We start from the raw sequence: 72,089 nt of genomic DNA, 5'->3' as shown, positions 1-72,089 counted from the left end.
CCTGAATACATTGGGATCTGAAAGCTCTTCAAACACTGCCTAAGTAGGTACAACAGTCTCAGATGAGCCTCGGGACTAGTTTCTAATGCATGTATTTAAGAAAGTATCTATGGTGGATTTTTCACAGTGCCTACTTACAGCTGCAGAGCTCTAGCTTATAAAGTACATCCACCCAAAAGGACACGCATTAAAAGAGGACAAAAACAAATCTTCAGCCTAATTTAACTCTTGGATGCAGGTCTGTAACTCTCCTCAAGTCTTCCAACAGAGTAAGCCCCATAGACTGGAAAAAAAAAAAAAGCTATGTCTTGTTTTTAAGCTTACTCCTACATCCTCTTTAATATTAATGATAATAATTATCGTAATGAATTGTAGCAATTTTATGTTGCCCAGAAAATAAAAGCCTTTCTATAGTATCATAATTTTGAGTCTTGAAAGGTTCACTATGATCATTATATTGCTACAATCATCCAGTGAGCCTGTTTTTGATTTTTTTTTATCATTCCCCAAAATTAATGGAGTATTTTTTTCTCACTGTGATTTCAATAAGGCTGCAGGCAACAGACCTTACATTACTGTCTACTTCAAGGCACCAGAAACAGAACACAGTCTATCTCTTAGTTACCTAAGTAGGAAAACAGGAAAGGGCCCTGTAGCTTTGATTAAAACACACTCAACTCTTTAGTTGTGCATACTGTCTTTCTAAGTTTTTATACAAAGGTAATTTATATTTTCTTTTGATTGCTTCTCTGTGCTTAAGAAGCACCTTAATTTCCTGTACTGAGCAGACACATTCCTGCCTGGACTCACACAGGGCACAGTTTGTAGACTGCAACAGTTTGTTGAGTCTGTAAAAGGTGGCTTCAGCTTTCCAAGCTATTGAGGCAGCTATGGGGGTCCATTCCTGGAGACGAGTGGTCCACAGAACTGCCCTCCCAGCAGGTGGAATGTATCCCACTATGAAGAGGCAGCACAAGGTGTGTGTGGAGGCAAGGAGCTTCATGCACCTGATGTGAGATACCTTCTCAGTGCTCCTCCTTGCCAGGCTCCTTAGCCCAGCCAAGCCACTAAGCTACATTTGGGGAGTCCCAGGACCACCTGGTCCCCCTGGACTATATCTGCTCCTCCCGCCCTTACCACCCTGTGGCTCTTCACATATCCTTTTTGACAGTGAATAAGCAGATTCCCAACTTCCCGTTCCTTGGCAGGGCAAGTTCTTGATCCTTGACCGAGGTCACTGTAAGTGAAGTGCTTTCAAGTCCAATTTTCAAGAGTGGCTCAGCTCTCTGAGTGTCACCAGGCTCATTTTGAAGTCACTCCTCCAGATCTGATCAGAAAAGGTCATGGACATCAATCATGCTCAAACGCAAGAGGCGTCTTTCTAATCAGGAAAGAGAAATGTCACTGGTTGTTCTCTGAAGCACTTTGGGAGTGCTGGAGATGGTTAGTGTTTGTTCCCTCTCTTGCACATGAACACACATTTGTACACACACATGCACAGAGGAATCGGAAGGTTCAGCAGCTATTCAACAGACTCCACTGACAGTAACCAGATTTCATATCAGAAGAAGCCCCATGGAGCTGTGCATCAGGTAATGGACTGCCCATGTCCGAACATGGCACAGGTGGGTAGAGACTAAGTACTTTGGGGGCACTTTATGCAACTGGATCAGTTTCAGGTTTAAACTTGTGGCTCATCCAAGATTTTGTTGCCTCTTCCTCAGCTCAGCCTCTTCCTCCTGGGCTGAGTGGAAGCAAGCACTGCTTTACTTTTGGAGAGCTCATGCCTATCCTGGACAGACATGGATAAAGTGCGAGTGTACAGCCTGCTTGTGGACCCGAGGTGAACTCTGGAGAAGTTTTTTCTTCTTCCAGTCTAGCTCTCAGAGACTCTGAGGGCTGGAGACAGCATCCGTGTCCTTTTCCCTCCTTTTTCACTGCTACTCTGGGGCCATTTGCTATTACTGTGGGGTTACTCACACCTTCAGCATGCATATCCAGCAGGGCACAAGGAATAGGATGCATCCTGCTGGGAACTGGACAGGAAACTTCACCTTTCCATGGCTAGCAGCAAAACCAGCTGCCCTGTCTAAAGGGCTGATGTGTGATGCAGGTGTGCACAGAAGTCATTGAAAGAGAAATATCAGTGGAGGTGCCCCCACAAAAGAAACTGCTTGTCAACATGGGACTACCTCCTTACATGTCTTGCAGAGGGGATGCAGCCCTTAGTCTTTAGCTCTAATTTGGTGACAGGTGACAGCCACGTGGTTCTGTCAACAAGACTGATGCCAAACTGCAGCACTGGTCCAAATCCTGGCAGAGGCCTGTGCTTGTCCCTGACCTGCTATGAGCAGTGCAAAATGCTCTTACTTTACCCACAAGTTGTGTTTTTAATAATCTTTCCAGTTTATTTCCATTTTCTCTCACTGTCAAGCTGCCATGATTTATGTATAGTATTTCTAAGCGCCCCAGGTGTTAAAATGAATGTGCTGCACTGTGCAAGTCTGTAAGGTGTCCTGAAATTTTTCCTCTCTTTTTCCTGCAGATTTTGTATTTCCTCGAGGGAAGAGTTGGCTCTGGGCTGGGAGTATAGGAGGAATGTCATTCAGATAGAGCCTATTTCACTCACAATCAGTTCAGTTCCTCATTTCATTCTTTCCTTCAGATCTGGAAGATATTGCTGACCTGAGGCTCTTCAGCATCAGTCTACAGAGCAGGGGTGTCCATGTGGATTAGGGAGGACAAATTTCTCCCAAGGAAGCTGAGTCACAGATGGGGCAGAGCCTTAAGCTTTCAAGTCCTGGATTTTGATTTAAGTCTGGAGTCACACAGAGCTGAGGGGGGTTGTGGAGCTGTTGTCCTTGCTGTGTGTTCAGAGCAGGCTTCTCTCCACTGTGTGCATTTACATCGATATCAAAGCTAAACACAATTGTAGTGTACATGGGAAACGGTTGCCGAAGGGCCCAGTCTCAGGCAGAAAACAGCTACAAGGGTACAAATCTTAAGGTCATCTAGCAGAGCAAAAGATATTAGAGATTAGATGGTGTCGCTGGACTGATACAAGAGAATGAGACCTTAATTTAATCTTGACATAAGTAGATTAGGTAAAGTTTTGCTTTGTCTTCTTCACCAAATCTTTTGCAAGCATCACCATTTCCTTGTTTATTTTGCAGTCATAAATAAATTATTTGTGTTTTACTTGAGGCTTGATTCAAGCCTGTCTTGAATCAGATAGTGAGATAAAAGCAGAGATCCCTTTCTCAAGAATATGGGCAACCCATATTGAGGGCACATTTATAAGTACTTTGTCTCTACCAGATAAGTATCTCCAGAGAAGCCAAAGGGCAAGGGAATGGGACATTGCATTTGCTGCATGAGGAAGAGGAGAACAACAGGTGTCAGAGGAGGCAGAGGTCTTTTCTAGTGGTAAGTCTAGGTATTGGGACTCCATAGCTATGTAAAAGGTTTGTGACAGTCTAAGGTGGCCTAAGTTTTAGCTGACAGAAAAAAAATAAAGTATTTGTGGAGCTACTTGTGAAATTAAATGAGAGTAAGCCGATGTCTTTGTAGCTCTACAGAGCTCCTAAGCCAGCAAGAGTGAGAGAGGAGCATCCCTCAAAACTCCTGGAATATGGGTGTCCCAAATGAGTGAGGTATCCCAGCAAGGCTTCGTGTGTGGCCTGGTGCCTCCAGGCAATGGCTATGGGAAACTGCTGGCAAGGAAAACGCTCTCTGCCTGCCAAGCACCCTTACATTTGTCTGCCACGTAAGTCAGAGTGCCTGTTCCCTCTGCAGTCACGCTTCACCCGCCAGAGCAAACATTAACTATTTCCTTCACACAAGGTTTCCTTCACACACAGGAGAATACCAGTGTACTCAACTCCTGGGACTCCCAGCTCCCAGGCATCAGAACATATTAAACTGAATAGATGAAGACAAGTATGCAGAGGGGAGAAGACTCTACTTGCCTTCTCCTTTTCCTTGAAGAGCCCTCATGAAGCAGCTTGACTGCATTTGAAAGCCACGTTCCCCAGAGCTGCACAAGAGCAGGGCAAGGTGATGTGCAGTGCTGAGACATGGGCAAGGCTGGATGTTTAGGGTCACACAGTGTGTACATACATAGCAATCCAAAGGTTACCATTATGGGCTCTATTTTTCTTTCATCACTGTCCAACATCACCCATGGGTAACTAACTGCATTTCCCAGCACTTGGGACATACGATTGCTGCTGCCGCTCTTATCCTCTTGAGTGACCAATATCAAGCAACGTTTGCCCCCAGGAATAGGCAGGGACTGAAACCAGACCCTGTGCTCAAACAGGGGCATTCTGGCATGTGGGAAGGAAAAAGATGCTTTATTAGCCTTCCTCACCCTACCAGGGACTCCCAGAGTGTAACTGTACACCCAACTGTGACCATGCTCAAGAAGCCCAGTGCCTGGAGGACTCCAAAAAAGACTTTATGCAGAGATCTTTATCTGTAGCCTTGGCATAAACTTCACTGAAATTTGTTTTTATTTGCTATCAACATGGGCCCCAAACTGCATGCATGTAATGTCTTTATTCCTTTCACCTGGGACCAGGGAAGATAAGAATTGCAAGCCAGCATCTCTGGTCCTTCCAAACAGTGTTTTTTGTCTGAGTGAAAGTTTGCAGCACTCTCAGTAAGATGTTCTCGAGCTTCTTGCATTTTCCAGGCACTTAAAAACACTGGGAATTACCATATAATTGAAAAATGAGCCTGTTTTTTAGAAATGAAGTGTAACCAATAGCCTGGGTCTGCTGACTTAATAGAGAAGCTTAACATCATTATATCTATATTAATAACAAGGCCAGTCAGCTATTAGCAAGAGAAGTTCATTCATTGCATCTCTCTGACACTTTCCAGCTTGCTTTTTTTCACGGTAAATGAGTGTTGCTTGTGCTCATCTTCTATTCAGATAATTCCCATTAGCAAGATAAATATATGGGTGAAACAGCTTACTTTTCTCTACCTCTAAATAAAAGCTGTTAGCAAGATAATGATGAAAATAACATTAATCTATGACAGAAGCAAATAAAAAGAAAAGGAGAATCCATAATGAAAGTAGCATCGGTGCAAGACAGTGAAGGGGGATCAGAAAGAGGATCCTGGAGCCCTGGCACAGAGAAGTTCAAGATTTTGTGGTAACTCACCCTGAGCTGGAGGAGACTGGCTAATGGATATCAGCACTGAAGGGCCTGAAACTCATGGACTAGCAGCTGTGCTTACTGGAGGCTTATTGTATTTATCCTTATAGCGAGCTCCTAACTAAATCACATATAATCCCACTCAACTTTAATTTTGGCCCACGACTTTGTTTTGAATAAACATCTTAAAATAGAAGGCATATTAGACAGCTTGGATGTATTTCTTTTACCAGATGAACTTTATAATATATATATTAGAGGTATTGATATAACATTGCTAAGGATCTGGCCTCTTTTTTCTCTTTACTAGTGGATAATGTATATTCAACAGGCTAGGTCATCTACCTCACAAATTCACAGCTAACCGGGTAACAAATATTACCAACTCAGCAAAGACATTCGTTTATTAATTCTCTGTCCCTGACAGAGCTACTAGGCTGGTGGCAGCTACACTTGGTGCTGCAGGACTTTACCATGTGCCCTTTTGCTCCACCCAACTGCTCCACCACCAGCAGCCATCCTTCTCTCCGACTCAGTCAGAGATGTTGTTTAATTTAATATCATAACTAAATTTAACTTATTGTGAAGTTTGATGTCTGCTTCAGACCTGAAGAATGATCAGAGTGTCCAAAAGCTTATCAGCTCTTTAACCGTATCAGTTGCACCAATAAAGCAAATAGCCTTTTTTTTTTCTTCTCCGTGCAGATTTGTGTCTTTCTTCCATCTGCCTCAAACATAGCAATGCGGTGAGTGCCAAATTATCATTTGTCCATAGCTTTTCAGGGAAAGCTATTCAGTTTCTGATGCAAGATGCAAGTAACTGAAGCACGGTGCTCTTTCATGTAAAACAGACAGCAGTCAGAAATTATTTTTCTTACAAGCCTTCTTGAAAAAGGATCAGCCAAATCTTCTGCTTACAAATCAATATTCCTGCTAGGAAGTAATCGCGCCAGAGCCAACATTCAGCATTCAGAGTGAATGCTCATGCCAGTTTGTAAACAGCAGGTTTATACATCTTTTGTACTGGTCATTAGGTCTGCTTGCATACTGCAGGTGGAATTTATAAATATTGACGTAAACCCCCAAATGCTGGTGGATTTATCCCTTTTCCTGATTCCTACACTAGTTTCTACTTTGTGTATTTGTAGAAATCTGTTGGAGAAGTAGATTTTCATGTCTGAAACTTACCCTGCACAGAAGGCTAAAGCAAAAGACAATGAGGCCCTGTTATGTTAAGGCTTCTCTGCTACTGTTGCAAAAAAAAAAAAAATGCAAAACAAACTTGAATTTATTTAATTTTATTGGATCAACATATGCCTGTGTCCTTGTATTTTTTTTTTTATTATTATTTTTACTCTTTTTTTTTTTTTTTTCCTAACAGCTATTTCTGGGAAAGGAGTCCAGATAACAAAATTAGATTAATTGCAGTGGTAATAGTATGTTATTAAAAGATCTTAAAAAGTCACTGTTAAATAAAAAGCAGGCAACAGTGCTAACCACTTTGGGGGCCCTGTCTTTTTTCTGGCTCTCTATTTTTTTCTTAGATTTTTTTTTTTAATGGCAAATGTTTATTTAGAGGGTTTTCACAGACCTGCAATGACATTTTCAAACCCCACTTATTCCTTGTGCAGCTGGCACGCTGCATTCACCCTGTGGTGGCTGGCTGCACTGGCATGGATGTAATCTTGTTTGCGTAGCCAGTCACACAGAAAACCTAGAATTACTCTAACGCATGAATGGGGCATTCATTGTTTGCAACATCCCATTTGAAAGGTTTCATTCACCCAATCAAGAGGGGCAAATAAGACAATGTGGCCCAACTGAAGTGACACAAAATTAATTAACCTAATGGCTGGAATATGAGTTACATCAACAATCCAGGAAATCATAAGCAGAAAATTAATGGCAATGAACGAACAAAAGCAGCCTAATTTTTGTAGCATACTTTCATAAATATGAATTCAAACAATAAAAAGGAGAAGAGAGACACTAACATCTCTTCATCAAGCCAGCTAGGGTACAAGCTCAGAAATCCTTGGAAAACAGCCTCAGTTTGGTCTCCTAAACTGTTGGCTCTAGTTGAGTCTGCACTGGAAAAGGTTCTGGTCCCCATGGCACAATGGCCACCTCTATTTGAAGCAATTCTACCTCATGACAGAGGTTGGACACATATTTCTGCTGCTTTTCCTAAATTGCATCTAGATGCAATCTGGTACTAGATTGCATGAAATCTAGGTGCATTCAAGATACAAGAAGAGAGAACCTTACCTGCCAGGAAAGAGTTCATATCAATTCAGCCTTAGAGTGATATTGCAGAACGATGGCCTTCCATATAGTGTTAATTCCGGAAAACAAAACAAAACCAAGAAACAAACTAACAACAAACTAAATGAAACTTCTGGAGATCATGAGAATTTATATGGAAAATAAAGTTTCTGCTTAAAGAAAACTGGTGCTTACAGACTGTCTTTACTGTGTCCTGTCTAGTCATGCTATTGATCAGTTCTGTGGGTTTCCATGTCTGGAAGAATTATTGGCAGAGACTTTCCCTTTGCTCTGCCAGGATCTTCTTAAACGGTACAGGAAGATGCACGTTGGTGCATTGATATTACTCATTTATTCCACTTTTTCTTTAGAGACAGCTGTATTTCTGAATATCCATTTCTCTCTTGAAACATTTGTTTCAAAACTCTGCCAAAGTCCAGATGAAGAAAAAGACAAGCTTGTGAGGATGCACATGTGTTTGCAAAGACATCTGACAGCTTATGAATTATCAAGGCCTGAGAAGGTAATGATTAGGTTCTACTGTTTGAAATGAATATTGCCAGCTTCACTGCCAAATAAATCTTCAGAAACAGATGATGGGGTGCTTCTTTTTATGGACAATTATCCTCCTACTTCCCTTTCCTTGCATTATTTATACCCAACTGATATTGCACCTCTTATGTTGCAGGTATCCCTTTATGAGAAAATAGGGAAGCATTTCTTTCTGTAATAGATTTTTAAGTTGTGATGGAGGCATTTATATCAGAAGCCATACAAAATGACTGCTTTTTGGCTGGAAAAAAAGAGCTTTTTCTTTTGTCACAAATTGCTGCCTGCATTTTACGATACTGTATCGCTCTGAACAGCTGTAGTCTAGTGTAGGGACTGCCCTTCTTCAGCAATACGAACACGCTCCTTAAATGACTGTAGATAAGCAAACTCAGATCCTCACTGAGAACACGTCATCTCATTTCCATGAGTAGCGAGTACACTTTCAGTTTGAAATGGGGTTCACTGTAAGCTAAAGATACTGGCAAGAAACAAAAAATATCCCAAGAGAGGCAGGCAGTGTCCTGCAGAAAGCTCTGTCCCATTGGCCACACACTGAGATCAAATCCGCTTCTGGGGAATTGCTATTAGTCATAGAGGCTTACTTGCATCTACAAGGGAAGGCTTTTCCTGGTGGTGGAGTGATAACAGAGATTATTTTGAACCAGAGAAGTGTCCCTGGGCACAGGGAGAGATGTGTGAGCAATAACCTCTGCTTGGTATTTCTTCTTTAGGGTCATGGCAAATGACTTCAAGGCTCATGGCAAAATGAGGATCCCAAACCCGTGCTTTTCTGAACTGCTCATTCACATTCAGGCTTCATGCTGTGGAAGCTCAGGCTTGCAGTGCTCCTTGCTGACAAGGAAGGTGGAATCCCCTGTGCTGTGGACGAGCTGCCCACGAAAGCGGGCTGGGGTGGACTTGATAGATAAGGGGCTCATTGCCTATATGCTCTGATCTTGTCTTTATGAAGGAATCAAGTAAGGAAGGGAATATGACTCTGACAACTTTGTGATCCCCTGATCCTACCCATTCAGCTACTGGAAGCACCTGAGATGACTCTGTTTCCAACTGGCTATGGCAATGTTGGTATCAGCCAAACAGCCTGCAGACCATGCAGTGATCTCTCCTGTCACTTCCTTCACCTCACACATAGTCTCCTTGAAGGGAGTTTTAGTATGAAGATATCTTTCCAGACATCTGCTTACCAGCTCAATCTGCACAGTCATGGAGAGATGAACTGAAGTGGGGAACTCAAGTGAAGCCTGTGCTCTCCTCAATGGGCTTCATGTCCAGGTGACACTGTTGAGCACACCATAGGAGCAGGGGTGGCCTGGGCTCCTGACCTAGGGAGGAGACAGTGGAAGCCACGTTTTTTATTCTGACCCCAGTCAGCTACAAAGGGCGCTAAAAAGGGAGGTGATAAAGCTGTATGTAAATTTACATGAAGAACCTACCCAACCTACCCATTGAAATGCTTCACCATTTCTGAAAACCCTGATTAAAAAGTCGGACCTCAGTTCTAGCTCCAAGCAGGCAGGGACTGTGAAGAAGACATTGCCTCTCTCCTCTCACTCTTTTATTGGGAGAATTTTACATAAATTAAAATTAATGTATTTTTTCAACTAGGTCAGTGGAATGTAAATGTTCTGTTCCAGGGAGGATTATACATCATAACTCAGTTAAGGGACGCACAGCACAGATCCATCCTGCTGTGTTTATCAAGCAGGGCTGTTTGGAACACAGAGCAACCAAAGTTTTCCTGCTAAACACTTCACTGCAGTATGTGAAGGCTCTTGAGGCTGGGCAAGGGGAAAGGGAAATGAAACAGGACCAAGAATTTAGTATGGTTCTTGGGAAATCTCTGAATCTTCTTTGGCTTTTGTCTATGTATTGAGTGTGATCGTGAAATCCATGAATAAAATGGGACAGCAAAAACAGTCCTATCTCCTTGCTTTTTATCTCCAGTGGGAATGTGCCTCCCTGTTGGCAAACCAGGGAGTGCAGCTCAGGCCTCTGCAAGAAGATGAGAAAAGTGACCTTGTGCTGCCCCGTGAGCACAGTGCTGGGCTGCTCCTGCCTCCAGGAGCTCAGGCACTGCCAGGCACAGCAGCAGCCTGTCCCACACGTGCCTCAGAGCTCGTATCAGTCCTAAATGCAGGCACTGATGCACTGGTCTGGTGCGCCTGAATCATTGATGTGGTCCAGAAAACAGCAAGCAAGAAATAATATAACCTGCATATTTATGATTTAAGTCTACTACATGATGATTAAATTAATTATCCCAACTATATTGTAACAAACACATTCAAACATGTGTAAATATTACATACAGGATTGCAGTGTTGTTTTCTACTCCTCTTCCAGTAATTCCTGCCACACAAATTGCCTTTTGACTGTTGCAGGGCAATGAGTAATGTCCCATCATATTGTCTTTAAGGTCTTATTCAGTATCCCATATTTAGGTTCTATTGATTATAATTATTTTAAATAAAGAGTATTACAAACCGGGAGTATTGGACTGACGATTGTATTCAGCATGTGACACTATGGAAATTGTACAAAAATAGAGCAGAGGTAGAAGGGGGATATGAGTGGCACACATGGATTTTTGTTTGTCCTCCTGATGGGTGATGTAATTCAGAAGTTAACAGAAGTCCATTTAATTTCATAATTAAATTGTCTGTTAAATTGAATAAATAAATAAAAACAGGAAAAAATAGTTATAACCCCCATATGTAAGAGTATTTCACAGCAATGTTTGTAGATGGAAATATTTTATATATTTGTGATTATTGAGACAAACTGTCTGATGATGTCAGCTTATGGGTCTTGTCATGCTGACCCCATCCCAAGAATAAGGTAACACATGTCCAGTGCAAAAGCCACCATTGCAAAAATCTTCAGATTCTTTAGTGTATTAGTCACTGTGTGAACAAAGAATGGTAAGAGCAAACCCCTATGTTAAAGATAGTGTAATGTGAATAGGAAAACAAACAAATAAATGAAAAAAAAAATCCAGAAGATTTATTCGAATCTTCAAAAAGATGAGAATGAAGCATAAAGCAATTAGGTCATAAACAGACTCCGTGGCAAAATCATTCTGTCGTCTTCAGATCTGCCAACCCTTAGTTTTGTGTGGGCAGCTCAGACACGAGCGTGAGATCTGTAGTCTGAGACGTTCCAGTTTGCCAGCTGAGCTTGGTAACTGCTTCTGTACGTGGTACACATGAGCTGAAGAGGTGTCAGCTCATATTTACTCCTTCAGTTCAGGGAAGTACTGATGGATGTAAGTTTTCTCCTAACAGGTCAGTTCTTTTAATAGTGCCAGGCTCAGGCATATAAATAGAAGTAGCCTTTATCAACAGTTGCTGTCCTACTGCTAAACTTGAGGAATGCCAAGGTTGAGCCAAAGGATTGCTTGTATCACTGTCTTAGAGGAGAGATCCCTACTGCAGGGCATTCACTGCCTGCCCTTACTTACCACCTCTGCAGCATATTTTAGGAAAAAAAAATTCAAAAAACAAACAAAAAAACCCCTCAAATTCTGAGTATTTTATGTGTAAAAACTTCACGTTATCAGATATTCTTGCTGAGGTAAAAAAACACACTTCAAGTTATGAACATTCAAGCTGCTAATAGAAACAGCCACAAACACTTCTTAATTAGTACTAGCTATCGATTATAGGGTTTTGTAAGTGAACTTTCACCCTACAAACTGCTAGCACATTATAAATCTGGATGGATTTCTACAGTCTCTGTGATGGATCTGACCATGTTCCCCAACACCCACTGACTCCTGCACAGCATATTGTAGAGCTCTGCACATGGCCAGCCACATGATGCAAGGATACAACCTGTGCAACCGTGACAGTCTCTCTCCTGTGTACCAGATTCAGTGGAGGCAGAAAGGAAGAAAAATGATACGTGTAGTATCAGAGTTGCAAAAACTGGCTTGATCACCCAACTTGGACAAGCTATTTGTAATATCTATTTGCTATCTGAGATATAGACAAATAAAGTATTCGTTTTGTTTCATTATTAGCATTTGTTCTGCAAAGGACAGTTGAATAGACTCTGCTAGGCCCATAAACATTCATAAATATATTGTTCATTTCAATATACTGCTCTCCTGTTTTAATACCATTACACTCTGCAGAAGCATGGGCCAGACCCTGCTGCCTCCCATCAATGCCCATGTAGACGCTCCCAGTGGACATCAACACGGTGCTGAGGGCATCATTGTTTCCCAAACAAGCACAATGCTAACTCCTTCCACATAACCAGTTTTTGTATTTTTAACAGAAAATTCATGGAGGACCTAATTTAGCACTTGTAGAAATCTGTGCCCTTCTGTAATTTGGCTTCAGTGGGAGTGGGGAGCTCAGGACTGCAGCAGCACACACTTGAACTCCAGCTGAGAAAAGGTGCTAGCAACCCATGCCTTGTTTACTGTTGACTTCATGATTTATTTATTCTCTGCACTGCAATACGTACAGAAAATCCCATTTTCATTTGAAATATTCCTGGTGCTTTAAAAAACCGGGAGCTGGGTTTAGGCATCTCCTGTTAGACGCTGAGCTCATGCAAGCCACATCTTGAATTCAGAAGGTCTGAGGATGCTCAGGGTTTTACTCACTCACATTTGAACCTTCCTCATCCATGAGAGATTCTTGAATAAAAGAGTTTTTTTACCTGCTATGGCTGTGTATTAGATACCTTTTAAAAAGCAGTCCTGCATCAGGAGAGTACCTCTCAAAGGCACAGTGAAGATGCACACGGAGGTGAAGGGATTTTCCCCTCCCTAATCCCACAGGATTAGTTACATGTATAATGATTAAAACATTGAAGTTGGCTTTTCTGGGCAGAATTATACTGTTTCTTTGCCTCTGCTCAGACGGAGAGCAGTACTGTGGGGTTAGAGCAAACTGAGGAAAACAAACAGCACGAACTTGAGCACGGCTGTAGCAGAGCGGTCCCAACTTGGTTCCCACAGTGCGCTCTAGCGGCGCCTTAACGCCGGCCTCAAAACTCAGCGGCGGGACGAGCGGCTCCGTGGGTGCCACCGCAGGGCGAGGGTGGCTCAGGTGCCATCCAAGCTTTGCCCATCGCCCTCGGAAACCAGGAGTCCAGAGGAAATGCAACAGGGGGAAATCAGGTCCCACGCGCCTGCCTTTTTCACAAGAACAGGGCAGTGGGCATAGCAGGGATAAACACACTGAGGTCACTGGGATGACAGCTGCTGCTAAATCAGGTTTTCTAGAAGATATATGTAAGTCGGCAGCTTCCAAGAGCAAATGTTAGCCAGGATTACCTTGTAAAAGGGATGTCCTTACCCCTGTCCTGGAAAACACGCTGGAATAGGATTTTCAGAATAGGATTTCTATCTGGAGTTTGTGACGTAGAGTTATGTCTTTTCCTGTAGTTTGGTGGTTGGTTTCAGACACTACTTCTGATACAGTTCTCAAAAGAATAAATTCTTGAGCATTTCTCTGCTAAAAATGGGTTACATTTCTGCTTCAGTTTCTTTTATAAGTGACACCATTACCCTGAAATTATTCTAGAGATTGAATGATCCCTATTGCAATACTCAGTTCACCAAGTTTGAGGATGTGCAGAAAAGGTCATGGGACTGTAATACGGCTGTTTTCACATCAGTGTGAATATAATTCAAACAGCTTTTGAAATTGCTATAAAGGTAAGAACAGTTTTAAATGCTATACTGACCTTTCCTGGCATGAAGGAAAGACAGAGCATCATTCACCAGTCCCATGTGGGAGCATCCATAATGCTGCTTTTTACGTGGAAAGGGAGTATTTTCTCAAATAAGAAACTTTCAATGAGCTGGTGGATGCAAGAGGAGTAGAATATTTCTTGTCCATCTTGCCAGGGAGTGAATCAAAACTTAGCAGATAGGTGATTTAAAAAAAAAAAAAAAAAAAAAAAAAGAGAGAGAGAGAGAGAGAGAGAAAAAAAAAAAAAAAAAAAAAAAAAAAAAAAAAAAAAAAAAAAAAAAAAAAAAAAAAAAAAAAAAAAGTTTGATGCTTCCTAACAGTTGATAGAGAAGAAAAACAAAAGAGAAAAGATACTAACTTGGAAGACCAACCAGAGCTTTCTGGGGGTTACATCTCCTGTGTGATTCCTGGCCCTGCCAGGATGGGTGCCTTGCATGAATGCAGTCCTTCCCATGCAGCAGACAGCAGGTGCATTAAAAAAAAACAGAGACAAATAACGCTGACAGAGTGCTCATAGAGAAGGCTTCCCAGGGCCTGAAAGAGACTGTTTTTCCCTGGCACCACAAAGGAATAGCGAATATAAACAGCCAGAGCCAGAATTGACGGCTACGTGACGGTCTCGGGGTGGCCACTTGTGCCACCGGGCAGTGCAGCCAGGGCAGCCAGAGGGACAGGAGCTCCTACACTGACACATGGGCAGCTCTGCTTCAATCCTGACACAGCCACATGCTCTCCTCCATCCTCTGATGAACACTGCTTCAGCAAGGCCTCATTTTTCTCTCATGAAACTACATTTTTAACTATTTGTGAATAAGAACAGCCAGTGCCCCGATTTTGGCTCTCCCTGCTCCTACCCAGCACCAGCTCCCTGGGTGAGGAGGGGTGAGGAGAGCCCTCAGCCGAGCTGTGAAGAGATGGCAGATTTTCCTTCTCCATCAAGAGCACATGTCTCCTTCCCTTAAAGTCTTTCTGCAGAGGGGAGCTCATCTCCTAGAGTGTGGAGATCTGGAGCTGGGGCTGCAGCCTGGGAATTAGGTCAGGAATACAGTGCACCTAGGCCATGTCTGCCCCAACAGCACCAATGGCAGAGGGTGGCTGGTTGGGAGCAACACAACCTTGAATCATACATAAAAATGAGAGACAGCAAGAGTTAATATGTGCTTTGAAATAGTCAGAGTGGCAGGTACCTTTTTTTCTTAATTATCATTTAAAGGAAACCTCATCACAAAGCTGCTAAAAGTGTATCCGTGCCTATGCTAGCAAAGCTGCGTGCACTCCAAAGTGCCATGTTTCCTGCTGATGTAAACCAGCAATGCTCTGCTCGGGTCAGGCAACAAATGAGCCCTGGGGAATAAAACCACAGAAAAGCACTGGGAAGATGTGTCTGCACTGTGCAAAGATGGGGCAGGCACAGGGAAGGGGAGGTGGTTGAACTGCCCCCGGGCTTCCCAAGAAAAGCCTCCCCATTTCCAGGCACAAGCTGGTACAATCTGCAGGGAGCTGGCTCAAGGCAGAGCAGGTCAACATCCACCTGGGCTGCCCAGGCTTCTCCCACCACCTTGTGTGGCCTTCGCTGCTGCCCTTGTGCTGTGACACAGCCCAGGAGCCGGGCTGCAGGATAGGAGCATCCTGGAAGGTGCAGCAGTCATGCAACACGTGTGTCTGGCCAAGACTCCAACCTTAAGCGGCAATGATTTCATTGTAGAAGTGTCCAGGTGGAGGGATGCTTGGAGAAGCCCTGGCCGAGCAAATAGAGCAGCTGAAGGATGTCTGAGATGAGCTCTGGCACAGCTTCTCACACTGTAGACTTGAGACCGAGGCTCATTTACCATTCAGACCTGCCTGTATCTTTCATTTTTTTCATGGTCTTCAGCTATTCAAATGTGCATAATCATGTCTGTGCTGTTTTTAAATCCTTTTTTCAGCATTATTTCTCTTTAACAAAACCTACATATAGTATTTGGCACTCAGCTTATCACCGATCTTGAAATATTTAATCACTCCAGAATTACGTAAAGAATATTTGGCCTTGCTGTTCACTGCATGCTTGCTGTGTGGAGAAACAGAGAATTAAAACCTCCAGAAGGACCAAACCAACTCCAGGCTCATTTTTAGACATTATCTGATTTACCAGAGAAAGAGACAGCGAACGGCAGTATGGGCTTTGATCATGTCTAATTAGAGAGAGTAATATTGGATACAGACTCTTTTCCTGCCATGACCTTGTAATAGCTTTTTTTTTCTTCCTTCAGCGCAGAAAAACAAAATTTCCCTTAAAGAACCAGCTGTGTCCTGCCTGCAGCCTGCAGAAGAATGGCATTAGTCACGTGCGGTCCAACACGTAGCACAATTGTAAAGTTCCCTCTATGAGACTGACAGGAGCTATTCATATCAAGCCCTTCCACCATCTGCCTGAATGGCAGTCCCTGGGTAGCAACGGCCCCCCCTCCTCTCCCTCACCCTGCACGGCCTCCGGGCTCGGGGCCTGCTCAAAGTCTGTCCCCAAGTGCAGAAGACTGGGGAGGGGACTGAAAGCAAAGAGGGGGAGTCACTCACGACAAAGCAGGTTGCCAAGAAAAAAAAAAATGTATAAAAAGAGGAAAAGAGCCAAAACGTCCTCTTGTGGGAATGCCTCTATGCTCTTCTCCTTGGAGGAGAGATGTTGACTCCAGCAAGGAGAAAAGGAGTGAGAGCAAAGGGGGCTGCTGGCAGTGCAGACTCGCAGGAAGGACCTGGAGTCCCAGGGAGATCAGATTGGGTTGAAAGCAAAGGGTCAATGAGGAGAACAACTTTTGAGAGTTGTTCTCTGACTTTTAGAAATCACCTTCCATTTTCTGGATCAAATATAGTTGTGGGTTACTTTATACTTCTCTTCCTGCATTTTACCATATCTAGGTGAAGTTTCCATCTCTGGTGAGATGACACTGAGCAGCCTCTGTCCTTTGACTTTGCTATAGCAAACCCATTTCTTTTAGTCTCCTCATGTAATGGGGTCTCCATCCTTAGTAGCTTCCAGCTGCCCTTCTCTGCCTTTCCTTCCTTTCAGATTTGTCTTTTTTGAATTGTACACAATATTCCTGAAAAAGGCCCAGCATTGTCCTCTATAGTACACCTACAAAAAGAAATGACACCACCCATTGCTCAGCCCAGGGCTGTAAAGTGCTCTTTTATAGGAAGAATGGGAATGTGGATTAAACTACTGTCAAAACAGTGACTTCTGTACAGTTTCTGTACTGCCTCACTGTTCACTAAGCTGCTCTTTGCTTTATAGGCCATTAAAATAACACTGGTGATTTGCATATTCATGTTATTAGAGCTGCTCAGTACACTCACTGCTTAGTGAGCACCATCCAATTAATGGCATGCATTGAGTTTGCTGGGTCTGTTCATGCACCTCAAGTCAGACTGATGCTGGAATACCTTCGCTGAAAGGGGCCTTCAGTGTGGAAATAAGCAGTGAGAGGTGTTGGTATAGAAATGGCTAAGGGTTGACTTCAATTACAGTGAGTCACATAGGAAAAAAAAAAAAAACAAAACTTCCCAGGTATTTTTTTTTGTTTTTTTTTTCTCTCCTTTATTCAATCTTTAAGGAAACGTTGCATGTTCAGGAGAGGTCTGAACGTAGCCTTAAAGCAAACGAATTAATCTTGTGTCTTACTTAACAAAAAAAAAAAAAAAAAAAAAAAAAAAAAAAAAAAAAAAAAAAAAGAGAGAGAGAGAAAAAAAAAGAAAATACAAAACTTTGCCTAACAAAAATTCCCAGGAAGACAGCTGTCAGGGGGTGACATGTCAGATATGAAGTGGCTCTCCAGCTGGTCCCTGTCTGCATGCTGGGAAGGCATGTGGAGACATTTTTTCAATAGCTGTGCTTGTTTGACATGTTCACAGTGGAAAATGATGTATCATTCTCCAGCCTTTGGTTGGTGGACACTTCAAAGTGCATTGGATCCTCGGAGAGGAGTGCCCTATTGTTAATTGTTCCTTTCACATGTACATTGGGATGAACATGGCGAGAGCAGAGAGGAACAAAAGAGCTCCGGTGGCCTCTTAGAGAAAACCCTGTGCAGCTCAACCTGAGTCTGACCTTGAAAGGGTGGGTTGCTCTGTTTTTGTAAATCCTGCTTGCTGGTTCATTCCTCCTCAACTCCCGGTTGTTATCCAGCTGCAGGGGAACAGGATGCCGGAGCAGCAAGCACAGACTTCCCATTGAGGGCTCTCCTCTGCAGTGGCAGCAGGGCAGGAGGAAAAACAGGAACGGCCAAAGCCTTGGAGTCTCAACGTCGGACACTTGGTGAGGGACTGAGCACTGGCTGGGCAAACAGAGGGCTGGGATTCACCGTCCGCAGTCACCATCTCTCGTGGATGGGTGAGCCATATCCACCCTCTGCAGCTGTACTGAACCCGGTCCTCGGGCTCAGAGCACAGCCCAGGGGCCACAGGCAGATTGGGTGTCTCATAAGATATGATTTCCCAGCCATCTCCTTTCCCCCTAGACATATTTTTATTACATTATTAAATATATATGTAACCAACAAGTTTGTCTGTCAGGAGATTGCATTGTGCAGCACGATGTCCATGGGTTCAAATGCTCTTCAAGCACAGGATGCAGTTTGTTTCCCTCAAACAGTGATGTGATCCCTTCATATGCATTTCTTCAAATTAGCTAGACAGAAAGTTCTCATTGTAGCTTCAGCTACAGAAGAGGAATCTGCTTCAGGCATCAGGTGTGTATGGACAGGCCAGGCTCTGCTTAGTGTATCAGGAAACTGCTCAAGCAGTTGACTGGAAGCTGCTCAGCAAAAATGAGCTGAAGGGAGAAGACTATGAAGAGATTAACATGATGATGGAATGCACTTGATGGAAGGGAAAGCAAGCACAGGGTTAGCTGCACCAGGTCTCCTGAGACAGGAATTGCTTGTGGAACAAATTCAGAGAAAAGAAACCCTAGTGCCCTCATCACCTAGGGGAAAGCTTTCTGGTTGACCTTCTTACTGTGTCAGCTTCACCTGCTGCTTCAGCTAGGAACAACACAGCCTCAGGATTTTCTGCACTCCCTTTCGAGTGAACAAGAAGACTGAAAAACTAATTTCAGTGCTTGCACGTCAAGATGAGAGAGGCAAACCTGGTGCTGCTAATCAGCAGCATTATTACAGTGTGCAGCAATGTCAAAGGCTTTGCAACACCTCCTATTATATGATATCCTGGTGCTGGAGAGTTCACCTAGACTGGAAACACCTTGAGCACTGCAGTCATTACATGTGGCTCAGACCAGACTGGGAGGAATGATATGAAATAAGAACAGCAGCACCGACCCCACCAGTATGGACAGCTGATGAGTCCTCCCTAAGGCCCTTGCACAGTCTGGTGAGCATCCTACATCGTATAATGGTCAATCTGGATCATTGTCCGGCTCTGAGGGAAGCAAGAGAAATACAATAAAATAGGCATAAATGGTGATTTTTGGGCAAGCTTCTGTGCTCAGGCTTTTGAGGCCACACATCAGTGGTTACTTGCATCATGGAGGTGAACTGGATTCCTGACGCTCCTTTCGCCACAGTGATAGATGTGTGTCTTTAACCTCATGTGTCTCTCTGAAGACGCACAAGATTTGAGACTCTTACAGCTCCTTGCATCGTCTTGCATCTCGGAAGCTGGAAAGCAAGATGGGCCATGGAATGCCCACGTCACCTGGTCCGTGGTGCGGCAGCAGGGCTCAGAGCTGGCATGCAGGCCGGCACGAGCTCTGCATCTCTGGCATGCCCCATGTGTGCCTAGGACAGGCCTCCCTGCTCTCTTCTTCTCCTGGACGAGAGGGTATGCATGGTGGGACTCCTGGTTTTCCTATGCTATTAAGTTATTGCCACCCCTTAGGACAACCCTCCAAGAAGGCGGAGGACTCGCATAACTCTGGATCAGTAAAGGAAGCAGCTCAATTAGCATTTCACACGCCTTTTCTTCCCTCTCTTCTTACCTTCCCTGCAGCGGGCATGCTTTCCCCTTAAAGGATTGTCCTGTTTCTGCTCCTTGCCAGCGTTGGCAGGGTGACAGTAGTCGAGTGTGCAAACTTGTGCTATTGTCCCCAGGCCAGGGGGAGTCATGGAGACCCACTAATATGACACAGGAAAATGTTTGCTGATGGCAATTCTATGGGCTTTGTCTAACTCTTTCTCCATCATGACGACTCGATTTAAGTCTCTAACTGTTTGACTACAGATGCAAGAGTACTATCCAACTCCATCCTTTTGTCCGGGTAGTTTGAATGGGTAATTCAGCTTTTGTGTAACTCAATTGAGGGGGCAAACATAAAGACAAGATTCTTGAGCGCTCAAGCTCCCTTTCCATGGATATCTGCACATCTCTTTAGAGATTTGTTCCTTTCCTACCTTTTTCTGACATCATCCTCCCCTTAAAAAAAAAAAAAAAAAAAAAAAAAAAAAAAAAAAAAAAAGAGCTCTGATGGGGAATGGTTAAAAGTAGGCTAGCCTGGTCCTCTGTATTACATTGTCCTATGCCAATGAAGCATGGGTCGTATCAGCCCCTAGACAGCTTTCGAGGCGTGCAGAGAAAAAGGTGCCTAAACTATCTTAGCTCATCATCAACATTTTCTCTTTGGATTGTACAATTTTTTTTTCTTTTTTAAAAAAAAAAAGGCCTTAGTAAGGGTGAGGAGGATAGGGGAGAATGGTAGAAATCACAGGGAAATGATTGTATTTATTAGCTGTCTTTCTGTGGCTGTCCCCATGGCAACAATTTGTGATGGCAAAGAATGTGAGAACGGGGAGGCTAATGCCTGATTGGGATGCTTTGTATTTGGCAAAGTGGCTTCTGATTGGCCTGGGAGAGCCCCCCGAACTAGACCGAGTCGATATTCATTCAGCTTACTCAAGTGCTTGCTAAACTGCTTCCAAACACTCGCGGGCTCCAGCTGCCCCTGTAAAGGTTGGCAGTGTGTAACCTGCATAACAAGATTAGCCGGGGAAGGGGGCTCGTCCCAGCGGTGCTACAGTAGCAGCCGGCGCGGGTGCCACTACCTCCTGCGCGCCCGGGTGAGTGTGTGTGCTTGGCTGCGGGGACGCGGGAAGCGCCTCCGAGCTGGACGTTGCCTAACAAGATTAGCCGTGGGGCTGCCCGGCACGAGCGAGCCAAGCCACGCGGCTGTGCGCACCTGTGCGGCGATGCCGGGATGCCGGGACGCCGGGATGCAGGGACGCAGGCTTGGAGCAGCGTTTACGGGAGAGAGCTGACAACTCGCTCGCTTAGTGGGGAAGTTTGACGTGTTTCTTCCCCGCTTCTCTACCCATCCTGCCCTGCTTTATTTGATGCTTTTTGATGTTTCGTGCTTTAAATCTGCCCGTCGTGTTTCACAGATTTGCCAGAGCTGGAAGAGAAGGATTATAAACTTTTAATGGAAATCTCCGCAAGCCGCGCTCTGTGAAATGGCATCAGACAGCGAGGTAAAAACCCTCCTGAATTTTGTCAATCTGGCCTCGAGTGACATCAAAGCGGCTCTGGATAAATCCGCTCCTTGCCGCCGGTCGGTCGACCACAGAAAATACTTGCAAAAGCAGCTCAAGAGGTTTTCCCAGAAATACTCCAGGATCCCACGGTGCCATCCCAGCAAACCAGTGGAGTGCAGCGGGAAGAAGGGCACCGAGGAGAGGGGTCGCGGCGCCCAGCCCGAGGCGGCCGATTCCAGCCCCCAGTGCAGAGCCGAGAGGGCACTGAGGGCTGCTGAGGCGGAGGAGACCTTTCCCGGCGAGCAGCTTTTGCAGGAGCAAAACCCTGAGCCTGCCAGGCCGGATCAGGTGCCCATGAGAAAGAGACAGCTGCCTGCCTCCTTCTGGGAAGAGCCCCGGCCGGCGCAGAGCCTGTTGGGCAGGAGCTTTCCCGCTGGCCTGGACGGGCTCCCAAACTCCGGAGAGCCTCTTCCTTACGAGGGGAAGAAAAGCAGACGGAGCCCGGAGGCTGCTGGCCCCGAGAGCGCCCATGAGCCCGTGCTGCATGGTGGCGAGAAGGACCGTGCCAAGGCAGCGGGGCCGCCCGCGGCCGCCCGCGTGCCTGCCTGGACTTGCTGCCCCTTCCAGTGCGCCGGGCAGCCGCTGTACCAAAGCCCCGCGGCGCTGCCGCCCTCGCTCTTCCCGGGCCTGGCTCTGTGGCGGAAGAGCGCGGCGCTGCCGGGGGAGGTCCAGCACTTCTGCAAGGAGGCGGACAACGCAGGGCAGAAACTCTACAGGCCCGTGGTGGTGAAGCCCATTCCCACCAAGCCGCCTGTGCCCCCTCCTATTTTCAATGTTTTTGGCTACATTTAGCGGGGTGGGTGGGAGAGGGAGGGTGGGAGCCAGGAGGGTTGTGACTTTGAATACAATAATGACTTAACACGCCTTGAAATGTAACTTCAGGTGCGGTTGGGAGCGGACAGTGGAGCATAGGGACGCGCGCGGATGGAGGGTGGTTTCCATCTAGGGATGGGCAGTGACTGCATGGGGCTCCCTTGCACAAGCTGGGGCAAATTAAACAATGTCTGTGAATCTCTGCGGGCTTGGTTCTCCTCTCACTACACGGGTGTAAATCAGGAATAAGCCTTACGGAGCTGGTGGTGTGAAGTGCAAGGCGAATCAGGCCTCTTTCTTTGGAGTGCATTGTTTGAGCCAGGGTGAGTTGAGCTAAGAACCGTCCATAATCTGCTCTTGTAACATCTAGGAGACTTCCTCCATGTGGGAACATCCTTCTGGGGTTGCCCTGCAGCCACAGCAGTGAAATGAGATGGATTAAAACCATTCAAAATGTTTTGTGCTTTAAAGTAATTCCAGAGAAGTCAAGACACTTGGGTCACTTCCTTTGGCATGTAAGAGATTGGAGTGGACAGTATTTAATGTAGACACCATGTTTGTAAATTGGTTTAAGCTCTTCTTATATGTAAATACTGAGAAAATTAAAAAAAAATAAAGGAAGAAAGGAGGTGGTTTTACCTTGGTCATTCTGCAAATGAAGTTGGTTTATTTTTGCCCCACTGAATTGATGCAAATTTTATTTGTAAGTGGTGGAGAGACAAGAGGGCTAAAATCCCTGCCATTTGAGTGATATAGATCAGCAGCAACTCTTGTGAGGCTGGGAAATGAGCTAGTGTTACACTGAAAGCAAACAAAAGCAGGATTAATTTCTAAGTGTCAACAGCAGGTGTAATTTGCTGAGTATAAAAATATAAAATATGATTGAAAAGTGCATAGCCAAGGCATGCCTTGACTTCTACTTCTGCCATCTCCTTGTAGTAGAGATCTTCCATTTTGCCAGATTTAAAGATGCTATCACAAGATCTGACTACAAAAGTGTTTATTAACTCTATTACTTTAATAATTATTAAAGTTGCTTTAGAAAAATTAACAGGGAATATTCTTAAACATCTCTAAAGTCTATGGATAATGCAGTGCTAAGTTACAGAACACCAGATCTGAAAGCTTTAACATTGCAGGCTTATATATCCATTCACTTTTATTGTAAGCAATGTAAATAATTGAGGTGGAAGGCAGTATATCATGGGAGTGGGTGGGGAAAGGCCAGAGAATGGACTCTGATCTTCCAGTCTTCCAAGGCCTGAACCAGATCCCACTGGAGCTAACGGGAACTTCTTCCAGGACTCGGCAGAAGGCAGTCTCAACCTGCACATTCCCCAGCTGGCATAGCTCCCTAGGACCTGCACTTAGTTTCTCACTGAGGGGGAAAACAGGCTTAGCTGTTTTTGAGGAAGATGCAATCGTAAGAAAATGAACATTTTAAGCCTTCTGAAGTATAACTTTGGATCTTCTAATGGTGTTTGGCATCACATAACCAGGTTGCAACTTTAGTTTGGAAATGCACTAACCTCTGGCCAAAACTAGCTTATTCTTTTCCTAAAACTCTCACTGAATCATGCTCATGTTTTGCTATATGAAAGCAAGGGCTGTAATGCATTGATCTACTAGGTCAAAAGTAACAACAGAAATAGTCTTCACTAATTTGCCTCTGGTACTAGCACTTACTATGTGTGTCAAACCTATGTAGATCCCATTTATAGGAAGTGAGACAGGAGACAGATGTGAGTAGCATTGGTAGCACATTCCTGCAACTCCATGCAATGTGCAGGCTGGTAAAGAGCCAGTCTAAGGGTTAGAGGTACCCACCTGGCCTAGGGATGCCAATAAGAATTTTGTATTTTGGGAAGGGATGGGAGGAAGTGAGAGGACTCTGTCCTCTCTTTGCTCTGCCAGAAATCAAAAGTAGCATTCCCTTTTAATTCAGTGAGAGAACTATGGCTCTGAATCTATAAAAGTATAGCCAGGGGATTTCTTTATATGTAAAGAGCTACATTTTTCACATATTTAATCTTGTGTTGCCATTGTAACACAGATGCTGAACTTCATCTCAGTGGTGCTACTGCACAGCGGCATCCATGGCATTATTCTAGATTTCCAGCGGGCTGAGCAGAGCAAGTCACAGAAAAACCTACAGGTATTACAGTGAGTGCTGTGGCCAAGTGCACCTGGTTGAGTTCAGGAGAGAAACTTGGAAGTAATGCATATTACACCAGAATATGGATCCAATCAAAACTGGAATAGCTGCAAAACTGTCTCCTTGCTTGCAGTGCTTGTTGCTTTCTCCCTCCTGTGTTTGCCTACCAAATTATTATCACTTGTTCAAACTTGAACTGATTCACACTTTTCCTGGATATTTTTGTGCTAAGTCACTCAGTGTGGTTATTCAGGACAGCTGGTGGTCTTTCAGAATTTAATTGTTTATTCATACTTTGAAAGAGGAAAATATATCATTCAGAGCTGCTACTTACTACAACAATGAAAATTTAATCTGTTAACACCACAATAGCTTTTATAAATAACGGGAAGGGAGAGGTGAATGAAAAGGCTTTCATACAAAATAAAATATCAAAAAAGTGCACAAGAACATAAAGGAAATTGCACATGTTGCAGTAAAAAAAAAAAGGTACAATAATCTGGTCATGAAATACTCCTAGGACATCTCAGGAAAAGCCATCATCTCTGAAGAAACCTATCATGCTCAGTAAAAACAAACCACTTTACTCTGCATTGGAAGTACTGATTCGGTTACAAAGCCATGTTTGTTTGGGTTGTTTAGTATTTGCCATTTCACAGTAGCTTTTAGACAGATAAATTCACAATGAGTTTGTGCAGATTCAGTAACTCACCTGAAATATTTGTGCCAGCGGTCAGTGTGTAAGAGGTAGCCAGCTCTATTTCAGTGCAATATGTGTAAACTGACTGTAAATGATTTCAGTATGGATCAAGCAGGAACAATATAATAATATTGTAATTACTATACTCACCCTCTTACAGACTTGTTTCCCCACAATTTCTGCAGTTGCAATTTCTGCAGTTGCAGTTGCAATAGGTCTACACCAAACTAATGCTCTCCAGCTCAGTGATACACTTGATTAAGACAAATGTTTGAGGAGTACCAGAACACAGGCTTTCCAAGGGACATGTATATTCCTTGGTTGAAGAAACGGACTTTGTATAATTGCTTCAGTCAAATCTGCTTTCAACTTTCCGAAGAAATTTTAAAGAACTGTGATTTTTTCAGACTTTATATAAACGATGATTATGGTTCGGGGCAAATTCTCAGCTTGGGATCATTTTTGAAGGCCTATCCTTGTGATGTGTACATGCAGATGGTGATTTCAAATCCTTCCATTAGCCAGGGATCTCCATGGCTGTCACTGCACACCAAACAAATGCTTACGGACACAGACTCTGCCAGGCAATACTAACCTAAAGAATTCCTATCCCTATTCCCTTTCCCTCTGCCCAGTATTTTAGTACTGTAGTTTGGTTTACAAGGCATATCCACGATCACAGCTCAGGAAAGCTGCACTGCTCAATGCTGTGAGGTGTCTGGGGTAGTCTGGGAAGGTCTTTTCTGTACAGTACAGCACATAGGGAATAAATACGCTTTTTGTCTTTTTTTCTTTAAGTATGAACATATTTTCTAAAGCATGGGTCTGCAGGGACAGACTCCCAAAACACAGAAGAGAGTTTTAGTGACCCATTCAGGCAGCTGTTCTCAGCTCTGGGATCACTGTCAGCCAGTTCGTAACTTGTGTGTCTTGGAGGGTCAATCTTCTGAGCCTGACTGTATGCCCATCTGCTGCAGGACTGAGCCAAGGGGACAGCACAGCTTTTCTCTAAGCACCTCCCACCCACTATGCAAAAATGTTGGGGTTCGTGCTTCAGGACACATACCAACCTGGTAATAAGGCAACTTGCTGGACAAAATTCCAACAGTAGAGAAATCTCAGCTGACTTACCAAAGCTTTGCAAGATCACAGTTGAGTCTGAACTGAAACTGACGTTTCTTTGATGGCTTTTGTATTTGAGAAGCGGACAGCTTTGGATAGAACACAACTATAATCATTTCTGCTTCCATTCACATCCTATTCCACAAGTGCTAAACACATTTCAAGACAGTGCATTTCACAATCTAAACTTATGTGCCCAAATATATCTTCACCTGTGCAATACAGTTTTAGTTCTGTGCTAAGGTGTAAAACTCCACACAAAGAACACTTGGTGCAACACATTTTCCCTACTTACAGTTCTGATTCCATGAATGGTGTACCAACCAACAAGGAAAACTTATCAGTCAGATCTCTAGTGGAAATCCAACCAAATCATAGTGCACAGTTCCTCTGATACCTAAGATAAGGAGCAGTGTGCTTTTAGCATGAGATCTGCAAAGATGTGGTGCCGAATTTTGGTTCTTCCATGCTTATTAGGTGTCTCATTGGGAGTGAGGTGCACAGTGGTTCAGCAAGTCAAGTCACACCTGTCAACAGAGCTGTCGTCGCTGCCAATAACTGTTCGTGAGCTCCTCAGCCTCCCCAGCTGTGAGGGAATGTGACTTGTTAAAAACCTCAATACAATAATTTCACGGACAATTACAGCAGTTCAACTGATAGATGGTAACTTGTTAAGCTGCCATAAATCAGTTGTAGATCTCAGTGGTAAATAGGTGACCTATACTTTAACGAAGCTGAGACAATAACTTCCATCAGTGTCAGAGGGTGCTAAGACATACCCTGAAATTCCAAACTCAGGTTATTCACACATAAATACTAAACCTTTTCTTGTGCCTCAGTAATATCTGACACCAAACATAGTCTCATGTTCTTCAGTGGAACTACACCTGGTGTAAACAACTTCACATTGTTCAGGCACCTGAAATAGGCTTTAGAAGTTTAATTCAGGGTATTCATTTTTATAAATTTTCAAAGTTTGAGTTTCATCATTTTGAAATAATCTCTCTTATTCCAATAATAGTACTGTCATTGCCACAATGGTCCAAGGAAGTAAGAGAGCCTGGGTTTCATGGGGACAGTTTGATCTAGCATAGCAACAGATAAAGTTGGTTTAACAAAGATGGCATATCCATGTTACCTTGCCTCTCTCCATTGCATCACTGTTGGTTCATGTTCCTCTATGGCTTCATTCTTTTCTGACAACAGCTTCAAGACAGAGTAAAGCTACTCTTTCCAGTGCAGCTACTTCTAATTTACACACCAAAAATAAGCTCAGAGTTGCTTTCAAATCTTCAGTCCAGAAAATTCTCTCAGAAAGAATTTGACCTTTTTCTTGCAAATGAAATGCAATATGAACTCTATTTTCTATCCATAAATACAGTTCTTACATCCTTCTTAAATAAATCTTCCCCTGACTTTTAAAGGAATCAGCATTTCTCTATTTCCCCTAATATTTGTACAGTACTGTGCTGAGAGAAAAAGAATCTACTAAAATGTTCTGAGCTTTGAATGTTCAGAAATCAAGTTCTCTATTCAAAGGAAAGGTCACAAAACAAAACAAAACAAAAAATAAAAGAGTTAGCAAAATGGTGTCAAAATATCAGAGATTTAGTTACCAGCACACTGAGCAGAAATCAGAAAAAAAGAACAGAAACTAAAACAAAAATGTCAGTCAGTGAATGAAATGCAATCATTTTTTCCAAATATGGTGATTCTTGATCATTTCTGAATTTTGATCACAGGAAGTTCCATCAGACCCCAAAATACCTTTCAGTTCCTCACCGATACTTGTTTCAGCACGACTCTTTCTTAGTGCTGGTTTTCATTTCCCTTTCTTTGCAGACCAAGCTCTGAGGTGAACTGTACAATAATAATAGTCCAGTGTTTGGCACACTGTTTCAGTTTGTTCTCATTCCTGCTCCAGAAGTGTATTTAGTTTAGCTGAGTAATTGGAGAGTGCCAGACCAAGGCCAGCAGCAGCTCCTCTCCACCATGCAGCGCCTGTGCCATCACCATGCTGTTGTCCCCTGCGATGACCCTGGGTGCCATGCTGGGAAGCTGCTCTGTGTCTGGTTTGCCCAAGGTCACTGCGTGTAATCATGCTGTAGGTATCGAATCAGTCTGTCTGGGAGAGGCAAGGTGTCAATAAGTTTAATGCGATTTCTTCCAACCAAGCTTCGAACCTTGATGCGGCAAAGATGGGCAAGAGGTCTTGGTGGCTCTGCAGGAGAGACAGGTCAGAGGTATGAGCAGAAAAACTTAAACTTGAAAGCTCAGTTTGGCCTGGCCAGTGGTGAGCACACTAAACGTGGGGAGAACCTTATTGGCAGCTGAAGAGCTGCATGCAGCCAGCATGCTAATGCAGCTTGATTTGAAAGGAATCCTGTCACAGCACACCCATACAGGCCACAAAGGTTAGGAAGAGGAATGTGCAAGGACCTTTACTGATGGTTTTGGGGAAGTAAATGAAAATAGGGAATTTTCTGCTTCTTTTTGTATGGTCAGGACTTCCTCCCACCTCACTTCCCCTCTGCCATGCATCATGCCAACCCCAATGTGCTGTGCAGGATTCTTCCCTGGGTGACCATACCTGCTTTTTCTTTAATGACAGACCAGTCCTCATAGCTGTCTATGTGCTCCTTGAGCCGGGAACAGAGCTGCACGTTACCCACATAATCCAGGAGAACATCGATAATCGGCCCAGCCCATCGACTCATCTCTGGAGCAGACACCATCTCACAGAACTTCAACAAAAAACAGATTCACCACAGTTAGTGAGAGATGAATTCACCCCATGGAAACTACAACAGCAGTAGACCTGGCTACTTGGTTGGCCCATCTTTCTACCAGCCATGAGGACAATTACAAGTTTTTCCTCAGAAAACTTTTACTAAAGTCCCTTTTTTTACAGACTGAAGGCAAAATTCCCCTTTATCTCAACTGGAGGAGACAAAACCCTGGTGGAGGCCTAGCTGTGGAGCACAGAAAGCATGATTTACAGTCCTTCTCCCATGGGAATGGGAGGAGCAGTGCTCTGGGCTTTGCCACGAGCTGGTGCGGGAGCTGCTGTAGGGCCTACCCAGCCCAGGATGCTGTGACAAAGTGTGCTGGATTCCTGTCCTGCTTGGGAGGGCCTCCGCAGGACACCTGTGTGCAAAGGAGGCTCTGAGGAAGCAGCAGATAGGGCAGGCAGAGCACAGCACCTCCTGTCTCTGGTGAACCTGTTGCTGTCTGCAGCTTTTGGACATCAAACACCTTGCTAGAAATGACTCTGGGAGATGAATCCCAGACTGTTTCACTTACACACAGGAGAACTATCCTGGGCCTCTCATCAGCCCTAAATCAGGCAAAACTTCTGTTGCCACCAGTGACAGCTTTGCATGAAGGCAGGCTTGTATCAATACCGAAAAATAGATGTAAGAAACTGACTTTAAGTTGTCTTGTTTAACAAAAATAGTGACTTGTCTTTCCACTTCGGTCTAAATATGTGCATTATACTAGACAGCTTCATCTGTTTCTGGTAGGGTGCTGCATATGGCGAGGATATCTATTACTTATCTGCATGGGAGCAGTCAGGAAAGCTAAGATGAATTAAATCACACTGTGCACACAGTAACTCACTGTGCACAGGCACAGGGCCGAATCCAGTTGAATTATGGTGATTTAAGTACCATCCATCAGCTTATCCCTGACACTGTCAGCAGGCACACTCTGAGCCTACCCCAAATGGCAAAGAAACGACACCAGCTTAATATTGGGAGGATCCAAGTGGACAGCCCAGATTTCTCCCTGGACTGATTACAGAAAGTTCATTTTGGGATACCCAGGTCTATTTTTCCAGCGCACCTGCTGCTGCCATGCAGCTACCCATAGGAAGTACAAAGCAGGGGATCTGCATTACCACCTCCACACAGTAAAGCCACCACGTCTAAGTTTAAATGAGGACACAGATGTAAGACAATAAAATATTGGATTTTATTTCTTGTCCCTGCTTGTCCCTTGCATGTCCTTTTTCTCTTCCCTCCAGATAAGTGCAGTCTATAAAACCTTTTCCAGAATAAAAATATCCCCAAATTTGTTGCAGGAAATGAACATGGCAAAATAAAACAATGTAAGTCAGCAACTACATGCAAAGGGATTCTCCAAGACCGAGGGACTCTAGTCCTATGACATAATTTGCCTGCAGTCTCAGAAGGACAGTGAATGCTCTCTTGTGGCAGTAGGATACTTCATTCCCCGTGTTAATTGTTTGAAAACTCATAGTCTTTACCATATAAAGATTAATTATTCTGACCTATTATCTTTGTGTAATGTGATATTAGAAAATAATATACATATTTTGCTAGGAGAAAGTTATGGTTTCATATGATCCAGATATCATGAAGCTGTATAATACAAGCCGTACTTTTATTAGCCATCCTGGTGGTTGACAGCAAATCTAATATGACATTTCTTAGGGGGAAGGAATTGCTTTATATGTTTTGTTTGTATCTGTTCCTCATTGATATCTCTTCTGCTGTAGGCGCAGATATAATTTTACATAGCTTTTGCTATTTCTGTCTCATATTCCTCATAGGTGAAGTCTGCAAGTGGTTCCATTGTTTCCAAGAAACAGTGTTAACTGAGAGCCAAATGAAAATCAGAACTATTTTGTGTAGCTGGGATATCAGAGAAGGCTGCAGAAAACCTCCTTCTCTTTGTCTCAGGATTCCAGCCCTCTTCTCATTCTATGTTGTATATTTTCATGGGTCAAGAATTGGGAGTATTATATTGTCTTTTATTCCTTTTCTCTGACAAAATTGTGTTGTCCTGGAGAAATTTTGCTTCAGCAAACTCCCTGAAGGAGAATGTGGGTCTGTTTAGCATGAGAGTTCTTTTTGTTGTTGTTTTGCTTTGTGGGTTTTGTTTGTTTGTTTGTTTTTGTTTCCAAGGTAGATCCTGGACAGCAAAATCTTTTGGAGCCCAAGAATTATGAAAAAGCTTATGATTTTCTAGGATCTTTTAGTATTTTCTTTTATTATTTTCATCACGAAGAAGTATTGGTCACTATCTCTTTTTGCTGAATAACACATTCTTCTGTATCCCCCAAAGCTACACTGGAGAGGAGCTGATTTATTCCTTCCCTGATATCTAATATAAGAGAAAGAAGACTGCCATTCTGAGCTATATTTGCTGTATTACGTATTGCAGGATAGAAATTCGGATGGAAGGGCTAGGTTTTGGAAAGAGTCAACAGAGAACAAAAAGAAGTGTATATTTTGAGAATCTGTAAAGTAGCTTAGGGAATTAATATCCCAATTTAATCTCAATGAAGCTAAGCTTTGGAAGGGACTGCACAGATACATATAAAAGACATGGACAACTAAAATTTGTATGCACCTTTGAAAATAAGAAATCATGGATATAATTTTCCTAATTTCCTATGGAAATTCTGAATGCAATGCAAAAAGTCATTTAGCTAATGTAATGATTTATACTCTTTCCAGGGGTTTTCATTCAGTAAATTTCAAAAATCACAACTATTTACATTCACCCAGTCACTCTTATCACGTGTAGAACTAGACAATCTGTACAAGATAACACAAATCTTATGTTGCAAATAACACAAGCAGGTTTCCACTGCTGATAGTCAATGCCCCGTATGATATTAGGCATGCTTCACTCTTGGCAGACCAAATCCAGTGGAAAACAGTATTGTACATCTGCAAGCAAAGGCTGTGGAGATGGCTAGAATTTACCTCAAATTCAGCCTATGGCTACCAGATCTGTTGCCTACCCTTCCACTGTTTTTAAATGTGTCCTTGGGCAACTTACAAACTCTTACTGAGTCTTTTATTTATGTATAAAAGTAAGAATAAGGGCATTCTTTCCCCACAAGAAAGTTGGGAGAAGACATACATTAAGATCGCATGATGCCTTGGTAAGAGAGGTGCTCAGAAGTACTGTAGGTAAATTAGGCAGTGCTTACCTGTATTATGGTTGGCTGTTTGGGCTGCTGAGGATCGTTAAGTCTGTCCCTTCTGTAATTTAACACAGGATGTGGACCATTTCCATACTGACACTCAAAACAGGAAACTGCATCACAGCCCAGATCCAGGAGATATTTGAGCACAGAAAGGTACTTCATTGAAAACATGATGGTAGCTGGAAATGTGGTGGGATGGCTTGTTATATAGGCATCAATGTTTGCTCCATGGTCAAGAAGCAGTTTCATGGTCTTTAGACAGCCGTGGCGAATGGAGATAAGTAGAGGGTTGATGAGGTCAACGTTAGGGTTGGCTCCAGCCTGCAATAAGAGCTCTGTGGCGTAGATGTTGTTGTTGAAGACAGCAAAATAAAGAGGGGTGGTACGTCTGTCCTCATAAAGGCAGGACCGTTCCTGGGAAAGGGCAGTGTTCACATCATAGCCAGCGTCGATCAGCTCTTCCAAGATGTCATCATTGTTGCGTTCAGCTGCTAAGTGCAGGGGACTGATGCCGCTGCGCTTGACACGAGTGCGGCTGGTTACGGGGATCAGCATGGAGACAATCCTGTCGGGTGGAGAGCCAGTGAGGAGGAATGAGCTTTAGGGAATCTGTTACAAATCAAAGCTCTATTGTCATAACCATAAGAAATGGCCTGTCAACTCAGGCAAGAATTAGTTTGTTCTGAGGTAAATTAGAGCATGAACTGGGAAACTGCCAACAACGTTATGTATGCTCTTGCCTTGTAGAAGTGTGAGTTATGAGACCTCTTCTGCAGGGAGGAACAAGTTTTTTGAAATTATCTCCCAGTTTTGTAAGGTAAAGGCAGGCAGAAGAGTAGTAATAATGGAAGAGGTGACATGCTGATATCTCATCTACCCTGTGGTGACTGAAAGACCAAAACACAAATGAGCAGTTAAAAACTGACAGACATCCATCCACACTCTCCCAAATGTTCTGTATCTTCATTTTTGCTCTATGGATAGGAGCAAAGGAATGGGCATACTGTTCCAGAACTGATGTGCATATGGACGTGCTGGCAAAGAGAAGATCTCCCTCTATCAGTTTCACTCTACTGCTCAGTGGGGGCAGCACGACAGGCACATAACCAAGACACTAGTAGGCCTAATACATCACAGCAAGATGCCTGAAACTATTAAAGGGATGAAATCAAACCTTCCTCTGTGGGATCTAGATAGGATCAGCTATATATTTGGTTTCCAGACCTCTGTGCCAAATTTTACAAGGAAGTTTTTACCCTAAATTGAGCCCTGTCCTAGGGGCTTTTGCTGCCTGTCTTTTGGCTATGGCAAATCCACACGTCTATCAATGTCCATTCCAGATTGCAGAGGAGCCAAAAAGACAATTAGGAAAAGGGAGAAAACAAAATAAAAATATTTTCCAGGCCAGTTTCCATGCTTTGTCCCAGGGAGAAAAAATGTTCAGCCAAGTTCTAAACCCCAGTAACCTGGGAATGCTATTGGAACGTGTTTCACAGCTTTAAATGCAGTAATGTAAATCGAGCTTCTCATTATATAATGTGATGCTCAAATATGTGAAGAACAGTGACCCTGCAAATATCCATGATCATTTTGATGCATCTAAAGGAGTGACCAGAGCTGGATAACTAAACCCATGTTTTTAATCCTCATTTCCTGCCTATAAGATGGATGTTTTAGTCAAGGGACTTGGTTGATTCTATAAAGCAGACAAGTCACTTTAAGCTCGATCCAGAAAGAGACCAAGCAACATTCAAACTGAGTGTCCTTATTGTCCCTGGAGATTTCTATGCTCCTTATATGATGCAAGTGGAAAGAGGCCCAAAAATAGGACTTGTGGGACCCAGCAAGCTGAGCACACCTCCTCCCACACTGATTCCTCTATATAGTAGGCAACAGCTCTTCAAACACACAAATTTGCAGAACTCAGTTTCCTGGACATGCTTTTTGTTCCTTTCCTAGTGCTAGATGTTTTGATCTTGACTGCACTGCCAGTCTCAACAATGTGTCCTCAAACATTTACATAAAGAACTAAGCAAAATATAAGCACTACTGTCAGTCTGAGGTAAATCTGCCTTACACAGGCTTTGCCTGCGGTGCACTGAACGGTCCTGAAAAAACTGAGGCTACAAAGCTCCCAGGAGCTGAAATGAAAGTCAAAGGCATAGGACATATAACAGAATTATGCTCTCATTTACATGATGGACTGTTAAAGTCTCTAAGTTGATATCCCATTCTTAAACAAAAGCAATTTTGTTCGTATGTAAGTATCTTGGGAAATGAAGCACAACATTTTTCTCCATAAAAGCTCACTGATCTTCCAGTGTGGTGATGCTCACCAAGGAGCGAGAGGCTTGGATGCTGGTGAGCTAGCTGCTTCCCACCATTAGCAAATGTTGTATGTGTTCTAAAAGGGCATGTGAGGACCCCATGCCAAATGTCAACATCACGACCTACTGTTTTTGAAAATTTAAGGGTTTGTTTTGTTATTTCCCTCCAGAATCATATATGTTCCAGACTGGTCTTCACATCCGATTAAAGAGGCATTGCCTCATTTCTATTTGCAAGGAATATCTGAACCTTACAAGAGAGGTGTCACAACAAGGCTTTGCCTCCAGACACTGCAACGTCCCAGATCTTGGTACAATCTTTGCAACACTGATTTATGTTGGGAGGTCAAACAGGAAGCATCAAATTTGCATCAGGAGACTATAATTTTGTTCATCAAAACTTTGTTCCTTTTGTTCCTTTCTTCCTTGTCCTCCAAAGAGAACTGATGCAGTAATATGATGCCTCTACATCTGCAGTCTCTACTGCCTGTCCAGACAGGGAAGGCAGTTCAAGGAAAAGCAGCAAAGGCAGGACAAATTTGGAGATATTCAAAGCCTGTCTGCATGTGACCCTGTGCCACATGTTCTAGGTGTCCAGACTTAGCAGGAAGGTTGCACTAGATGATTTCTAGCAGTCCCTTCCAATATCAATCATTACATGATTCTGTGATCCTGTGAAACCAGGTCACAATGCACTGCTGTCAAGGGGCTGATCCTCATATATACATTTGAAATATTGCTACATTTTCCCATATCCATAACATCTACTCCTGTGACTTCTTTTTTGCTAGAAATAACATGAAGGAGGCAGAGTATCCTTAGCATGCGCGTGTCGAGGGACTTGCTTTTATTTAAATTGCCCACTCTCCACAAATAACGTTTTCCCTTCTCAGCTCATCAGTTCCAAGAGGAAAGGGGTTAAATGACTGCTTACTGTTATCCTTTCTACAGTTGAAGAGATGAACTTTATGAATTTCATGTCAGTATTGATAAGGTGTCATTTAAAATAAACAAACACCAAGCAACAAGAGTTGACAGTTGAGCCTTGGGACCACATTCTTGGCTCTTTGATGGCAGGGAGCCTTCATGTCCTGGCAAAAAAGTTGAAGCGTGGAATTCCTGCTGAATTACGTACTTAATCTGCAGGAATACAAAGAGAGGTCACCATGAAGGGTGTTATTCTACTGAATACCAAAGGAATTAAGAATGATCAGTTGGGTTAAAGCTTTGTCATTTAGATAAATATTTGGTTCTGGCTGCATGAAAGATCTTTTTTTTTTCACTTCAGTTTACAGCAGTTACAAACCAAAAAAAAGGTTCTTGGTCTTTTACATGTAAAGGAACTCAGACTTGAAGCTTAATATTGGTCTCATTTATGCTGTTGAATATTGGCACTAGTTGATGTGAGATCGGAATCAAGCCCTTTCTTTCATAACACTGGGATGGACTCAGGTTGAAAAGCTTCCATGTAAACTGCATTTCAGATTGTGATGTGGAGGTACGCAGCAAAGAGGAGGAGTAGATAAGAAATCTGGTTTAAGCTTTATATACAAATTAGATTCAGATCAGTGTTTTGTACTTTTGGATTAATTTTGTTGAAAGTAAGTTGTTGACTGGAGCTGGGTCCTGTCTCCGTTTCATCTAAACTGTGCTTGTTTTCAAAAAAATATCTTTGTAACTCAAAATCCAGAGAAAATTATGAAACGTGTTTGCGTAAGTCTATGCAAGGCATTTACACACATGCTAGAAGTGTATAAATCCATTTCATAAATTCACATTAAGCTGGCCTCTGGAATATACAGCTTCCACAAAGGAGAATTTGTCCAGCTACAGAAAATAAATATTCTCAGGTCTATCTACGAGATTTGAGAAGCTCAATTAGGATTCTCAAGTATACTGAAATTTGCAGGAAAGATACTGTGGGAAGGTATAGTGCTGTCAAAAGTTTTCATTCCTCAGACATTGTTGAATACATAAGTATCTGCTCCAGCAGTTGTTTGGAAAGATAGATTTAATATCCAGATACAGCTATTGCAGCTGTATATACTCTCTCATTCTGCTATTGCTGTTAGGATTTTGGGGGAAAATGTAATAGTCGGAAGAGTCCACAAGAGTCATCAAAGGGGTCTCTCACTGCAATCACAGATATGACTATTTTGCACAGATGTCTGTGAGCCACTGGCCCTTCCAGCAGCAAGGAATGAAAGGTAGGATGTAAGATGTGTGCTAGTACCAGAAACATGTAGGAGTTCAGGCAGGAGTTCAGGCTCAGAAGCATGCTGCAATGGCAGTACTTGTCAATCCTTGGAAGAGCTAGACAAAATCTACTTACATTACAGAGCTATAATCACATATCTAAGTGGCATCTTGTAAACTGATACCTTCACACCTCTCATTAAAAAGACTGGTCAATCTACCCATTTCCTCGTTATCTTTTTCATTAGTTACTCATCTCACTCTTTAAGGTGTGTGCTCCATTCTATCCCAAATACATCTAATTTCAGAAACTAATCACCTGGATCTCTTTATGCATTTGTCTGTTGCATTTAAGAGTCATTTAATCATTCACTAATAAAATATATCTTCCAAACCCTGAATTATTCTTATAATTCTTTTCTGAAGTCTTTCCAAATTCTTGACAGTCTCCTGAAAGGAAGGATACAGAACTGGACATCGTATTCTAGCAATGGTCTCATGAATGCCTTAGAGATTCACTTAAACATTGCCTGCTGTCAGCATCTGAATTATTGCTTAAAAGAAAACCTAAACACACTAGACATGAATGGAGCATGTTCTGATCATGCAGAAGAACTATTATGGGCTTTTTTTTGGTAGGAATATGGTTGTAAACTAAGCTATGTTTTGATAGCTATGAGAACTAACCCCTCCATGTGGATGCTTTTATTCCATCTCAGACATATTTTGTAGGAGTTTAATGATGCAAGGGTATATTTTGCCCTAGTTGATGATATTTTGGTAAAGTTAAAAAGATCTTTCAGCCCACTCCACTGCTGTGCTCCACCTTACTCATTCCATTCTGTTGCATCCCATCCTATCCCATCCTGTCTTGTCCTATCCCCATCCCACAAACACAGTGAGTTCAGTTTAGGATTTCAAACACAAGCTCTAAAATGCTCAGTATTATATAGGGGACCTTATACTCTCTTATTTTGTAAATCTTCTTGTTTAAAAGATGAAACTGTGAAATGAACCCCAACTTACTCGCAAATGCCTTTTTTGGCTGCTATGTGAAGAGGTAACAGGCCATCTTTATTGGCTTTGTTGGCATCTGCTCCTTGGGACAAGAGAAACTCCACAATATGTCTATGTCCATTTTTACAGGCTTCATAAAGAGCAGAGGCTTTATCACAGGCTTGAGTATTTATATCAGCACCTAGGAAGAAAGGAAATCTTTGTAGCACTAAAGAATTAAAAACCAACAAAAGTAACATATTTTGAGCGAACAGCATAAGTCTGCATGACACTGGAGCTACAAAATGTGCCAGAAGGGAACGTGAATGAGGTCATATCCCATCAAAATAAAAAATGAATACAGTTATGCTTTCGGTCTCCACTGATTTTTATTACAATGTGAATTTTATGAGGGAAAGTTTATTGGGGCAATTATTCTCTTTACTCAGTCTGTCGGGGGAAAACTGTGATAAAGTGACATTGCCCTTCTGGAAAGTGGAGGTGCCCACAGGGCAAAACACACAGTGAGCATCAACGGTTAGCTCACAGTTATGAACCCTGGCTCCATCCAACTATGTCCCACAGGCAAACATTTTAAAATATGTTAAAGGATAATTCTTTATATACCACAGCCTTTGCTTTAGCCATAATAATCTCATTAATATTTATATATTTACTGTGTGTGTATACAGTATTTTGCAGCAGGAGGTGGGACTAGATGATTTCAGTAAGAGCCCTACAAAGGATATTATTCTATATGTATTTTTTATATTAATAATACTTTATATATTTATATGCAAGCTTCATGTTTATACATGCTATTTATACTACATATATTTATACTGTAAGTACATTTATACTACTTATACTATATTTTAATTATAGTGCATAGTCAGCCTAAAATAGGTTTCTGTAGTAAGACATTCTCATCATACAAAGCAAAGAATTAAGTATCTAAAAGTTCCTTTTATTCAAGTAAGCATTATTCAATGAATATTTAATTTCAAAACTTAGGATCTAAGGCCCCATGTCTTGATTTCATCAGGTTTCCAATTAAGTGCCAAATATTAAGTTTTATTGAAAAAAAGGACAAATATTGTTAAGGAGCTACTGGATTATTTGTGGTATTTCTTGTGAGCTCTAGTGGGTATATGGCTTAATAAATAATCAGTAAGAATAAACCAAACCCTATTTTTTTTTGTCCATGAACATTTTTGAATCTGAATTCTAGATCTATTTTGCGCTAGAAATTTAAAACTTGAAAGTCTAATTTTCGACTGTAATATATTACACCATTCTGTCTTCAAGAAGGCTGCTCTAAATGTATCCTAAGTGGAAATGACAGTTTACTGGCGTTTTGCTTCTAACGCCAATAAAAGGACCAATCAGTCTCCTGTTTGATCATAAAAACTCCCTGCCAAGGAGAACATTTCCCTGGGCTATCACCCCAAACTGAAACATCTGTGTTGTGTTTGGCCCTTTGAAGATATTGTAGTTAGAGACATCAGGAGAACTGCAGTGACAAAACATAACACAGGACTACGTTCTTAATGAAAAAGAAATGAAAAAGAAACCTTTTTTTATGATGAACATTGCTCATTATAAACAATGCAATGATATAATTCCCTACATTCCTAGAGGAGCCTTTGAGGGCTTGAAACATTTGGACACTTTTATTGGATTTTCTCTTGTGTATTTTCTCAGAATTGAAGCTTGAAACACTTTTTGTGTTTCAATTTAGATCCATATTATGATTTCCTTAAGGAAATAATATCATAATATATTACATTATTATCATAATATAGTTCTAAATTGAAACACAATTGAAACACAGCCTGATTCTCACATTGAAGATATTATGCCACACTGAGAACAAACAATTGCCTCGCAATGGTAGTTAAGTATATTGTGCTTATTTTAAGGTTGGTTTATATGGCTGGAGCAGTATAAGTTAAGTTTGGTATAAACTAGAATCAATTTCACTCTGCTTATATGTTTGAACATACACATGAGGAAGAGCGAGTCTGCTTCTCTTTGGTATAAAACTGTTAATGACCTCCTCACCAGGAGATGAGGAAAACTAACCTTGCCCATCATTGCACATGTTCACGAGCAAATGGGGTTGGCTAATGCTCAACTTCTGTGATGTATTATAGCATACAACTTCTTTTATAACCAACTGGGTGTTAAGCTACACATGGGCAGTCTTATAGGTTTTGGAAGCTACTAGTCAATACAATTAAAGAGCACCAAACTTCTTCACAAAGTGATCATCATCCATTAGGATGATGATGAAACTTGTCTAGTTCATGCTCTCTCAAAGACCATATGTAATCTAGCCTTCTGGAGCACCTCTTCTGGCCTTGTCTCCAGAGACTGAACTTAGGCATGGCATGGAGAATTGAACTTAGAAATGGCATGGAGAATTAAGAGACACTTTGAAGTATTAAGGATGAATTGAGTAAAGGCATGCCGATCTCATGACAGTACTCACCACATTTTGCCAGGTATCTCAAAGCATCCAACTGCCCACTCTCAGCTGCCACAAATAAAGAAGTGATTCCATAAGCATTTGTAGACTCAATCTTGGCACCTCCTTTCACAAGAATATCAATAATCTCCAGGTCATTTCGGGAAACAGCCTCATGAAGAGCAGTCCATCCTCTGTTACAACGATGGTTGGTATCAGCATTGTACTGCACTAGCAGTCTTGCGGCCTCAGCATTCTTGCGTTCACAGGCTGATTTGAGAAAAAGGGAACAGATACAGGACAGGTTTTGAACAGATTCTAAGTGTTCTGACTATCCACCACATGTAGCATTAAGCGAAAAATAAAACTTGGCCATACTCAGTCAAGCTAGAAATCCATCTAGTTCAATATAAGAACTAAGACTGCAGTCAAATGACAAGGTCAAGGTCTGGCAAAGGGTGCAGCAAAAAAACCAGCTGTGTGGGACCTGTGAGAAGCTAATTGTCATGCACTGCACTTGAACCACACCTGGTAAGTGAGGGATGCAGCCCAGCACCTCTGAACTAACTAGGTATCACTGTGACACAGGGAGGTGATGAAGTGCACGTGATATTCATGAAGAATTAGTATGTTACAGAAGCCATAGGACCTAAAGACTCTGTCCTAATTCTATGCAAGATACCCTGTATCTTACTGCCTTGAACCCCAGATAAAGCTGTGTAGTCATGAAAATACAAAAAGAACAAACAGTGACCAGCAAAGAATCCTTACAATGTAAGAATGGGGTGAGTGTAGCACTCTCCCAGCCTGCCACAATTCACAACTCAGGACCACTCTAAACTAGAGGTGTCTTCTTTATATATATATTTTTTTAATACTATTAATTTGTTCCACTGCTTTCAGCATCCTTACTCATGAGACTGTCTACACACTTTTACTGTAGCACCCCAAATCAGAAGCCTCTAGAACAGATCATTTTTACAATAGTCACTTTTAGAACTGCCAATTAGCATATGCTGTACACTGCACAGTCAGAAAGGCCAGCACAGTCTGTAACAATTATATATATATATTTTTTTTTCTCTCTAATAATAATCCTTTTAGTCCTTTTCCCATAGAAGTGCTGCCTTTCAGCACTGGTTCTTCGTTTGAGACATCCCCATGGCTTCCTCTGCTATGCATGAGTGTCACTAGCATGTTCTGAGACAAATTATCTGACTAGACACTGCTGTAATCAGAGCAGCTCTGCAGAGTTCAATTTGCTTACGTACAAAGGATGGCTAATTTATCATCATCACTTTTTCACTCTTCCTTTATTTGAGAATGGACCATAAAATTTTGTATCAAGAACAGCACATTCTTAGGAAGTTTTCTCTAAAGGGCGCTTTCATATTTTTTAAATTATTATTTTATTATAAATATAAATATATTTATATTTATGAAGAACACTGCTATTGTGTGTTTAGTTTACGGTGGAACAAAATTCTAGTAGCAGACAATAAACTGGACATTTTAAAATCAGTCATATTAAACTGAGTATCTATAATTCCAGGCATCCAAAGCTTATGGAAAGATTACTGTGTAAGCCAATACTGTGCTTTTTTATTATAAAGTTAGAGCACTAATAACTGCCATGTGGGGAGCAGTCAGTCCAAGGGAGGTGGACATAAAGGTGTGAGGGATTGTTGCTTTCTCTGAACCCTTCAGGTACTATGTGATACAGCAGCAATGTAATAGACGCATGTTAAATACAATACCTCACTGAATTCTTTATAGTATTATGCATTGGCCATAGCACCTAGCCTGACCTGTGCCACTCAGTACATGAATGACAAACATGTCTACACTTACGGTACTCACCCACAGAATCACAGAATCATTACAGTTGGAAAAGACCTTCAAGATCATGGAGTCCAACCACAAGCCCTTCAACACCATACCTGCTAAACCATGTCCCTAAGTGCCTCATCTACATGTTTCTTGAACACTGCCAGGGATGGTGACTCTATACCCATCTAACAGTTGTTTCGGACCTACCGTTTAAAAATATATATTCTTGTACTGACCAGCTTTCTGCTTTCCCAGTGCTTGAGACACTGTGTAGATACCCACAGGACACACTGTGCTGAGGACTCCTCACACATCCCACTCCTCACTCTCAGCCTTACATTACAGCCTGCAGCCCTGTGGCAAGCACCATCTGTCCCTGGTGAGAAGGCAAATAAAAGAGAGGCTGGGCCAGCAATCAGATGCAGGAGTTACATGTCTACCTGTATGAAATGGGAGCTAACTTCTGGATTTGAATCTTTGCATGCAAGACTTAACGTGCCTACCACCTCTGAGGAGCTCTATGTGTGGCTAATTCTCTGTGTGCCAACATCTCTCCTCTGGTGGCCCCAGCAGAGCTCAGCATCTCTGGGAACTTCATTTCTCACCTTTGTAGAGTGGTGTTTCTCTGGCCTTGTTGGAGATGTCAGGCTCTGCTCCAGCCTGCAGCAGCGTGAGCAGACAGTCCATGTTGCCCCGGCTTGTGGCCAGGTACAGAGCTGTCTCCTCATTGAGAGTGCGCTGGTCAATTGTACCAGGGTAAGCTGTCAAAAAAACATCAGCCACAGTCACTGCGCTGTGCAGCATGCAATATTTGAAGTGCAATCAGCTTCCTTGATCCTTAGGGTTTTGGGTGAGCTTTTGTTGTTTATTTCATCTTTTCTTTTCCTTTTTAGAAGGAAAAATAAGTAAACTTTCCTTAAAATCACACAAAGTGAATTTATAATATGGTTTTTTTCTAAATCACACTAGCCACTGGCTCAGATTTTAATGTTTATCTATCGCTACTAACAATGCAAAAAGCTGCTGAGTAAATGCTCTTCGCTAGCAGTTCAAAGCAGATTATGATAGTTTACTCGCTTCAGGCACTAGCTGGATCTTCAGCCTCAGGTAATTCTGCTGCCTGCTGTGGCACCCTACCAGTTAACAATAGCTGAAGGTCCAACTGCAAGCCTCTAGTGTAAGAAATCCAGGACTTGGCATGATCTGTGTAGCTTCATACGGATAGCACTTCATTTTCAATATCCTAACTTTTACAGGCTTCAATCTGCAAATGTGTCTTCAGAGAAAGGGTGAAATCAATGTACAAATACAGAAGCTGGAAAAAGAACTTCACACAAGGACACAGACAGAAGCTGGGCTGGTGTTAATTCCGCTTTTCAGTCTATTCAAACTGTTCTTATCCATTCTGTAATCAATTAATTTTAATTTTACTAACCTTTTTGCAACAGGCTCAGGACACCCACTTGGCCATAGTATGCAGCTTCATGGAGGGGTATCCAGCCATCCTTATTAGGTGCAGAAAGGTCTTTTCCTGATTTCATCATGTCGCATACTGCTTTTTCATCTCCATCTCTGATTGCTGCCACCAAGGGGTCAAGTTTTCTTTAAGGCAAGGTTGAAAATTGATTACTGCTTCATTCATTACGGAGGAGCTTTTTCCAGCAACAGCACAGTATCATTAAATAAAGAACAATGAATCTACATGACAGTTTTTTGTGGCTCTAGGGCATCTAGCTATAGTCATCACTAGAGGTAAAATCTATCATCTGTCTTAATTTAGCTGGTCGCAACAGATGAGAAGAAGCAATCTCTAGAGATGTAGACCTTTCTCCACTAAGCACAAAGAAATTGTAGGCATGACTATCAATGACAGAAACATTTACGTTTTAGAAAGGTAAGGATGGGTGAGACTAGTACCAGCCTTGCTCTGCGAGGGTCCATGGTTGTGACAATTATATCACCTTGTCATTTGCTGTTAAATGCAGTAAGGTGCTTCCAGCTGAAAGCCCATAAACAAGATCAGCATAGATAAGGCTAGCCCCGTTTCAGAATTGTTAGCTGCAATTTGCAGGTGGTTGAGTATTAAAGCAGAAATTCTGAAAAAAAAAAATCTTGTTCTGATATTTTAGAGATACTTCCCATTTCTTTTATGAGAAGTTAGGTAAACTAGCTATCAAGAAAGGAGAACTCTATTTGGACCTTGTAGACCTTCTAGTGTTGGTCTGGGCTCTCTCTGTTTTGTTTTTTTTTTCGGAGAAAAAAATAAAATCTATTCTCTGAAATTAAATTCTGAGCTGTTGTTAATGACTATACCCTATACATCCCCAGCTATTATGTCAGTATTAAGCAGCCAGTTTTTCTGAAATGATAACTGTTTTGGACATTATAGACCTTTGAAAAGGTGTCCAGTATTAAAACAAGACCTGCTAGGTACCGGAAACTTGAGAATCTTATTTTTTTTTGTAGATATCTGCTTATAATCTGGCCCATTAGCTTTTTTGACAAGTCCACTTGTAACCAAGTTACCAGTGTCCCAAGTGACTATATGAGTATGGGGTCCCTGGAACCACAGCTCGAATCCGGTGCCATGCTGCTGAGTGGTTCATGCTACCCACTGATCATCCATTTGAGCCCAGCAAACCTCTGATTAAGGTGGGGTGTATTTTTAGAGACAGAGGACACAAGGATGTTTAAAACATAGGAGAGTCTGTGGCTGAACTAGGTCTGAAGAGATAGCCTTGCAGTTTTGAGGTAGGGAGACTGGGAAGGGAAGGAAGTGGAAGGAGAGAAATGTCTCAGAGGGAGACAGGGCAGACATGAGACTAAAGCCACAAAAGTGAGAATGAGAACAGCTAGAAACTCTGGATATAACAGAAGGTCTAAAATACTACAATAGAGTGAGACTTGACACACAAAAACGTGGACAGGTCAGCAGCGGGGTACCCCAAAAGCAGCTCACTGGTAAGACAACTGCATTTAGCACAGGCTACTGGAACAGCACGGGATTCTGTCATTATGCTGGAGATTGCAGGTGGCAGAAGGACACGAAGACTGGAAGTGCAGCATGTGGCTGACGCTGAGGGAACCTCCTCTGGGAACACTGCAGACCTCCATTGGTCTGAAACTGTCACATCAGTCATTAACTTCAGCTTGCCTAGAGGTTTTTCAAGGCAGTCTGGGGCCATAAATGCTGATATTTGCTCTGAAAGAAAAGTCATCATGCTGTGTCTCTGAGGACAAACTCAGGGCTTGCAGTGGAAGCCCTGAACAAAATGGGTTGGCCAATAAATAGGAAAAAACAGAATTTCCCAGGTGAAAACTTAGTGCCACTTGCCCTTTCTTCTCTGTAGCTGAAAGCAGAGATCCCAAGACAGCAGTCACAAAAATAGCAACACTAGAATGGAGGGAGATAGGGGACACAGCTAGGCAATTTTCCTGAGGAGATAACAGCTAGAGCAGGCAGCTGCCTTCCTGCCACCTCCTGCCACCTCGCAGCCAGAAGGAATCAACTGACCTGATAACTCAGGACTGAGATCCCAGGGACCCCAATGTATCCCCATACTATTTAGGGTACCTAAAGGACTATAGGCACTTAAAATTCAGTATTTTGTTCAAGTCAGTTAATAGCAACAATTGGTATATCTGGCTGGGAGAAGGGAAGGAGGTGGGGGATCTTCATCTTTAAAAGCCCCTGGCACATGCCTGCTGAAACCATCTGTTGTGCTGTGCAAAGTTTCATGTTACATACACAGGGCTGCTTACTGCGACCCAGACTTGGGCACACGATACAGTTACTGGAGTTTAATGAGTTACTGCATGCCAGGTGGGATACGACAGGAGTCTGCTTGCATTTTGTTGGCAAACAGCAAATGCAAAGTAAATCACATTAAGTGAGACCCAGTGAAAACAGACGATACCGCTTCTCTGTGGTAAGGTTAAAAATGTGTGCAGAATCAGTTAGTGGTCTGCTTCAGCCTTCAGATGTTGAATGAAGTAAACTTCTGTTAGGCCCCTTGACCTTAAATGATTCCTGAGGAAGACAAGGAGTTTGCTGGACTCGGCTGTAGATGCTTTAGCCAAGTAAATTCCAGAGAAGCACAGAAGGTTTAATGAGTCTCCATGTGAAATCTTTTTTTCCTTGTCTCACAGTTGTCTATATATGTATGTGTATACACACACACACACACACACACATACACATATGTATATGAACACATTCTGCTGTTTGGATTTTAATTGAAATAAAAAAAAAACAGTATTAGGACTAAGAAGGAATTCTGAAGTTCTGATGAAATCTTAACTTTATAGACTCATCAAAAGAGTTATGCATTTCAAAGGCCAGTAGCCAGACTCATAAATACTCATGGCAAAAGAGGTGCATGGTGGGGTCAATTCTAAGTGTTGCAGAACAGGCACAGAGGGAGAAGGGTTGAGGAAGCACCTTCCTTTCCTGGCAACCTAGTGGGATGCTGACAGCATGAAGTAACATCTCCCTGACCGAAGTCAGCTCTCACCTCCGGCCTTGCTCTGAGAGCAGGGCTGGAAAACAGCTGTGCCATCATGTTCCCCTGCAACTTCCCTGCCACTCTTCTGCTCTCACCTGACAGCAGAGGAAAGTTCATTTTGTGGCCCATTATTGTGGCCCTTGTTGTGAACTGAACTCTACTGAGCTATATGATGCAGAAGAAAAAGCCTGCTTTTCAGTCACTGCAGTTTCAACAGGGGAGATGAAAGAAGCACGTATCTCATAATGATAGTGTGTGATTTCAGTGGGGCCTTGAAGAGCTGACATGTGATGGAGTTAAGTGAGTCCCGACATTTCAGCAGAAGGAAGTTTTTACATATGTCAGTGAGGGCAATGTCAGCAGACCATGAAAGGCAGAATCAAGATCACACAGGGTGCTGGGTGAGATAGGGGAGCAGATAGAGAGAGGTGAGAGAGGTGAAAGGAAAAAGAGTGCGGATGTGGTAGCTGTACAACAGTGCATCTGGGGAGGGATTTGTAAGATGGAGAAAACAAAGAGGGTTTGAACCAGAAGACAAAAAAGGGGTAAAGTTTTCTGCAAGGCACACAGAAGATCTACCTGTCATACTTTTTACCCCTCATCTCATTCCTAAAAAGAGGTACCAACATCTACTCTGCCTGTCAGAGAGCTCTAATAAACCCATCATGGTCCAGGCACTTCCACTATGGAAGGGCAGTGCTTGGTCCACATCCTCACCTGTTTGTTTTCCTCAATCATGACTATACTTAACCATGTCTATTTATGGTCTCTGCCAATGGCAAAACTGGGCCAGAAGGGTCAAACTCTGTCCTGGTGGCTCCCCCTTGGGTGGGTGAGATAGTGGGCTTCACAGCAGTCCTTATCAATGTCAGAACAGAGCAGGTACTGCCGTGCCAAGAAGCAGCCACACTGTCTTGGAAGCATTTATAAAACATTACTTTGAAAGACTAGACTTTCTCACCCTGTTTATATACTTGTTTTCCCCACCATCCCCCACCACTGAACTATGAACTTAATACCAGCGCAGTACAAACAGCACCCATCTGCCTCGTGCACCATATGTGTGAGCCAGCCCGTATAAATAAACCACAACACAGCAATTCCTTCCCTGCTCTCCCCTGTCACCTCAGAGCTACTGAGTGACCCAGAGCGCCCAGGACATGTGCACTGGAAGGGTGGAGAGGGATGAAAGGGGAGAGGAGGTCAAGGAAGGCTTGGATGTGGGGTTGCTCACAAGAGACAGTGTGATGGTCTGGGGCAGGCGGGAGGCTGGAGGAAGGAAAAGGAGGGCAAAGAGGGCACCGTGCATATATCTAAGTTCACGAAATCTGAGGGATTTCATGAAATGGCACCAATTCCCTCCCCCCGCCCCGACACTGTCACTGCCCAGAAGAGCTGACTGGGAGGGCAGGGGGCAGCAAGGCTTCCTGGGGAGAAAGGGGGAAAACGAGGCACTTACACGGGCTGAGGCGTGCTGAACGGGCTGCCGTCGTACCTTCGCCGGAGCCCCCAGGCTGCCCCCGAGCTGGAAGACTGAGCACGGCCTCTCGCCTGGGCCGCTAATCTGGAGTGGCGATGACATGAATGAAATAAAGAGAAATACTCCGAATAGGAGAAACAGGTCATGTTGAGGCAGAAACAGAGACACACACCCACTGAGAGGGAGAGCGAAAGCCTGCCGGTCGGGGCTTTGAATGAAAGCAGATGGCCACAGCTTGCTCTGCACTGGATTCAGCTGCTCTCTCAGCTGGAGATTATTTTTGGCCCTCTGAGGAAGTGTCAGGGGATTCAAATGACCATATAAGACAACAGTGAGGTTAACCCTGCCACCACCGCACAGGAAGCAGGCAGGAGGCAAGGTGACATTCATCACCTCCTCAAGTGTTACGCAAGCAGGTCAGAGGAGGGGGTGGAGAGCCCTAGGTGCGAGCTCCATTTTGAGCAGAAATGTCCAGCAACGAGGCTACAAACTCTGTGAACACTTCTCCTTGAGTGGGAAGTCAAAAGCTGCTCGGCTGAGGCAGAGACAGGACAGGTTAATGGACAGAAGAACAGATGCAGTCTTTTGCTAAAATGGTAGGTATCAAAGGACCCCCAAGGAAGACAGACCAAACAGCCAGGGTAGCCCTCACTCCTGCACATCAGATCAACAGAGCTGACCACGCAGATGTGCAGTAGTTACACTGAGAAGCCTTTAGTTAGAGCAAGATTGCATTCTGCAAAGCATCTTTTATCCTGTAACTATGAAACATCATTGCTGCTCATCAAACTTCTCCAAGTCTCTCAACCTCGGGAATCAAACATTTGCAGGTAGTGCAGGTAGGGAGGCAGTGAGGGCAGTGGAGTTATGAGAGGGAAGGTAGAACCAAACTTCAGTTACTCCCGTATTGTTACAAAACATGAGAAGGTTGAAAGAGTTTTTTAGTCTTGTCTTTCAAACCCCCATCCCCCTTGAGAATTCAGCCTTTTAAAAATGAAAGGAGAACTTAAAAGCTTGGTTTTGAAACTGTCAGCAGCTTTCTGTAAGCTGCAGCCTGAGCACAACATTGCAGGCGAGGTGGATGCCTCCATGCTTTGGTATCTGCAGCTACTCTTGGCTGAGAGTAAGTGTTCTTGAGATTGTACTCTGATCTGAAATAACTACATCTTTTAGTGTTGGCGATATCTAGAAGGTAGTCAGTTCACATGGTTTTATATGCCATTTTTGGCCTCTCATATTTTCCCATAAGAAATCCTGTACTCTCTCTCTGATTTAGCCCAAGCTAGGAGTGCAATGTGTCCCCATGGGAGAACAGAGCTCACTTCAACAGGGCTTCTTTAGATCAAGAAAGCTTGTATGATTGCCCTGTTTCTTATTTTCTTTTTCCTTAACAGGGACAACAACTTTGCACAGGCTTTTATTTCACTGTGAGGGTGCAAATCACTGACTTCATTGCATGTATACTAGACTTTCAAAGCAATGATGAGCAATCTGAAGCTACTTGGTATTACTAGACAGAGAGTAGTGTGTGTTTTGGCTGGGGATGCTGACTGTCCCTTCCCAGGCTCACTCACCTTTGCCAGGGGTATATCTGGTAGGGTGGGTTGTGGCTGCTGGTGTGGCTGGGGGCGGCTGGCTCGCTGGGACCAGCCACGATCGACTTCTGGTGAGTCTGGGCAGCCAACTGCCCCACAGGATCCTCCCCTAGGCTCTGCTGTATGGCCATTTTTATAAGGTCATCCTCACTCAGACTGCTGTAGAGACTGTATTCCTCACAGCCGATCGTTGTTCTTTGAGTATTTGCTGCTGTTGTAGCCATTTTGTGTGTGTGTGGTTTCCTGCAAAAGGAGATTGTGACAATTAAAATTTGGAAAATGAAAGAAATTCAGCTGTTCTGTGCTCTTTTGATTACTCTGATGAGCACTCCCTAGAAAAACCTTCGCCATCTACATATAAATTTAATGAACTAAATCCTTTCTATCACAGAGATGTAACTGCTTTATCTGTTGGTAAGAAAGGGAAGGGAGCTGCTGTTAGAAAGGGAAGGGAGCTGCTGTAAGAAACACAAGTTTTTATCAACTTATTCTGGTTGCCACAGTTCAAGAGAAAAACAGGTAAAGGAAATACCCAACAGATTAAGGCGACAGAGCTTCAACATTAATTTCTTTAGGAGAACACTAATGCACATCTCTTTTTTTTTTTTTTTTTTTTTTTAATCTCCACTTAATTGCTGAGAACTAAGGAGAAAGGGTTATCTGTTTTCTGCAAGGACAGGTTCTTAGCCAGGGTAAAGCCATTTTTTGGCAGTTTTCCCTCACACTATCTGAAGATTTCATTAGGAACATCAAAGCTGCTCTTTCAAGTGATGTTGTTTCACTAATCCAGAAGAGCAATGCAACACTACTCAGTTCCACTTCTGATTTTCTCATTTTCACACAAGAAAGTTCAAGGTCATCAGTTTTAAAGGCTCTTAGTAAGGCTCTCTTCTGAAACCTGGAGTTTCAGAGGTGGAAATTAGAGAAGAGAGCAAGTATCAGAGCACATTCAGTAGTCACAGCCTGAACCATCAGTGCAGGAGGGACTCAAAGAAGGCAAAGACAGTCCAAAGTACCGTGCTAATTCTAGCAATGACAGGGAGGTATTAGCACCTGGAAGAAACAATGCTGTGGCAGGATCTCATCTAAATACCAGATGAGACAGTTCTAGTCTTCAGCATTCAAGAGTCAAGGGCATATTTCATGAGAGGAGATGTTGACGGCCTGGCTTGTTAAGATGCTAGCCAAGAGGGAGTAGGTTTTCTCTTTATAAATAGTAAGCAAGAAAAGTTGTGTATTCCATCATGAACAGAAATGGATCCAAATTGCCCAAAACTGGAAGGGTTTTGACTGGAAATGGGAAGAGACCTCCCTGTCCCTGCCTTATCCCAGGCCCTCTCCACTCCTGGTGCCATCCCCAGGCTACATCAGGTGTCAGTCTTTGTCTCATGATGCCTCAGCAGTCACCTCCAGCCCCACCACAGCCTTGCCTGTTCTCTGCTCATCCCAGTCCCCATGGAGGTGTCCAATGCCGGATCTGGGGATTCCCCAGCTGCAGCCCAGTGGTGCCTTGTGTGGCACAGGCCCTGATGGAGAAGTCTGGCCCCGCTGCCATGGGAGCCCCCTGACACCAGCCCTGGTGAGCCACTTGGCCTGTGCTATCTCCAGTGTGACCATTGCAACCCAGGCACCACTCTGTGTGAGAGTCTCGGCTGGTTTGTTGGATGTCCAGCAGGACAGGGGTGAGGGCACTGCCTGCTCCTTGGGAGGCAAGGGGTTGAGTGCTTGGCAGGACAGAGTGTGCCATCAACATCACGTGCCCTAGCGAGGCTCTCCAGCTTCAGCTTTCTGTCCCGGCAGTTGCATCATTTCCACGTGCTTTTCCTGGCGTCTGGTTGAAAATAACATTTGTCAGGTACTTTATGTGTAACCATCGGGACACAAACAGCCCTGCCAGAGGAGTGCTATGTGCACGGCTGCAAAGAGATCCCACGCACTAAGAGCCCTGCAGAATTTGTCCTTCTCTAAGTACCTGGTAAAATGCCTGCCTTTCCACCTTGGGTACATGCAAGAATCATTGAACCACCTCCCCTCCTGCACAAGATATCCACCACACCAGAGCACTGGTGTGTTGACCATCCACCAGTGGCCATCCACTACACCAGAGCACTGGCTGACAAAATTAACTCCCTCATGCTCTCCTTCCCCCATTTAACTGTACTCTGCTGCCGCCTGTGGCTTTGCCTACAGCTGCCCACGTTTCTCACAGGGTATCACGTCCTCCTCAGTAGTGGTGGTATGACAAGGTTGGTTCATCATAGCCATCATACTCATGTGGGTCTAGCAAGCCCTGAGCCTCACTCCAGTAGATTGCCATGCCCTAATAGACATTGATGCTAGATACATGACCAAGAGACAGTCCTGGCATGGAGGAAACAGTGTCTAACAGTGCAGGAAAGGTGACTCCCAAATGATAACAGAGCCATATCTGTGTGCATCAATACACTTATATTTGTTTCTTTAACTATAATTAAAAATGCTACTGTAAAGTTTAAGGAAGTTGCAAGAGCTTGAATCAAGCAGATGAAAGCTTAAAATCTTCGATTTCAACATATTACTTAATAAATAGTGGTGTCTTTGATATCAACTAGCGCTGCTTATGTCTACTTCAGACTTGGCACATCCTGCAGAGGAAGTGGGAAGAACTAAAGGTATAGAGAAGCCCACCAGATTTTAAATGAACATTATTACTCTTTACAATACACTTTTACAATGTGTGTTACACTGTGTTTTACAGCCGTGAAAACTGCCAAAATAAAACTTTATGTTGCTGTAAACAGTACAACTACTTTTTTTTTCCCCCTCCACAGATCTCAAGAATGCTTTTTATTATATTTTTCAATGGATGCAGGCATACCTGAGACTTATCCTATGATCCCTATCTATCCAAAGGAGCTAAGCCAAGATATTTCAAAGAGCTAAAAACTCCAATAACAGGAGCCTCCATGCACTCCAGCCCCTCCTGTTGCTGTTTCTGATTGCCCTCCATCCCATAACTAGCCAAGAACCATGACATGTCTTTCTTTTCCCAGCAGCTTCTGCTGCTGTTTGCCTGCTCAGTTCCTGGCTAGGCAGCACTTTTATAATCTTGCATCCTATGTATGTAGTAACTGGTGTGCTGTGGATGTGTGGAGCCAATGGGCTGGAATCAGATAGCTTGTCTTCAACAGCTAGTAGTCCCCAAATGTATGGACCTGGATCTGATGATGACTCAGAGATCCAGGTTCAGTGTAGAAGGGGGAATCTGTGAACTCCTAAAGGAGTCAATGACTTTGATGCATTTGTCTTTAGTTGCAAATGCACAAAGAGTCGTTGGAGGAAAAGCTGAGAGTGGAGACTCCTCTGAGAGGAATCTGTGTCAGTAGGGCATAAAGTGTAGAGCTCTCCTTAACTATGCAGGAGGCAGAGCAGGTTGCAGGTCCAACCTCACTTTGTGTCTGAGCTGTCGGAGTCCCTTCCCTGTCTTTTGAAGAGTGTACAGGAGATCATTGCCAGTGCAGTTCCTCACTGTAATGTAGGGGCTTATGGATTTAGGGGACTTCCTGAAGGATCTATCAGAAATGTCATTTTCTGACATAATCTTCTCCCTCCTTCTTTTGTTTCATGTGTAACTGACACATAAGGAGGAGAAAAGAACATCTTAATTTGGAGGATCACTTCTATTTCACCTCACACTTCTTTGTATGGGTTAACTACACCTCCCTGACTACTTGCAAAGAAATGGGAGAATTTTCCCTATGCTCGTGATACTCCCTAATCTAAATATTTTGACGGGAGTCCCATGGAGTGCAGAAACAACAATGCTGGCAGCAGTTTCTGCCACTGACTCATCTTTCGGGAAGAAATGTTGTGGGGCCCAAAACAGAGAAAGTTTTAAGTTGTCCTGTTCTAACTGGTACAACCCCAGTGAGGGTGTGACCGTCATTTTGGGGGTTCTAGCAGCTTTCTGTCCCTAAGTAGCTGAAAGTCTTGGTTATCCTGACCTCCTAACAGAAATGATTCAAGTCTAGTATGAAAACGTTCTCTAGTTAAGCATCTCATTTCTCAAACAAATTAATTCTCTCTTGTTTCCCACTCCTCCCTCAGAGTGGCCTACCCACTCCATTTGCTGGCATTGCTGGCATATTTTAATTCACCAAAATAAGCCCCTCTGCTTTATTCATCTTTCTCTTGAAAACTCAGTTTTCTGTGTTAGAAGGTGGATCAGTAAGACTCTTCTAATAGAATCTTGAATGTGCTACATTTGTTGACTGTGCTATCAGTCACGTGGATAATAGATGCATGGTGTGTCTGAACCAGGCCGTGAGGACAAGCAGCATGACAGCTCTCTGTATTGCAGCCCGGAGCCCCCTGACAATTCCCAGAGCAGACCTGGCACCGTCCCGTTCCACCTGGAAATGGTTTTGTTTGTAGCTATAGAGCCGTGGGGCTCAGGCTCAAACTCAAGCTATTTCATCAACAAGTGACTGTGAGACGGCGGGCTGTGGTAACAGACCAAGTGCATGCCTTTAGCTTGAGCCTAATCCAAAGTAACCTGATTTAGTTTAACCTTTTGTCATTGTGGGCTAAGCTTGGTCACATTACATGGCACTGCTGCAATTGCACAGGCTTATCCTAATTCAACTGACACCGTAGGGCTAGGCTAACATGACCTGGCAGATCCCACAGGTGAATAGTGAACTACCTACCATGACTTAACAAAAGCTAACTAGATTAATGTGCTATAAATTAAGTATTTTCCACCTTCCATAAGAAAGATGTGAAAAAAAAAATCAAACATTGTTTGTATGGTTGGTTGAACTAGTGCAGGTAAATAAGATCCAACCAAAACAGTCTCTCTAAATTCAGTATGAAAGAAAACTGTCTGTTTGCTTTCTTTAAGTCTGCTTATTGTAGGTTTAAAGTATTGGAATCAGATTTACAAACTAAATACTGGATTAACTGCTCACTCTAACTTCAGGATTTTGTAGAAGGTTTTGATGCCTGGTCATCCCTTGCATTTCTCTGGCAGTCCAGGAGCCCATTCTCACAAGTAGATAACACACAGCATTGGTTGTCCTTTCAGAGTTGAATCTGTATTTTAAAGCTCTGATGAGACTTCCAATATTGTACATCGTTTGCCTTCAGGTAGGAGTTGATTCATTACTCGTCTCCCTTGGTAGAGATACATCTTAACATTTTGCTTTTTGTGCCGCCATTTAATATCTCAGTCTGACAAAATCTCCCAGATCTAAATTTATCACCATTTCCACACAGGGTCTGATCCTGCTCTCTTCATGTAAATAATATCCTCACTGGATCCTCAGTTTTCCTGCCTTAATTTCAGTGAGAGTTCATTTATTTAAGATGTTGAAATCAGACCTGTGACATACACGGATGGAATAGCTGCATTGAGAACATAAGGTAAGAAATTAAATGTTTGCACCAGGGCCAGGCTGTGGTGCTTCTGCCTGTGTTAATGAGCAGCTATACTTGGAAACTCACTGAAAGCAAAGGTACTCTCACCAGGGTGACTATTGGTAAGCACTCACATTATGGCAAAATCCATAGACAAACACAATTATGCTGCTATTATATTTGAACTACAAGTTCTGTAAACATACAGTGTTTGGGAGAATGGGCCTCTGATCCCTGATGCAATATAAATAAACAACAAGGATTACAGCTGGCTTTGAACATGCAGAACCACTATTCAATACCATTAGCATCTGAAACAACTGGTCCCATTGATAGCACTTCCTTAAAGAAAAGCTTAGCATTGCTGCCTGTCCTTGTTCAATAGACCCCAGGCAGCAGAATTAGCAGAATTACTTATTGCTTGTCAGAGAAGGGTGGCAGGTGAGTGACAAGGTCATTAAAGGAGCAGAGCTGGGGACTTTGCCTGCTTCAGCACTCAGTTGACCCAGATCAGCTTGTAACTCAATACAGAACCTCAGTATTTATGGCGCAGGGTCTGATAAACCACATTTCTAAAAACAAAAAACAAGCAGCTAAGAGACTGCAAAAGAAAGAGAAGCAATTTGCTTGTTTTGCCTTTTCTTTTCCAAGAAATGATTGAGTCCCAGATTCTGCAGATGCTGCTGCATGCGTTAGTCTTTACTTGTGAACGCAGCACGGCATGACTGAAACTCCTTAGAATTAACCAAGTTTCTGCTATAGTCCTTACTGCTGTGCTCTTCAGGCCAGATGCTCTGCTGACAATGGAAAATAGATCAATTTATAGCACTTCAAATACTGACATTTTTGCTGCCTTATAGGTCAGTTTCAAGGTAAATCTCTGTCATTTTCCAGGTATGCTTGGAAATTATTCTTTTAAAAACAGAAAGAGTTTCGGTGCCTATCAAAAGTGGGGAATTAGAAGAATAACATTGTGTCCTGCTACAGCAACAGGCAAAATATTTTGTACTAACAACTTATGCAAACTGATACAGCCCAGTGCTGAAGGAAGCAAAAGCCAGTCTTCCCGAAGGGATCCTCCAAGTAAACAAATCCTCTTGTCAACCCCCAGCTGTCAAAACAGGTCACCTATCAGTCTGGCATATCATATAATGTGACCGAATTATAATTCTGCACAAGTTCTTTACTACAAGTGTACATATCTGCATACTTTTATTTCTTCTCAGAAATAAAATGGCATTCAGTGGTGTATTAGCTTTCTGTTGTACTGTCTGGAAAGCTTTAAATGAAGGAAATCATTCAGTTTTGCCATTTTTTTTCTTCACACTGCACCTTGCACACTACACTCACAGTTCTTTAGCATATCATAACTACAATAACAATTATTTCAGAGTAAACTATTCTAGGGAGAAAGACATAAGCATCACCTGAAAGTAAAAGAAAAATAAGGAAACGATGGAGCTACAGTTCTGCTTAACTATTCAGCATTAACCTTAAACAGTAAGTTTTTCTCTGGCTTATTAAAAACAAAACACAACAAAAGCAAAACCACAAAAACTCTATAAAGTTTGTGTAATGGTGTTAGGTTACAGTTTACTACAGGAATAAGTATTTACATAGCCATACCAAACTGGCAGATTGAAAATGCAAAACAAGTTAAAAACATGCACATTTGCATTACCTTCTTATTCTGAAATAAAAGGCTAATAATATTGCTGAAATAGGTTATCTCCTTGATTAAGTCTTAATTCAGAAAATCCTCGCTGGTATTCATCTCCCTGCTTTGCCTGGATGTTTCGATCAACTGCAGGACAGCTTTGAAACACTCTCACTTTGAAGCCTGGAGTTTATTTCTGGATCACCCCATGATCAGCGAATACAAGCCAAAATATAAGTTGCTCCGAATCTCAGATTTCCTGTTTGAAGATGCACTGGAGAAACTTTTACCCATTCTAAAGTTCTTCTTTGTTGCATTAATCTGTGGAACTTCACTTCATCAAGCATCCTGTAGCTAAATGACACAAAGTTGACCTCTCTATTACATCATTATTTATTGTCCCTGACAAGCAGACCATATATGGGCATGTTTCTGGAACCTGAAGGAAAAAAAGAAATTACCGTATAATTTTGAAGTAAAATACGTTGTCCTGGAGAGTTTTATTTATTAGGGAGAAAAGATCCCAATTTTATTTTCTTGTGGCTGCTGCTTGTCAAAAAAGAAAAATAAAACAACAAATAAAGCACAGCAAACATTACCATGAGTGTTTACTGATGCTTTACAATGATTCATATATTTTTAAGGCTACAAATGTGGGACTTAAGAATTCCAAAAGATGACAAAAGCAGCTGTGAGCCCGTTCCAAGTAGTATTTATAAGAACTTACTAGAAAAGAGCTGCTCTCTTGACATGTAAATTTGAAAGACATCAGATTGGTTGAGGCCATACATGTGAACTGATAGCCGTCTTCCCCACATCTGGTACAGGGCAAATTGGTCAGGGAAGAGAGAGCTCTGATCCAAAGATGATCTAGAAGAAAATAGTCAGGCTCATATAGAAGTATTGACACTATTAAATTAGCTGGAATTTGGGGATAATGCTCATTTTGGAAGCATTAGTATGTATTGCCCAGTTTACATAATGAATGAGAGGGAACAGCATAATATGAAATTTAGATGATGCCTACATTATTTCCATCAGCTCTAACTTCACTAATTCCAGTGGCAAAACAAAACCTACAAGAATAATACACTGCAGATGATTGTAATGGGTCTCTATTTCAGAGTATCTGCTCTAGCCTCAGGCTATTCGTACTTACAATGTCAGTGCATAAACATCCCTCACCCAAGGCTCAGGAAGAGCAATCGTGAAGGGATCCCATTTACCAAGGACCACATCATCTACCAATACATGACCTCTTCCAATTCACTGTGGCAGGCAAATGATGCCTGGTTGTCACTGCAAGAACGGTGTGAAACTCTTGTGCCCCTGAGGACAGGTCAGCCAGCTCTCCAGAACTTTTAAACTATTTTTCCTGATACTACATTAAGATGACAATCTTACCCGCCCTAGTTTAAAACCAAAAGTTTAAATCTCCTTATGTTTGCCACTTGACAATTGCTGATTGGATACACATGCTTGGCACTCATAACCTGTATGATGTCTGACGTCAAGGAAACATTGATACTTCAGACTCACACCTTGCAAAAGCAAGGGTGCCTAAGTCTTCCAGGATGGACTGCTGGATTAGGAAGAAGATACTGGCCTCAAGGCCTCAGCAGTTATAAACATTGCAGGTGGTTCCCCATGTCATTCACACCATGCATACTGCAGTTACCTCCTCCCACGCTCCAGGATTTTTGTCCAGCGCCCAGTCCACCCTCCACACACAGAGATGATGAAGGATACTCTGATCCTGGGACACACAAGCCGTTAGGAGCATGCCATTGTAAAGCGTGGGCCATGCCCTGTTTTTTTTTCAGCTTCATCCATGATAGACCATTCATGTTGCTCAGCACATGAGCTAGCACCATGTTTGGGCATGTGCACAGAGACATATGTGGGACATATGGCATCAGGGGGGTTGGACTAGATGCTCTCTGGAGGTTCCTTCAGTTTCAACCATTCTGTGTCACAGCTGGGTGTCTGCTTTGCGTGCAGGCTGCTTTGGCATACGCACAGCACAGTACTGTAGCCTTTTCCCCACTCCATGCTTCAGGAAACCAAATGCCACCGCATGGCAGATCATGGATGATCACTGCCAGCTGTAGCTGACAAGAGGGAGAAAAGTCTAGCATGGAGGATCACCATGCAGGAGCTTTTTGCATGAACGTCTCACTGCATGAGACTTGGACACAATTGGCAGCAAAGGTGCCCGTTGCTGGGGGCTGCAACACTGTGAGCAACAGGGATGTGCTCTGCTTCAACCTCCTACAAATGTTTTGCTGCATTTTCTGATGAAAGCACTGCACTCTGCATCAGATGATCTATTTTCAAACACTACCAATTTCCCCTTTTGTCTTGAGTATTTTTTACACTGGTGATGTGTAGGACTAGAGGAAATGGCTTCAAACTGAAGCATCGGAAGTTCCACAGGAACTTAAGGAAGCATTTCTTCACTGTGAGGGTGACAAAGCACTGGAACAGGCTGCCCAGAGAGGTTGTGGAGTCTCCTTCTTTGGAGATTTTTAAAACCCGCTTGGATGCAGCCCTGTGCCACGTGCTGTAGGTGACCCTGCGTGAGCAGGGGGGTTGGACTCGATGACCTCTGAGGTCCCTTCCAACCTTCGGCATTCTATGATTCTATGATTCTATGATGTAGAAATAATCAAATCCATTAACTTCAGAGAAGAGTCCAAAATTCCTTGCAGATTGGAAGCCAGTGAAACTACTTGTATGGACAGAGATTTATGAGTGAGACCTTATTTAATTAATATCTGAGAAATACTTTGATATCCCCTGAGGAAAACCTTAGAGAAGTTTAAAATATTAATTACAGTAATATTACTACAGCAATATAGGAATGAAATCATACATTTGGGGGTTGATTTTTTTCCAGTAAAACAATGTTGTGGCTTTATTACAACACATCCAAAGCATAGTAATAATCACTATGATTTATTAGAATTGCATCAGACTTGTTAATATTTCCCAAGGGACACAGCCTGTTATGGATTTGCATTTTCAGCTTAACCCCAAAACATTTGAAGAGATTACAAAATGCCACCTGCAAAAATAAATAGATAAATTGATGCCATTTTCCAGGACAAATTTCCAATTCAGGCAATGCATATTAGAAACTATTTTTAACTTTTAAATTGGAGAATGATGGAGATAGCCAACTCATACTAATGGAGCAGTCAAGTTTCAAACTGGGTACAATAAAAGAGCATTGAATCTGAGATAAGACAGAGGAGAAATACCACAGGAAAATGTAAAATAGATAACCAAACAGTACAATTCTCTTTATTCTTCATATTTCTTCAAAATAGTCAGCAGAAGTAAGGTTAGGAAACTATATTCACTTTTGCTCCATATCTTGATTTGTTCACTAGCTCGATTTCCATTAGTTTGAATTACATAGCTCTTCAGTTCTTCAGCACTGTTTTGATTTAAAATGCACCTGTATCAAGCATCTAAGGCTGGTAAAAAGACAGTTAATGTGTGCAATCTAGGAGACCAATGACCTTGTTACAGACTCATTCTCTGTGTAAAGGTGGCAATATTGCTGCCATCTCATGACAAAATGCATGTTGTTGTTGATATTATTTTCTTAGGTGTTAAGAAGAACACCTCATCACAGTTCCTCACAGTCCTTTGTCACAGAACAACATACTACTTTATGCACCATTTGCCTGGAATGGTTCATTTTCTACGTCTGAATTTCTTCACTATAGAAAGGCAGCAATATATTTTGGGTAGTATATTTCTCTAAGTATATAGATCTAGGGCACATATCTCTCAACCTTTCACAATCATATTCCAGTGATCAGAGCCTTTGCCTTACATTCAGTGTGAGAAATGCTCTGCTCCGATCAAACACTCTGAAAGATTAAATGCATATATCGGAACCAAAAGCAACCCGTCTGTATCTCCTGCTATACAACCCACATTCAAATAAAAAGACAGAAACTCCCACAGGGGAAGATGGATTCAATTTCCTTTGCAAGAACTAATGATTCCTTCGACCACAGTACCCTGACAGAGGCAAGGAGCCAAAGACACTTCTACAGGAAAAGGTGCAGGGTGTCACACATGCCCAGGGGTAGGGACTGCAATATGCATTATTTCTTGCTGACTCTACTCCCTAAATACTGCAATGCTGAAAAGATGTAGGTATTTTGAGATCTTTCTGCTAAGAATATAATTCCTGCTCAGGAGGAATTTATCCCATTCTAATAGCTCCTGAAAAACAATCACAGGTCAGGGTGAACTTCAGCTCAGGGTACAAGCCTGCATGATGGCTCTTCACAGAAATTTTCGCCCCTTATAATCAGAGTCCTCACTCATTTAGACATGTTATGAGGAAAAATGGGAACATCTAACTTTCATGTTCCTAAGCCCCATTTCAGGTAACTGATGACTCAGCCTGGACCTGACCTATCAGTGAGCTTTGGAAACCTACGGTTATTGCAGTCCTAGCCTCCCTCTGCAAATGTCATCATAAGGTCATATCCACTGACTCAAACTGAAAGAGGAATCAGTCGGGGAGAACATGAAATGCTAACACAAAGCGAGCATAACCCAAAGACTATATAAACAAATATGTGTCTCTTGGAGGAAGTGGGAAAGCATAAACATTATCTTTTAGTTACACTTTGCTGTGCAAATATCATTTATTTTGTGTTATCATGTGTGTTAGTAAGAATTCTAATGAAAAGCTTGTTCTTTTTCTGACCTTTACAAAATACACACAAAATTCAGAGATACTGCTGCAGCCCCATTGCTCTGAGGCTCTTGCAGGGGAAGGGCGGAGGAGAAGAATGCCAACATGAGACACAGTTTGCTGTGAATAGCAAAGGCACTGGCAAAAAGAGTCACTTCAAAACAGCAGTGATGGAAAAGCCAAATAGATTTTGATGGGAAACAACATTTCTACAGTTTTCTAAAGCAGTCTGTGAAAAAATACAGTGTGAATATATCCCTTCATACATAAAGGCTGATTTAAATTCTGAATGGTCTCCTTCTGCTTCAGGATTTTTGATGCACTCCTCTAGTAATTCCTTCAAATTCAGCAATTTGATGCACTCGTTGGTAATTCCTTTAACACTGTAATTTGTTCCCAACAATTGTGTCTCCTGTATACAGTATAGTCTGCTGTATTGCTATTCTTCCCTTTCCTCAAAGAACAACAAGCCCTCTTCGTACAGAGCTGCCCTTGCTTTTCTACATCCTCAAAAAACCAAAAGATATCTGTACCTAAATTCAGCATCTTGCAAAAACTCCTTCAAGTACTAGGAGAAAAGGTGGGTAGGGTGGTTTTGATGACATAGTGAAGTTTTCAAGCCTGGCTTGGGATAAGGCTGAAGCAGCTTCCAGCTGTCCCAACTGGAAGTCAGTTCCCTGCCATCGGACTCTGAAACTAAAGACAAAAGGTCATGCTGTCATCCATATTGATAACTATTATACTATAGATGGGGACACTGACCTGTCTCAAGGATGCCCCCCTCTATCACGAGGCAGCCAGAGATGGCTGGTGATCTATTATTGTGCAGATAAAATCCCTGAAAGAGCTAGAATAGACTGAGCTAAAGGACACTGCAATAGAGTTGGTTATCTCTATGTAACCAATGCTGCTTTGGCAACGTGATCAAATTCAAATGTGATAAATACAATAACAGTCAGTTTGAAACACTGATCAAATTAACTATCCTTCATAGAGCCACCAAGAAATTTTAGTTTTCCTTCAACAACTGATTTGAGCATGCATGAGAGAGGACCAGAATATTTATGCCTTCTTTAAAATCAAATTGTAATGCAACAAGTTTGTTTTGCAGGGGTGACATTTAATTGTTTGCCCTACATCTTTCAGGATAAATTTAGAGTTAAATATAGGACAAGTGTCTGGACAGAATGTCATATGACACTAGTATATATCTGTTGCACCACATGCCATACGAACGTGTAATGTTTAACTCAGTTAAAAATAACTGCGCTTACCTAATTCGGCAGATTTGTGGACTCTCTACTGAACTGGTAAGCAGACAGTGCAGTAATAGAAGTCACAAGTGTTTTAAAGGAAGAGACAGAACTAAAAGCAAGAAAACAGGAAAAACAGTCTTTTCTCTATTAGCTCTCTTTGTTGTATTAAGTAATAATTATTGTTCCATAACCATTTATGTATGAGAATATAAGTCATCCTAAGAAAGGGGCATAGGTAGGTAAATTAGAGTGGAACAGTGAAAAGATTTGTGCAGTTTGTTTTTTCCAGTGAAGTGAGAAATCCCTGATTTTAGTCAGGAGTAAAATTCAATGACTGTTAAAATTTCCACTTTAAGTCTAGAAAAGGACATGTTCTTTCACAGCTAAGAAATAACTCACTACATTTGTGGTTTCCTTAGTTGTAGTGGAGCTAGTGACACCACCGATCATAGCTAAGGCAAGGAGAATTTGATCTTCAAACTAAGCATGACTGCTTTCTTGATCTGTATTTGGAGACCATAGCTCCAGGGAAAACCTAAGTGCAGCAAAAAAAGTTGTTATACAAGTGACAAAACCCACAAAGCTAAGTGGAAAATCTGTTTAACACCTTTACAGATAAGATGAGAACAAGCACAACAGCACAGATGAAGGCTGAAGTAAGGAGCTGAATTTCCGCCAAACTGTCTCGATGTTAATCATCAGAGCTGAAATGATAAGCATGATGCATTTTCTCCATTTGAGCTACTGACATGCTTTTGCTCTTGGGAACTGATCTTGTCTCCCTCTCCACATAAAAAAATGCAGAGTGCTTTCAGCAGGTCTTGGAGAATGAATTCTGGATGTACCTGGTTGAAGGTGGGCAAGAATCATCAGCACAGAACTCTTCCTCCTTGGTCTTAATGAATGAATCACTGCTCCAAGCTCCTCCAACCTTCTGCCCTTCAACTCAACCACCGCAACACCACACTGAGGGGCCGGCAGCAATCTCAGTGACTTCTCAGTGATGAAAACATCATCACAGATCTTCAGCTTGTGCAAGTGCCCAGTGTCCCCCCATGTCATGAGAGCAAATGATGCTGGCAATCAACGTAAGGAGGTTCTCTAGGACAGGACTGAAAATGATGAACGCTGCTGTTCAATAAGCATTCCTCCATACTTCTGCATGAGAAGGACCAACAACAGTAATGTTCAAATCTACCTGCTACTAAATACACAAATAGCAGATAAGGCTCTATGAGGTGCTGTTGAGCTGAGAGTGCGGGAGTGCAGGGAATTGGGTATGCCGCTTTGGTGCAGCCGCTGAGAAAAGGAAAGGGTTTTGTTTCAAGGGATTAGAAACTGGATATAAATGGCTCCCTGGGTCAGTAGGCCAAAACCTTTCTAGCCCAAATGAAAGAGGTGATGCCTGGCCGTTGTGCAATAGCTGATGCATGTGGTCTCCGTCCAGGTCTGGGTGGCAGCATGATCACATCAGGAAGCATGCGGCTGGCACTACACTTTCTCCTCTGCCAAAAAAAACCTCCCACCATCAGAAGGGGACAGTCTTTTGAGACCAGGGTGATTCACATTATCTTGCCAGCGTAGGGAAGTCTGTCTGCCCACTTTGTGCTTGTTTTTCAGGTACAAAATCACTTTGCTACCAAGGCATGTCAGCACAGCATCTTTCACAAACACTTAAAGCATATTAAAAGCACCTTTTTTTCCCCCATTAAGTGTGAGGTGCTTTTGACCTGTTATTGTGTACAATGTTCAGACTTCTTAAGCAACTCACACTATATACAAGGATAGGTAAATCCATGCAGCACTTCACACATACTGCTATTAAAATGCTGCTAAGAATGAGTCATTACTTGTTTGGCACATTCTGGTTTTCATGACAGTAATTTTGTTTTCTGTGATAAGACTGTGTGTGATGTTTAATTCTCATTAGCTATGTTCACAATTACATAACCTGGATTAATCTCTGACCTAATTTTATTTTCTGCTGTTCAGTGGGTAAAAATCAATCAGGCCAGTGGTTAGCTTAGAGAGACCCCATAGGCTGACTCTGACAGTGGGTGATTTAGAAGCATTTGCAAGAAATTTCTGGCAGGATAAACTGTTCCCCTTGGTAAAGCCCTGCCAGCTCAGAAGAAGACTGGTTTCAATCTTCACAGCATGGCACTTTGTAATGTTTCCAAATATTTTTCTGATTACTTCTGAACAGTCCTGTTGTCATGTAATGCTGAACCCAAATTTGAATCTTGCTAAATTCTTTATCTCCATGACATTTTGAAGCAACAAGTTCCAAAACCCTAACTAGCACATTTCTGGATTTGTCAAACTTTTAACAACATCTTGCAGTGTAACAGCAGTAAACCACACCAAGAGCACGGACCTTTATCACTGTCGGATGCTGACACTGTGATACAGTCATTAGTGGAAGGCAAGGCTGCACATACTAGACTATCTTCTCATACTTTGAGTAACGCAGAAATGACATTGGGTCATGCTTCAAACACTGAGTTTAGGTTATGCAGGAAACTTTGTGGTTAACTTGAAAACTATCACTAGTCTCATAACCTACCTCACAACTTAATTTTTGCAGACAGCAGCTCTTATTAATACACCTGCACATTCACTGGGGCAGGCTTTGCAGCACATGACACCCGCAGAGTCTTAGACATGGTTTGCTCTGGGTAGAGTCAAAATATTTGCATCATAAAAAAGCAGTCAACAGTCTGTATAAATTTTCACTAATGTTAACAAATGCCTCTGGTTATTGGTTCAGTGCTTGGGATATGAATAGGAGTGAAGTGTTTTATTATCATGTTCTAAGCTTTTAAGATAACTAAAACGAGAGGAGGAAGAGAAAGGAAAGATTTAGCATGGATCACTAGAGTAATTGGAGGGTGCTGTCCTCCTCACTGGTCTTGTAACGATACTCCATACCATGTGTTTGGCTGCAGTATCATTTCGTTTCTGCTCTGCATCACATCTATATAACAAAGCAGAAGAGCCAATATTCATTTAGTGTTATGCTCAGGGATATAGGTCCAAAATGAGAGAAGCTGATGGTGTTACACTAGAATAAGGGAGGATTAAATAATCAGATAAAATCCTAATAAACTAAGGTCTCATAATACACTGAAAATAATATATATAAACGTGCAAAGAAAGAATTGAGCTAGCATTACCTGATTTTTTTCCTAGTGTAGATAAACATTATTACTTGTAACAAACTAATATAATCTCTTTTGGCTTTCTCATCACACAACACACACACATGAATAAACCTGTATCCTCCTTTTTGGATCACATGTACATGTGCATACTAGACATCTCTTTTTGGATATCCATTATATGCAGGTGAAGTCCTTTACCTGAGATATCCTTTGCTGGTATAAATTAGTGTGTCAGGAGAGTAGCTGGGGTGAATACTGCAGAAGGTGCAGGCTTTCTGTCAGTTTTCTATGATAAATAATTCCTCTACACACAAAAAAAACTTTCCTTCCACATGTCTTCAATCAGCTCTTAGGTTCTTTATTTTGTGGTGTAACATGGACTGGCCAGATCAGGAAATGCAGTCTTTTGTATGTATTTATGTAAAGAATGAGCAGATGTTTTGTTGTTAGAAATGAGCATATCGGTATTAATTTTACTGTTACTGCCTATGTATTTCCAAATGACATCCAGCTCAGATCTCGAAGCACAATAAGTAATTCAGAGACTGTACTTCAGAGGAGGCCTATAGGTTCCATGAAGATTTTTGACACTGTCTCATACCTTAAAAACATAATATGACATGTAAATTGCATACATTGACTTGCCATATGAAGATCTTGTGACATTTTTATGCTTTTCCTTTTTAAGCTTCAGAATGACATCCTATGTCTAGTAAGAGACAAATATATTAAGATTACGGGCTCTTTGGAGACCACTGAAAAGCTCCCCATTGATCTGATACAAGTAGTATGCTGACCAGAATGGCAATCCTGGAAAGGACTTAGTGACATATTAGTGCATAGCGTCCATCATACTGTCTGAGCACAGCATCAGGAAAACAAAAAAAAAAAAGATGTGCATTATGCATATGGTTAGACTGCATTGTAATGAGCAGAAAGAATTTGTCTTACAGGGTGAATATTCTTAATATCAGGGACTGACAGGTCAGAGCTCTGTATTGGCTAAGCATCCTCAGGACAAAATCATGATGAAGATTTCCTTCTTAGCAGAGAAACTGCTAAAACTAAAACAACAACTACTTATCATAAGATTAAGTGAGGTAGATACCAATGTGGGGAATACCAAACTTTGCTATCTAAATCAATCTTAACCTTGTTGAGAGCATTATGGCTTGAGGAAGATAGTCCGTATGTCTCTATTTGTATGTCAGTCCTAGACTGAACTGGATATACACACACATACACAGAGATGCCAAAAGGGGGCTTGGAAATGGGTGAAAAGGACAGTAGCAGGATAGCTGAACAGCTTCTGAAAAATCAAAGAAATCTAACCTTCAAATTCTGTTTGCATCATTTGTATCTTGAAGGTATCCTGGGAATGGGTTGTTAAAGTTTGCAGTTGATTTTGAGGCTTTCAGTCTGAAATTTTATCCTGTTGTGTTATATGCAACAAGGAAGGAAGAATTTGTCCAGAGAAGGGTGTTAACATGACTTGGCAGTGCTCTGTGTAGTGGCATGTGGAAGAAATATTTGCCAGGGCAATCCTCAAGGCCTGTGATCGACTGTCCTGCTGCTTCTTCCCGAACACGGCCTGAGATGGCTAGGGGAATGCTGGCAGCAACCACGGATAGGAAGGTTTTGCAGCAATGCAAAGCCCCTCTCCTGGCTGCTCCCTCTCTGTGCAGTGCAGATATGCAGAAGATTTGCAATCATCTAAGTTTCTATCTATCCAAACTGTAGTTGGTCATATTTTGGATTGTGTTGTTGCAGGCAAGGGCCTGCCAAAACTCTTCTTCCCTGTCTGCCCTTCCACCCTTTGCAAAAGAAGTTAATGTGGCTTAGAGTGGAAAGTATTACCTGTAGGGAAAGACTCCTACTGTACTCCCAACTTATTATGAGTGACCAGGGTTCGCTGATAATCTTAATTGATGATTCCATATATTTACTGCAGTTGAAGAACAGCAAGAAATATTTTTTTGTGATCCACTTGGGTAAATACAGGTTTTCAGACCAAATAGCATGTCTTTAAATTTAAAGTCTGAAGAGGAAATCTTTCTGGGAAATGTACTTGTTAGGAATTCTCAGAAATTGAAATGTTTTAAAATTTTTAGGATAAGAGAAGTAATGACTCAGTAGTAACTTTCTTATATATATAAAACCTCTCTCTCTTAGTGCAGTGCATTTAAGTACGACATCTCAGAAAATAAAAATGAATTGGAATGGTGTTAGTAGGCACCAACAATACATTAAATGTTTGTTACACTTTTATAGATGGCTCATGCTAGCTGAATTTAAATTTATCCTGAAAAAATGGTGAAGGGAGCTTGTAGAAGTCAATGAGATGATTCATCATTTCAAAAGGAGAATTTATAGCAGATAATACGGAGTTGATAAAAATAAGAAGACAAAACAACACCATGCATAATGTGACACATATGTGAACAACTGGTTGACTAACCTCCCCAAAAGCCCAGGACAGATGTGGGAAACTGAGTATGTGCAGCTGCTGTTCATGTGTGGGTCTTTCTAATCCATCCATCAATTTGCAACGTGCTTGCCACTGTGCAATCTGTTGATATCTGTTTAGCTACCACATCTGTACATTGATCTGCTTCATCTGTACTGTCCAAACCTACCTACCTTGCTGCTGTATGTGCAGCTGACTTGTCTTTGGACTTTCTCAAAATGGCACAAAAGATCAAAGAGATGCAGTCCTTCTCATGTATTTTGGCAGCATTTCTTCCCAACAGAATGCCTCTTCAAAAGAATTAGCAACATACCAGACATGCCCATTAGTTTTGCACATTTCAAGATCATTCTCTTGCAGCCTGCCTTCAAAGACCTCAATGCCCTGTAATAAAACACTCCAAAAATTTAAAACCATAAACAAATCAAATGGGTAAGAGCTCTTAAGACCTTTTGAATGCGATTAATCCTGTAACAGAAACCTTATTTTTCATCTTGTATCTGCCAGGTTTATTCTGTGGGCATTGGAAAATGAGTAACTGCAACCATGTCTCATTTTCCTGTTTGTAACATATATAAAATCACTCAGGTACTTTCTCCAAGGCTCCAGAAGTTGTGAGCACTGTATTAATGCCTGCAGAGATTCATCTGAAAAAAAAAATGCATCCAAAAGAAATTTTCAGGAGTTCTTTAGCATTTGCCCATATAGGATTCATTCCAAAGAGCCTAACAGTCTGCATTATGCTCATGAATATATGTGGATCTTACCTGTTAGGATCTGAGCTCGTAGATTTATAAAATACCAAATCAGAGGATTTAAATAGTGAATTTTAATCTTGAAAAGAAAGAGTGATATAAAAGAGTGATATAAAAGCTGCTTTGTCACTGAACTTTCCTGTCAGAAAACCTGTCTCCTTCCTGGATATCTTTCCCCATAGTGAAGTATTAAATAGTTTATTTGCTGCATGTACCCCTAAGAAAAATGCTAAAGTATAATCTTTGCACCCCTCTCTTACTGTTTTTAGGCCACTGTCCTATCAGGAAGTACTGCCCATATGTATAAAGACATTCACGCATTTTTCATACATAACAATTCAAAGTAGAGTCATCTCTGGACCAAGTCCCCTTGGCATAGAGTGACTCTGTCTACATTTTTCTCATTTATTCTATCGTGTGCTACCAACCAGACTTGTGTGATTACCTACAATAACAATGTACTTTATATAACTACCTTTACCAAGGTTAAGTAGGAGAGCACTAGGAAAAATTACAGAGGCTGAGAAAAAGTCTGAGAAGTTTTTTTAAGGATAGTGACGTGAAGAGGATACAATCAATCCAAAAGTACCAAGCAGAACTGAACTAAATAAAAGAGAGAGATAAATAAAACAGTGGCAGAGCTTTTTTAAAAAAATGAGTCAGCTATGTGATAAACAACTTGGGGAAATCCTCTTCCACCATGATTTATAGACAGCTGTTGATCTATTTTACCTTGCCTCACTTTGACAGTTATCTAGTTTGGGCTTTGGCTCTAACCTCTGAGGCTTCAGTAAAGTTTTATCCCTGCAGATTCAGCTACTAGCAGTGGCAACAGCTCAATTTGCTGTAATCTACCATATATACTACAGGCTGAAGGGAGATGCAGTCTCAACAAGACTGGAAGGGCTAAGGTCCCCTCTGCCACAAGATTAGATTATGTCACATTGGGCTGTGTCTGTGCATTTGTTTCCCATTCTCCAATCATTCATTTAATAAAACACATTAACGTTATAGGATAGTATTAATAATAGCCTCAGGATTCTAAAACACAAAGACCCACTGCATCTTTAAATCTTGTCTCCTGCTGTTACTAAGCAGTATATGAAACCCCCTATTCAGCCTATTTCAAAACCTATCTAAAATGAGCGAGGAAAACTGGGCTAGACACAGTATAGGACTGCAGCACTGCTGAGGTAAGCAGTGTAAATCTGGGTTTGCAGGCACTGGGAGCCAAAGAGGATTTGAGATTGGGAGCTCAGATTACATCCACAATTGGTCGGGGTAGCCAGAGCTGACCTGGTGACCCAAGAACTGCAATAAGCTAAAGTGGAGACAGTCTCAGGTCTCCCAGCTCCTGGCAGCAGCCACCATTACGCAGACTGGCAGTTAATAAGATTAATAAACTTTAACTTACCTAACTAAAGCGCTGGTGGGGCAGAACCTCCCCTTCCTGTAGCCGTATTTAAAGTGCCTCTTGATGGATATTGCTAGTGGTTCAGTCCTGACAGCCTGTATGACCCTGCAGTGACATGTCCTCCTGGTTTGGCCCTGAGGGGTCTCAGCTTGCCTCAGCCACTTCTGATGGGGCTAAGGTGTGAGTAGAAGTGTGAAGCTGCTGAGCCTGAGCAGTGTGGGGCATGTGAGGAAGCAGATCTTGCAGTTCCTTGGGGACTTTCAGGGTGATTTAGGCACCTCTAGCATTGGAGGGCATTCAAGAAGCTATAGTTTGCATTGAAGGTGCATGAAGGGATGGTGTCCGACACGACTCTAGCCCCTGGCTCCCACTACACCCAGTGATATATTGTCAAGACCTCTCTGCTCTGATTAGAAATGTTCTCCTAGCTGATTCATAGGCCCTTATTTCTTTTGTGGCCAACTTTGTCCTTCAGCTTATCTGGATCTTCTTTCTCCCTGGTGTTATGCCCTTGCTTTATTTATAGAAAGCAATGGTATCCACTCTTGAATTCTTTCTTGCTAGTGTTAAGCCAGCCAAGTTCCTCTAGTCCCCAGGCAAGCTCTCAATTCCCCTGCCCTACTTAGCTATCCTCCCTGCACCTGTCTGCTCCGAGTTCTCCTTTTGGAACACTGCACACAACATTTGGGATGAGATTTCATTAATGACTAGTATCACAGGACACTAGTATTTCTGTGCTTACACTGAAAATCCTTCTCCTGCATAATTACAGAATAATTATTATTATTTATTACTACTAATGGCCATTAGTAGGAGGCTAAGCTGTCTAATCACTGCTAGATTTGCCCCTCAAAGAATACTCAGTTTTACAGTCTGCCAACACCATGGAAATCTTTGCTTGGCCAGACATGGCTAAAAACACCTCTGACACTGAAAGGCCCTTTAAATAGCATATTTCATGCTCATTTATTTGAACTAACTCACTTAAAATAGACCAGTTTATTTCCTCTTTGCAGTTAGTTCTTAGCTTTGCAGACAGCAAAAGCTAAAGAAGAAAGTTGCCAAGTATATGAACATTTCCTACCAAAACCCACTGACAAGTTGCTTGATGGTAACTGTTACTCTAAGGCATCTGCTGGCTCTTTTGCTATGGTAACTGCAACCTTAACTGACTCCCTTTGCTCTTAATGGCCAGTAAATGTGGCCATCAGCAATAAGTGTGTCTCTAAATAGCTGCCAGCTACACCCCCAGCATTCCTTCCTAGAGAGGCAGAGAGCTGCCTGGGGAGCAGCAGAGAAGGGGTCAAATCCACTTTCCCAGGCCAAGCTGTGTGTCTAGTGAGCAACGCCAATCTCAGAACACAGGATGGGTGAGAGGGACTTCTTATACAGGGTAGCTGCAGCCCAGTTTGACTGTGAGGTCTGCATAGCCACATGGCTGTTAACCAGAAGAACACACTTTGTTAGATGCCATCACTGCTAGGGACTGAAATCCTTTTAAACTTACCTGTGAACCACGCTGTATCTGTGAACCAAGTAAGCTGCGATAGCAAAATGCAGCTGCACAGCATTGCAGCAATTTATTGATGATATTATCCATTTAGGAATTGATTTGGGCCAAGATGTTGTACCACTGGAGGATTTCAATATTTCAGTATTTGATTTCTGCCTTGTCCAGCTTGTCTGCTATTGAAGGAAGGGTCTAAGGTGGGCCTCTTGTACAGGGAGCTCCTAGATCTACCATACTTGAGCAACACACTGCAGTTAGCAGGGTCACTGTACCTATGGAAGGGAAAAAGTGGTGCTTGCACAGCTCCTACCACAACACTACAAGTACAGAGTGGACAGAAACGGGGTGCGAGTCC

The 72,089-nt window shown here is 42.3% G+C and overlaps 2 protein-coding genes across 2 annotated transcripts; one reads left to right on the top strand and one right to left on the bottom strand.

The window, feature by feature from the left end:
* The first annotated feature begins 21,153 nt into the window (after positions 1-21,153).
* FAM181A (family with sequence similarity 181 member A) lies at positions 21,154-22,026 on the top strand. The gene has a single exon (XM_026046963.1). The coding sequence runs from the start codon at positions 21,154-21,156 to the stop codon at positions 22,024-22,026; it is 873 nt and encodes a 290-aa protein (XP_025902748.1).
* Positions 22,027-28,083: 6,057 nt separating this feature from the next.
* Positions 28,084-49,612, bottom strand: ASB2 (ankyrin repeat and SOCS box containing 2). The gene is made up of 9 exons (XM_026046802.1): positions 49,368-49,612; positions 47,773-47,877; positions 43,244-43,410; positions 42,414-42,569; positions 40,003-40,248; positions 37,539-37,710; positions 31,993-32,554; positions 28,615-28,768; positions 28,084-28,245 (listed from the first exon to the last, which is right to left on the bottom strand). Exons 1-9 carry the CDS (start codon positions 49,610-49,612, stop codon positions 28,109-28,111), a joined length of 1,944 nt encoding a protein of 647 aa, XP_025902587.1. The 3' UTR covers positions 28,084-28,108.
* Between the last annotated feature and the right edge of the window lie 22,477 nt (positions 49,613-72,089).

The sequence above is a fragment of the Nothoprocta perdicaria genome, unplaced genomic scaffold (genome assembly GCF_003342845.1).
Source record: "Nothoprocta perdicaria isolate Ctin4 unplaced genomic scaffold, notPer1 scaffold_108, whole genome shotgun sequence".
NCBI lineage: Eukaryota > Metazoa > Chordata > Aves > Tinamiformes > Tinamidae > Nothoprocta > Nothoprocta perdicaria.
The sequence above is the reverse complement of the archived record's forward strand: the minus strand, read 5'-3'. Positions and strand labels throughout refer to the sequence as shown.

What these genes read in the sequence shown, in the direction of transcription:
- FAM181A (XM_026046963.1), top strand. Translation starts at nt 21,154, where the DNA reads ATGGCATCAGACAGCGAGGTAAAAACCCTCCTGAATTTTGTCAATCTG.
- ASB2 (XM_026046802.1), bottom strand. Translation starts at nt 49,612, where the DNA reads ATGGCTACAACAGCAGCAAATACTCAAAGAACAACGATCGGCTGTGAG. An exon ending in TTCAGCACGCCTCAGCCCGT is followed by an intron (nt 43,411 to 47,772) that starts GTAAGTGCCTCG and finishes CTTGCCTTAAAG; the next exon opens with AAAACTTGACCCCTTGGTGG. An exon ending in AGAAACACCACTCTACAAAG is followed by an intron (nt 40,249 to 42,413) that starts GTGAGAAATGAA and finishes TTCTCAAATCAG; the next exon opens with CCTGTGAACGCAAGAATGCT.